We start from the raw sequence: 72,089 nt of genomic DNA on the forward strand, positions 1-72,089 counted from the left end.
TTATGGTAAGCTCAAGGTCTAATTATGTCTCGAGATTCATGATAACTTGATAATACCAGTTCAGATTCTCTAGAAGTAAGCTTTAATTAAATACGTTTGGCATACGAATCGATAATTCAAGTCGCCATTATTGAAGAAAAAAAAATGGCCAATCAGAGATTGCCGTCAGCTTTTATTCACTTTTCTTCTGGAATTTCACGATAGCGTATTACCTCTATGTATTAATAATATATGCAGATGTTTTAGATTGTACAATGGCGTAGCATGTTCAACATGTTATTGAAGTGCCAAAATAGCCACAGGGGATTCTACAAATCGTCCTTACTTATTGTATTGATATGTACCGTATCCCGAAATTAGGGCAAGTAGCTCGGTGGATTCTAACGCTTTAATGCTAGTTCAACGGAGAGGTGTGACCTTTTTTTTTGTACAACTGTTGATTCGCCCTTAATTCCAGAAGGTACATTTTCGTATAAATGCTTTCTGGAGCATCTGCTAGTGACCTAATGAATTTATATGCAAACAGTGCTTTTTCACGTTCTACCAAGATTTAAAGAATGACAGAGACTCTATGGAGGAAAAAACCCAATATGAACAGAGTCGTTTCCCGGACGCCTCGAACGACTGGGTCTAACGTGGGACAGTTTATGCCATTTACTACATTACTTACGTCTGTCAAATCAATTGTCAGTGCGTTTACCCTTTCAGTACATTGAGCGCTCTGCTGATCATGAAATTCATTGGATTAGCTTAGGAACGATTAAAATAAAAAACGTTTACGGTATTGTATAGTATGTATGATAAAATGCGAAACATTTAATCTCGTTGAACCCTAGATGCTTGCTCTCAAAGGGAGCAGTTTAAATAAGCCGACCCAGTCCTTTTATTTTCTTTCGTACGTGTTAGAATCTTTAAACGCCGATAGCCTCTTAACTGGTATCACACCTGTGTCCGAATGAAGCACACGAATGTTCAGTGTACTATACAAAGAGTACCGATACCTACAAGAAGCCAATTTAAAATAATAACTACTTTTGCTGACACTTAGACCTAGAAACTCATACGTTTCAGCCCGGTATCCTGCCCGCCCAACTGCTGCGGCAATGCAAACAGTGTTGGATATTTCAAAATAATTAAATAAAGAAATATACATCCAGAAACCAGAGATTTCTGTGAACAGTAAGTGGGAGCCGCTATACAAAGCTATCTCAAAGATGGATATTCTTTTAACGAATCACTGCTAGATAACCTCTCCCCTTTTTGGCTAGTTTTTTTTTTTGCCCTCAGCGGACGCTATTACTCCCTTACAGCGGAACAGCTCGACCCTTCTCATCGGTGTTCTGCAAATCCTACTGTGTTTCCCAGGCAGCAGTTCTTCTGTCTCGTGACAAATGGCACCCCGCAGACCCGACGTTGCCTTCTTTCGGCGGCAGACCAATCGCTAAACTAGCGACTAGCCCGAATGCTTTACTGTAGCAGTAAAAAAACAGCAGGCTAAGGCCGCCAAATGACCTTCCCAAAGACTGCTCTTTTATAAGTACTTTTGGCTGGTAGTTTAATCTCGATAGAACAGGCCTATTTGCACCAAGTATACGTGTGAAAAATCTACGAATGGGCTACATTTCTATTAGCAGTTGTTAGCTTATATCTAACAGCTATAGACGCACAGCTGGTGGCATATCTCACTATATAAACTAGCTAACCTCTAGCAGATTAGGCATTATAGAGTGGAAAGGTACCCCAAAATAATTAGTTATTTTCCATCAATGCTTGATATTGGAAGACGCCAACTTTTAATGAACGAAACAGCATCAGACTGCCATTAGGAGGTTAGTGACGGAGACAACAGATAACCCTGTACTTTCGCTGGCCGACCTTTCAGGACTTTTACGTTTACTACGAATACATTTGACCTGAAGAGAGGACCTGTTTTAACCCAGAACGACGATGGAAAAACCGCGTCATTAACTATCAGACGCAATTTTTTACTAAGGCAAAGAGGGCTTGAGGCATGTCAGAAAGGAATGCCCTCATAGTCCTAAAAACGGTACACTATTTGCAAGTCAAGGATTTCTTCACTCGTTTCATAGACACTTGTAAGGGTTGCTCACTATCTAACTAAGAAGACTAAAAAGTATGAACATGCAATGGAGTGGTACGTTATTAGATCTGGATTTCGTTGTCCGACATAGATCCGGAATACGCATCGGCCATGTCGACGTTTCGTCCCATCTGCTCTTGGAATGAAAACTGCAACGACTGAAGTTATTGTTAGGATTCAGGTAGTCACAGGGACTGGGGGTCGCAAAGGAATACTCGGGCAGTATCATGACTGTTCAATTTAAGTGGCTATGACAGCATCTAGCGAAATCCATAGGATCGTGTAAGATATTGTATTGTTCGGACCGAAAGAAAGAAGTCACCGAAATGCCTGTACGGCATGTTAATTAATTCAATGAAAATTAATTCAAATTCACATCTGACTGTGTGTGTCCAACCTAAACATTTCCTACGACTGATTCGCAAAGCTCATAAAAACGGCGCAAGTAAATTATCTACGGAAATTGCTTCATGTGATAAACAACCGCAACACTCGGCATGTGTTACTCCACACAGCCAGATCTAAATTCGATCATGTTATTCAACGGATATTTTAGACGACACAACGATTAGGAGCGAGCGGCATTCGGGTACATACTGGGAGCTCGTGACTGACGTATCCAGAGTATCAGGCCGGCTAAAACCATTACATTGACGCCGTTATTTCATACTATGATATAATCGCTCAATTAGACGACGCGATTGGGGTGTATGTCCATTCTCGCTCATGAGAGAACTATGAAGTTCTATCTCTGGACAAATACTTTCTAAAAAGAGAGTAGCGGAGCTCCTGTTCGCGGTCTGTATTAGCCATCTGTGTTAGAAGAACAAAAATGTATAGATATCCTGTACCTAGTAATCTGGAGCCGAATCTCGTTACATATACCATAAAATCCATTTCGCACTCAAGCCTCAGTGTGTATACATCAGATGTTACGTATGCATCAAAGAACCTCTAGTGACAAAAACTATATATTTTTAAATATCTAAACAGCCGAACTGACGCCTGAATCATGCACCGTAAACTTTTTGTATTATCATTTTTGTCAACATATTTAAATACATTCTTCACAAGCAAAAACAGGTGCATTCCCAGGTAGTTAGATATCAATGGAGTGTATTTAGTGGAGAGGAAAAAAGATGGAACGAAAATCGGCCTCTTCACCATTGATGTAAATGCTGGCACCACTGAAAGTGGGCGGGCATAACCGACAGCAACAGCAGGCCAGAAAAATGATGACTCGTGCAGTGAACCCGACCAAACATGGAGACGGCGACAAACTGCAGCTCGCACGTCGTCTAATCTAGGTTCAAGATGTCTCAAGCGAGCATAGAAGCCGCCTAGACGACCCCTACAGCCAGCCCCCTTTCCTTGATTGGCTATTGAGCCACAAACTTATTTGTTAGGAAAGGATCGGGCTGGCCGACCATCTTCCTAGAGGAGATGGGCTAGCAGTACTGTAGCCGTAGTACATTCTTTGGCTTTAATATACCTCGACATATACGCGCTAGCGTAGCCGTACTATAGGTTCCAAAAATGCTCCGTGAACACCCGCTAAGGCAGACTTTCCAGCCAGCGGACTACATCGAATTGGGGAAACGGGGAGCAGACTACGACCAGGCGAGCGATGCACATACATAGACAACGCACAGATGTAGACGTGTATACACAATCACAAATACTCACCGTGAAGAAATGTAGCCCTTCAAGTCAGAAGGACGACGACGACGAAGCCTCACTATTAGATTGCGTTGCTATCAGCGAAAGCACGGCTTAGTTCACTATTTTTCCCAACACACAATTTACCCTCATTCTTTCAGTTAGCAGGAGTAGCAGAAGCGGATAGAAAAGACAGAAGTGGCAAAATGTGTGCTGGTTTACGCTAGTAGAAGAGAACTAGCAGGAAACCGGGCAGGCGATGACAGTCGACGAGGGACAGAGAAAGAATAAACTAGTCTTTTTCGTCTAGATTCCTTTCAGACGTTCATTCGTCCATGGCCGATAGATGTTAGCGTTGGTCGCCGTACTTCGGCAACGATTCCAGTTTCGTTCGTTTTCGCTTCTTCACTCGTAAGCCGCTTACTTACTATCTGCCATGAGAAGTAAGAGAGCTAGTCAAGAACGCCACCAAAAGAAAGCAGTTATACTACATATATCGTTGATGGTAGTAGTTTCCTGATGGTAGTAGCGTCGGCGACAACGACGTTACTGAGCACACGTTCTTCACTTGCTCGCTCCCTCATTGCAGTCTGCTGCTTGGTCAGACACGCAACACGAGGCTGGCCCAAGGTGAGCGGGCCGAAGACGAGGGGCGGCAGGTGCTCGTAGAGTTCTACTGCTGCCATCGACGGGCAATGGGAAAGGACAAGTGAGACCTCCTCGAAATAGATGGCGGCGGAAGCTGCAGCAGCACTTCGGGCTGCCTTCCTTCTGCTTCTCTTCCATCAAGTTTACATCCGAAGCAATCACCAAACCGAGTTAGTCGACTTGCCCCTGGAGGTAGCGGCTACTGATCGTTCCGCTGCATTAGCGCGCCCTAGCCGATTCTGCTTTCTCCGTAACGCCGTCGTCCAATGGCACCTCTTAAATATGTGTCCAATGGAATGCGCTGGCGGAGACCTATGTCAGGTCGACTGGCCGGAGCGATAGAAACTATGTATACGTGTCTCTGAAAAAAACAGACAAGACCTATGTGCAATAAGTACGATAGGCCATTACGTATGTTCACTAGTGCGTTAGTATACATATAGAATACATACATATATATGTTGTACATATAGAACAGAAACTGATATTTGGAATATCGTATGCCATTTACATGGCGACGTCAGTACTGTCTCAGAGATAAGCTAATGGTAGGAAGCTGAATCCGGATTTTACTAGCGAGAAGCTTTCTTAACATCTGTGATTGTGTATAGTGAAAATTCGGCGACCGGTTGATGACTGCTATGTAGACTCTAACGGATGTAACGAGATGCCACATGCTTTACCTCTATTCATAGCCAATAATCTAAACGCCAATTCCCATCACTGGGCGGGAAATCAAATCACCTGTTCCGTATTATATCCTTTTCCGTGTAGTGAACTCCCCTAAGCGTAGTATATTATAATCACCAACAACCAATATAGTCTGATAAATTTAGCGTGTTCAAGCTTAAAGCAACAAAAATACTACTCCGACAATGAGTCTACATACACAAGCCTCCAACTGAAGCAGATTCCATTAAGCTTTATCTATAAAGTCTCCATTCTACCAATATGTGAACTGGCTAACAGAACCGATTTTCAGAGCTTTGTCCTGCGCAGGAAACGGCATTTAGTATTTTAGTAAGATCATGCAACAACAAAGCCAGCAGCAGTTGTGAAGCAGGCCGTTGAGGTCTTTATTCGGGCACAAACCAATACACCTAAGATACAGTTTGGGAAATGACAGCTTACGTCATCAGATGAGCTAGAACCTTGGACCCACTGCTTTCATCTGAAAATATAACACTTTTCAAAAATCTTTTTCTCAATCTCAGTCTCGGATTTGCGTACATTTGGGCATTATGCGAGATGTTCCCGAAATTAATATTTGACTTTTTACCCTTACCTTAAATTACTAAATTGTTAGAAAAATTACCCCCCATTATGCAGCAATAGCGGAAAATCATTAATATGGGGTAAGAGCGACAAATATGTTTACAATTAAAGCAAAGTTTATTGGCTGTAGGTCAACGTTACTCATACTTTTATAGGGTCAAATGGGTGGCCGTACTAAAAAGACACGATTAATGCAGGCAGTCAATTATTTAAATAAAGTGGCTACCAGCTGATCATTATATTTGCTATATCCAAAGGTAGAACTTTGGAATAAGCAAAAAAAAACCATTGAAAAAACTATGTAGGAAATGTTCGGAAGTATGGACCCTTATCAATGGTTGGAATAGGGTTGAATTTTACTGTTGAAAAAGCTTATCATATGTAATGTATTGGAAACAAGATTAAAAACATTCTACCGAACTCTTGCACCTGAACACAGCTTACATGCTCATTTGTAAACACCTTCAGTATATTGTCCTTAGAATAAAAGGTGATCTTCCATCAACAACATTGAAGCGTTCGTTCACAGAGTCGTCATTGAAATGTTCAAGGATTTTCTGTTCTACAAAAGTTTGAGCTGATTACTATGTCAACAATAGGATTTGAGCGGATTGTGACCTTTATTGCAAACCGCTTTCATATTGTGTGTTCCAACAAAATACTTATTGGCCTTGCGCAGGGAAAGCATTCGCGTCCTTTCATAGAATATTGTTCAGTGTTAAACATACACAAAAACAGGTCTTTGTTAATATAGTCTGGAAGCAAAAATAACAAAGCCAGCGTAATTTGACGGTATAAATTGAGCCACAACATTTACATTACGCCGAGTAGAAATCACTATGCTATTCGATCTAGCTCGGCAGCTAGATCGAATACAAGTGAGAGACGGCTAAGAGACTGAGTTTGTACTGGCACTTCTGAGAAGACTACTTTTGCAGATAGACCTGTGAGAAAAGAGCGATCGAGAAGTAGTTTCTTGCCAAAACTTGTAAGAACCAGCTAGGACAATGAATGGATCCTTTTAATTCCCATTCGATATTGAGACACGATGTCAAGCCTACCTATTATGAAAGCAGAGCTTACATTTGAGTCTCTTTCGATAGGACGCCCTTAGAGGTGCATCTGGTGATAATTTAAAGAAGAATCAACTGGGTAAACGAAATTATTGATCGCGTTGAGCAATACTGACTTCAGTCTAGTTGCCCTAATGATACTTTCGTATCGTACTCAACGTATCCATGTATTTGAAGCTTATGATGCTCAGACAGTACTAATTGAACGAGCGGATATTGTAGGAGATGTTCAACGTAATCTTTGTCGGCGTCAGCGTTACAGTATAGCGAATAGCCTTTAACAAGATGTGTCCGGTGAAAGGTGGACTCGAGTTAGCTGGCGTCTGCTACGAGCTCGCCCCATGCCCCATAGGTCATATCTTTGATAAAACAGATACAGTTCAACAGGCGCTGCAAAAGGTAAAAGACTGCCAGCACGACCTTCGAATAAATGGGAAAATGTTGTTTATTTAGAATCTAATGGCACAAAGTATTTTCGTTGTAATAAACCTTTTTCACTTCCGTGAAATAAGTACACAAGCTATTATTAGCCTTTTTATACATCAATTCTATAACTATCTTACTATAATAGTACTAGAAATTTGTCAGTATTCTCAGTTATTAGCAAGTTAAATTGTTAGAACTTACTTACAACTGTACCGTTTGAATTAGATACTGCTCACCCTTATGGGTATACAAATGTAAAACAATCGTTGTCGTTAAAAGCTAGAAATAAATTACCGGAATATAAAACAAATAAATAAAATGACTATAAATAATAATAAACTAAAAATATATGTAAATTGAAAGCATCTGTGTGTTAACTTATAGCTATTAGCAGAACACTATAAATAAACGCTTTCACTGATTTTTAATTAGTTTATGCTTTATTATTACGTCGAAGGACATATTGCGTCAGTTGAGTTTATCGAGCCTCCTACATACTATAAACCTCGCCTCTCACTTTGTCTGTGTCCATCCAGCCCTGACTGTACCTTTCAGACACGATACGTATGCACACAGATGGTGAATTTTCTACTTTTCTTATACTTCTAGTCCATCACGGCATTTCAGCCCTATATCTGAAAATTATTCATGTATCACTGGCAAAAACAACATTTCGCTCACTTGTTTTTTTCTATGATTTTATCAGTAGTACTACTATTATTAGCCTACTTCCTATCCATATGAAAGTAAGTTCAATTACTTTTCCTCTACACACATTCAGCTCCGATAGACCTCAGCAAAGATGGCAGGCAGGATGCGCGTTCTTTCCAAGCATACTTTACCCTTCATACTATGTGCTTAACACTACGGCCATACGAAAACTGATCGTTTGTCATCAAAGGACGTTCAAGTCAACAGAAAATTTCGTCAAAACCAATAAGGATAACTAACTTTCCAAAGTACGCACGCATGCCAGTTAAGCTTTTCTTCAATAGTCTTCCAAAATATTCAACGAATGCTACCCAAGTCACCAGATTATTTTCAAAGTGGGCTAAGTAAAATGTTTCGGAGAATTTGGGGCAGTACTTTCATTGTTAAGGATCGTACGCTCCTATTTCTTAGGCCCCAGTGGGGGGCCGATCGAGGTTCTGTTTGGGTCTGTCTGAATATCGCTTTCTTAAATAGAATCACAAGCTAAACTCAAGTGGGTAACAATAGTTCAAGGAGAGCTTTAGCAGGTCATCTACAGACATCCGACTCGCAACGAAAAAACTTCTCGTGGAAGGAAATATTTCTCCACAAGCTAACTAAACAAACACGCCGTTAATTCTTGTCAAAACTGAGCATCGATTGAAGTAAATCAGTGTAACTTCAATGATTATTAGTAACTTCACTTACCTCACGAACGCTTAGTTGAGAACGGAACCAGCAATGCTATTATTATACATTGAATATGAAAACTTTATGTACGGGTTTTGTTGTCGACGTCCTATTCTATACTTAGGTATGTTTAAATGACCCATAGTGCCACGAAATAACCACATATGATATAATATCAACAACTGATGTAAGCAAAGAAATCTATCTTATCTTATATAGCCGATCACACTCTAGTCTGTATAGATTCTTACGCTTCAGCAGATTTTCAACCAAGTAGAATGCTCGTTTTATTTTCTACTTAACACGAGTCGTCGTATAGTTAATAGCGAACCGGTAAACAAACTGCTCACAAACAAATAGAGCTTGTCGTGTATCATCAGTGTATCGCTATGGAAACATCGACTGCACGATAGCTTCGTAAAAGCATGACGAATTAAAAATAAACTTCACCCCTTCGAACAGAAGTTATTAGGGAGTCTTTTGCTCAGGTACTAGATAGACAAACGTAATGCGGATGAACAATAGTTTAAATGAAGATCCTAAATGTATGCAATATTTTTAGATGCTCTCGCTAAAAAACCGATGTCAATAGAAGTGGATGGATTTCCATCGAAGCTGTACCTCCGCAAAACAGAATAATATCTCCTGGGGTTTTTACAATGAGACTACTCTTATTTTCCCTCGAAACGTCGAAATGCTTGTGAGTGTGGGGAAAACTGGGCAAAGCTTAAAAGTCCAGCGTGTTAACCTTTGATTTCAATAGAAATTGATTTCCACAAACAAGGTTTTATGACACCGTGCGAAAATCAGTAATATAACACTATAAATAATAAAATCTATGGAATTGTATTGACTTCTGCGCGCGGCGAAAAAACGTACGATCCATTTGTATCGGATATGACTGATTTTTATAAACGTAGGAAAAGAGGTCTAGGGTGTCATCAATATTTTTCAAGCCACTTGGCCCTTTTTCTACATTTCTATAAAATTTTTGCTCTAATTACATTCGATAGCTCCGCCTGCTCTAATCAATAGGATTAAATTAGAAATTGAAAATTTACGGAGTGTATCAGCTGAACAAATTTAATTGCGTCAGCAAAAACGCTGTAAATTCTCTGATATTTTTTGCTCTTACGCCGTTTTGTGTCATCGGTGAAGTCGCACGTGCACGATAGATAACTAAGCCCTAATACGTAAAAGCCACTCAGACGCTGCTTCGCAAAATGTGCTTTCGGTAAAAGTTACTGCTCAATGGTCTTATTGGTGTAAAAATCAGCCTTCTCATCTCTCTCTAGTCGCAACGAGATCGATCTGTATCAATGCGCTGCTCGCATACATATATACAAAAGGCGGAACGGAACCGTGATCTTTCCCTAGTTGTAACTAGCCATTAATCGAGTGATTGCTATACTTCTCAGTGGTGTTAAATCGACTCTTATAAGCCCCCTATTTTTTCATTTACGTTTCTTTGTACACCAGATATACAAAAAAAAATGGAAAGGTGGAAAATTTATTTATTCGTCCTATTACTCTGTGTCAGTAATACGTAAACGTCGCATACTGAACACATGGAATCTTTTTGAAAATCTATGGTGACTATACGTCTGACTTACAATTGTCCGCTGATACAAGAATCAAATAAGAAGTTTACTGGCATTTAAGCTATCATCAATTTTCATTGAGTAGATCAATGGTCCTTCGTTTTGTTGTCAGCAGCATCTGTGAGGTAGGTCCTCGCTCAATTTATTGTCCAACATGTCGCGGTAATCGATAATCCCTTTTTTCTTTTTTGGTCTGCTGAAGTTGAGCTTCAAGTATCGTTATTTTGCCAATGCCGGGACAGAAATTGCTTACTCTTAAAGAATAGCTGTCTTAATTTTCGGTTCGTCCATTGTTCTACCTGTAGTTAGAATGCACGTGTATCATTTGCGAACTGTGCTAGTTCAATGTCAGTGGGAGGTTCAAGGGGGTCGTTTATGAGCACGCTAAAAGAAAAAATGGTTTTCCTAATCCATGGTTGCGAGGCCTCCTTCTCTTTTGGCTCGAACCAACTTTACTTGAAGGTTTCACAACTCGTTCTCGATCGGTTAAAACACGAGTCAATATGTTGTATTACTGCGATGATACGTCTACAAGACGTTTCATGTTCAAACTATCAAATGATTTCGGCAGATCAAAAGATGCTGCGAACGATGTTTGCTCATGATTTGTAGCTTACCTAGGTAAGGTTAGGCATTTGCTCGCATCTGAATCCGTTCTGAATCCATCGTTGTTCCTATTGATGGTCTTGTGTCATAATGAGCCTACCAGCCAAAGATACTCGATTGTCTTATCTAATAGTACGCAACATGCTTAAGCGTACCTTTACAGAGAGAACTCAGCGAATTCAGTGAAGATCGCGCTCTTTCAGCTGAAGCGGAGACTAGTTTCTGTAAAAGAACCTCCTAGTTCGGAGGATCTGAAGACGGAGTGATAATCGCACTCTTCACACCGGACGTAGGCGCCCTAGGGCGTTTTAACTCTCGATCCTGTTTGTCGAAATGTCATATATATTTGGCTTTTTCGCATACATGCAGACAGAAACTAGACGTATTTAGTGACGGTTAATCCTGAGGTAGACAGGAAGTATTTTACCGTGCAATTTATCGATTTTATAGTATATTGATTCAATCCGATCTGGTGATACGTAACAAGCGTAATTTGACAGTAGAATAACCCATTTGATGAATTTGCTTCATTCTGTTTCGATCTAAACATTGAGTTACATTACTTACATTATCATGTAAGTAAAACATTATATCAAAAAATATCTTCAAAAAAACTACGTTACATCGATTTTATGATAACATAATAAAATCTTGTCCAGACAAATAAACATCCTTAGAACGCAATCCCCTGTACTTGATTTTATGCATACAATTAACTAAACAAGTTTCCATATAAACGACCCATATACCTAGCTAGCACAGCTTTTCCAATCGTACCGGTATTTTTTGAAATGCTGACTATACTCCACAGCCGCACTGAATATGAAATTGAAAATATATAGCGGGCGTTGGGATTTTTCGCCAACTAGAAGATTGCCGCAGTCCAACGAACCAACAAACGATTTCAGTTTTTATTCAAAACATAGATAACTATTGTGACAGAAATTAGCAAGCATCTGTCCGTAATCACCGTTATCGGATACTCGACTTTTTTTTAACTATTTCGTACTACTTTTTTAAATTTTCTTTAATTATCCACTTTGTTTGGGGCCATGTTAATATTCATTCTGAATAATATTCAGTCGTGTAGCTGTACGTCCTAACCTCATGCATGCTCTTGCGTTGCGTAAACAGACCGATGCCCCTAGCAGTAGAAATAAAATTCCTAAGAAGACCTCTGCTCTAAGCATGTTTCATTTCTAACAACTCTTTCTGTAGAACACACTGTGCGTCCTCATACTCTTTGCCGCGCCAGTCAAACTGTTACGAAGTGGACGCATCGTGTCGATTGCCGGATGAACGCTACGTGTATAAAATTGAGCCTTAAGGAACGTGGTTTTTTTGGAAAGCCTTGGGCGGACGTGGGTGCGGCTGGAGGCGCCATACCGAATACTTGCTATTTGTATATGTGCTGAGCGTCCTGTCGAATTTTATGCTGAAGCGACAAAAGTACGCTAATGGAGAACTTTTGACCTTCTGTCTCTTAAAGAAACTACATCTACGACCTAATGGTAACGAGAAAGCGATATAAAAGGAAAAACCTTTATACTCAATTTTACAAATAAGCTCGCTTGGTCATATCGCGACAAAATATACAGACATATGCTAATGTGGATGTTACCCGCACCCCTAGATGTTGCTACGGTTGCCGATATGAGTAACCTGCTGCGATGTACGATGTTCAAAAAACCTATACATCATCGTATAAAGCAAGAAATAAATCCTCCTATTTTTTGAAAGTATTATATCTAATATTTACACCGTTTGATGGGAACTAACTGCATTAAGTTACATAGGTTACCGCTTTGAACAAGAAGAAATGCACTTTGGCATATCTGTAAATAACGCTGTTACACCTTATAAAAAGGAACTCAATGTTTCTCTGTAAGGCTGTCGAGGCGAAAAAAAAACTGGCGTACCTAGATTGTATAGGTTTTTTCAACATCGTACACCGCAGCAGGTAACTCATGTTAGCAACCGCAGCAATATCTAGGAATGCGGGTAACCTCCACATTAGCGATGTCAATATGCCATTAACAATCTTCATTCAAAATGACTCGTGACAAGACATACCATGGTGCTCAGGACATATCAAACGCTACCAAGGACACTCTAAATTCGTCAAAGGTCACGCGGACCAAGGTACAATCTCTGTGATCCAAAAGTCAAAGCGACTCAATAGTGCGGTCAACAAGCCTACCTAAATTTCACAGCGGAACAACGGGCAGCTGCGAGAGATATTACTGAGCGATGTTTCGAGAGAGCGAGAGGTTATGCGAATTCATCAAACGGTGCAGTATGTAAGAACTATTTAGATCAGTGCGACTATATAAATTTGCATCTATTACCATTTCGAACGTTAACGCTTTTGTTTTGTACGTTGTTGTCCTCTCTCTACCGTGATTCTCAGCGATCTGCTTCTAGAGGTAAGTTTCTACATTAGTAAACCTTAAAAAATTGTTCTAAATCCTCTTTATCTAATCACGTACGGTATGTGTCATATGTCGATGTCGGAGTTTAAATCAGCGATCCCATTTCTATTTGATTGGTCTTAAAAACAGAGGTCTGAGTTAATTTTCCGCTTCTGCTGATGATCGTAATCGAGTATGTGCGCCCGCTAGATCAGAGCCGACCAGATACACTAATGACCTTAATAAATTTTTATAAGAGGATTCTAACGGCATTACAGGCGACAACGATCGCCATAGCGTTTCGTTGTATGCATTTTTACAAAGACTGAATTATTCCTGTATTCGGTAAGCTTCGGGTAAGGAGTGCGATAGCAAACATTATGAGATTTCTGGGTTCAAAGTCTATTAGCCTTTCCTTAACCGCAGCAGTTTTGGGTTGTCAACGTATTCTGAAAACTAGCTCTGTTTCAGAGAACGTTCGGAAATAATAAATGTTTCCATTGTCACTAAAAGCATCGTACCTTTCGATTTTACAATTTCGGGTGTACGATCTCGAGCAGCGTAAGGATTCGTTAATTAAGCAGATTTTACCAAAAATTATTCCAGCCAGGTATATCCAGGTAAAAAAAAATTAGCACTCGGCTCAGTGGTTTTCAAATGATAACGAGGTCGTAATAAAAAAAAAAACATGAACGGGACCTCTAGTGAATTTACAATGCAGTTCGGCTTCGCTGTTTGAACAAACAGGCATTATTTCTTTATCTTTCAAAAACCATATTCGCTCTTTAACGAACGTTGCTCTGGATTCGATTGTGAAGTGTTTACCAGTCACCTAAAGGACAATCCGTTTCTACTTGAAACGAGATGGTTGTTTATTTAGAAAAGAAGTAGAGAAACAGAGAAAACGAAGCTTGGAAAATTCAAATTATACTTTTCTCTAAAAGTGATTTTCAGTCATGAAAAATGAGGTTGGTTATTCCGGCTCGAACGTAATTTAGGTAGCCTCCTTAACCGTTAAATTATATTAAGGTCTAAGCTTATTATTACCTAATATCCTAAAGGCCCTAACGTATTGGAAAACTAAAGTATCTTTATCAACATTTAAACGTTCCTGTCATTTACAGCAGGTCCTCAATAACGCATATTCTTAGTCCTTATTAATTTCCAGTAAATTGACCAAAATTCATGTTAGTAATTGCTGAATGGCAGCAGAGTTGCTTTTATGTAATGAGCTTAACTGTGCACCGCCAATTACAGGTTTTACCTTTTTTAAAATAAACGTGACCTTAAATATATACAGGCTTCTATTGTTTGGTGCTTTTCACACTGCACGCATGTTAAACACGCCTAACAGGCTACCTTTATGATGGCGGAGCGCGTCCTCGACAAACTTCAAATAACTTCGAGTCGCTAAAGGATTCGATAAGCAACTGATCGTTGGTAAGGCAATAACTAAATGCAATTCCACGCGTACGATGAAGAACTCTTCAGCATATGCATGAAATTCATAACTTCAATCAAGTTATTAAAGGTACAATGGCTTTAAAGAAACTCTGGCGACATTTTGCCACGCGGTATAGGTATGTTGTCAAGCAAAGATGGCCTAGCTGCAAGGCACCGCTTGTTTGACCTTTACAGACTAGTCCAAGCCCATACTAGTGAGTGACCTAGTCGTGAAGAACCGCTATAAATCTACCTAAAAACACTACTCCTTTCCATTTCTCGTAACCAGATGTGTCTCGTAGACAAAGACTATACGCGTTATAGCAATTTTTTTACGGGCTGCGCCTCTTCGCATAACATAAACATATGGCCCTTTTGTGTAATTTCACATGAAGTGGACTCGCGTTGTTGAGCGCGTTCTTTCGGGTGGCGTTGCCGGGATAACGCATCATTTTGTCGAGGGCAAGAGCAAAGGAAGGTTTTGAAATTTGCATAGATTTTTTTACGCAGTCGCACAGGCAATCTACCAAGGGTTCGTAACGGGCTAAACCATCTACCGAGTTCTGCAGCCCTCCTAAAGGTTCGCCAGCCGCTTCCAGTGGGTCAAACCTACCTCTGCAAACAATGGTTTATGCAATATTAAAGACGACACCAAAGCAACTTAACGTGATAGCGGAGCATAGAAAAATACCTGAAACTCAAGCAATCTTTGCAGTGTTTCATACTAAGATTCACAGCAGAGTCTGCGGCGTCTGACGGAATCGTTGCGTGCAGACTGGCCGACAACCGTTACAGGATGAGCTTCAGTCTAGCGTAAGCGGATAAAGGAAGGAAATAGTAATACAAAACCATATCTAGATGGTTATAAACCATCAATTCACTGACAGTTATCGTAGAACAAATTCTCAGCTTTGAACTCATCATGTGTATGTATCTTCGTAACCCTTGACGCTTCTGTTCCAGATATGGAGAAGCTATAGTTTGCTATAGCAGTCATAGCATTTCCTACTCAACGCTTTCAGGGAAGTTTTTCATAAGGTGCTTGCGATACCAAAGTAACTTTTATTAGTAGGCCTACCTGCCTGCATTAGCTCAACAGCACCAAAACTCTTCAAGACAGATGTACGTATTTTGTATAACTCTGCGCCCCCAGAGCAAACCGAGTACTGTGTAGAACTTCAACTCTGTTTAGGGGAAAGGTCGAATGGCTCCAGGCTGTCATTAAAGCATCACGTTGCAGTTAAAACAGGTACTTTAACGTCCAATATATCCACTCATGTGCCCATTAAAAATATAATAATCGGGTTAGAAATTAAACATTCGATGAAAGCATCCGCTGGGGGCGATGTTAAAGTTTATTATATCAGCGCACTTTAAACGTAGCCCCTTCAGTAAACTTTAACAAGCAAAAAGCGCACAGATCCTTTCGTATGCAAAATGCGCCAGAACAGACTGGTTTTGTAATGCAATAAAAATTACTAATTCGGGCTAAGAAAGGTAGAAACGTTCGAAATTTGTTTGAAAACACCTGTCGAGATTTCAATGATACATCAAGATACAGAACTATAGCATCTCGGCTGTTAGCCATTTGCGTTACGCCAGTCACCCACCAGCAGCGTTTGTCGCCAGTTCGTTGTATAATACATTCTCTGTTGGTTAGGCTTAGAACGATTCGAAGTTCGAAGAACTGGTTCACTTAACAACGATCATAATCGTTCTTAGACTATCTGGAATAGCAATGAGTATTATACTTGGGAGAAAAACGGCTGTGGGGACTGATTCTATATTTCGACATATAGTAGCAATCTCTGCTTTCGAATTTCATATGGAAGGGGCAAACAACATTTTTCATCTTGGAACGTATTAGCATGATAGCGCTATGCAAAAATGCCCTTTACGCATTTAATTTTCCCTGGTAGTTTTTCGACGATCTATGAGCTCGCAGCGCTAACGCTGCAGTCTTTCGCTGCTATGGATCTGTTAGTTCCTTAGTGGACATTCGAATCACTTTGCCAGACCCAAGATTCTATGTTGATTCGTTGGCGGAATTGCCGGTTGGCCTTTACTGCTTTTAGCCGCGCTTTTACAATGCGCGCAAAATTTCAAATGATCTGATTGTTGACGCTACGATTGGCCGTAACAGCCACTAAAACAAAATGCACATTACTCCTAAGGGGAATTTTTATTCGGGAAACATCAAATAGCTATACATCACATTTGGCAGCTCTAGCGTAAGATGCAAGTCTGTTCTGTAAATTTTTTGAGTTGAAATAGTCATTATGGTTCGAGCAACCAGAGTATCTGTAACACAAAAGTTGACGCGATCTCGTTCGTGTAAGTAAAAGTTCCTATTGCGGCTTGAATACTTTGCTGGGACGTACGAATAGGCATTTTATGGCACACAACTACATACATATAATATATGCGTCTCTGCATCTCTAATGCAGAGAAAAAAACGAACAATACGAAGTGGAACTCAGCCTATCGATAGGCCAAAAAATTATCACAGACACACACACACACTCACACTAGCACTAACGTGATGCTCTCCCGATTTTACCTCCCTTTACTTAATACAGTGTTTTTTTTGGTGCCAAAAGCTTATGGCATTCATTTTCCATGGCAGGCTTGATACAGTAAAGTAACACCAAAAAAAAAGCCGTTCTTAATCGTTTGTCGATGCACTGTGAGATAGTATTTCACGGTGCAAAAGTTTCGGAAGCTTCCATGCGGTGCCTGAGAAAACTATCGGCCTTTTCTATCTGTAAGCTGTTTTTTATTTACATCATTATATTTATATTAATGCTAGTAAAGAAAATATTGATGGTAATACAAGCAGTAGCTTTCACTACGTATGGTGTTGTCTTTTCGATTTACTTTAGAACACAGATCGCGAGCCGCGTTCTATATGAAACGCATTAAGGTGGTATATGAAAGCTTACTTGCCTGGACGAGGATAGGCACTGCTTAAGTGAATGCTTAGTATCATCATTCGTAAAGGCTGTCTCCTTCGGAGAGTCATAATAATGTGTATTTTTCTGGCTAGCCTGGATTCGAAACAAAATACTAACCCGGTTTAGAGGTACATTCAAATATATATATATATATATATATATATATATATATATATATATGTAAGTCGAAGCCCATAGATGGATAGTCCATTTAAGTAAGCCTGCGTTGTCAATATGATCGCACATAGTGTGGTACAACTTTTTTTTCATGCGCTAACATTTATGATTCAGTAAAAACACCACTAAATCCAGTTCCTTTTCGGTCAATGTCTAACAGTACGAACACGCCCATGAGTTATACGACAACAATGGAAGATTTTACACTGACAATTACCAGTATCACTACTCGTACACGTAAAGGTGGACACCTTTATATACCGGCCTGGACGTATACTGTACAGCAATTATTCATATGGCGAGGCTTAAGGTTCGAAGCTCCTATAGATGTGCCGGACCTTCTCATAGAAAAGAAAACCTACTAGGTTATTTTTCACATAAGCGCCTCTCGACGGTACCGCCAGGTCCGTATCTGGATTTAAGTGGAGCCTGCGGCCTTAGAAAGTTTGCGGTCATCCATCAGACGTTGCGGCTTGTTCGAAAGAGAGCACTTGATCGTTAACGACAGTTGACGGACTGAGCCATTCAACATTGGACCTCGAAGGAAGTGTACGGTACAAACTACAACCCTGATAGCGGTAGACAAAGCTGTGTTCTAGGGTAAAATGTACCTGTTCTACTATAGCAAATGAAACGATGATTGGGGCAGGTGTGTAGTTGGGCAAGTTACCACGTGAAGAGGCAGTCTGAACAACTATTACGCACGGTCAATGCTAATGTCGGACGTTTCAGATGAAAACTAGTTCGAGTAATAATCCTTTATTAAGGCAACAACAGTTGAGTAATCTTTTTAGTAAGATAGCTTTCAGGTATTCAAAGTGAAAGTTAACACAATTTGGCACAGTTAAGCCAATACACATTTAACTGCACCATATTCCTCGTAGGTTAATGCCGAACAAAATTTATTAAATCCTAGTCAATTTATTTGCAACTGCAATTGGCATGCCTGCCCATCGGTGGACCACTTACTAAAGAGAAGTTCTGTGCGAAGCCCAGCACAATAGGCGAATGAGGAAGCATACAAGAACTAACTGCAAGATACATCATTTCGGTTCAACCGCTTACGGAACTTTGAGAATTCTGTATTAACGTAATTCACCTTCTATTGCAATTAACTTACTCGACAATTCTATTTAATATTATTACTAGCCCATTGTTTAGTATTAACCGTACACAGCACTGCTACCGCCTCTCTATAATCACGCCGGCGTAATATCAGTATAATAAACAACGGAAAACTGGTTTTCAACAAGCCCTCAATGACGGGACGAGTATTTCAGCGTCCCACTGATAAGAGACCGCCACGTAATTTTCAAGCAGCACAAGCCTCGGTCCAGAAAAAGTTCCACCTAAGTTATTTAGCAGTGGGTCACGTAGATAAGACCAGCTGACTTTTACAGGCGGAATTCCTCTATTTATCTGGAGAATGCCTGGTCGGAACACTTCCGCATCACTTCTCTTCAATAACACAATGCGCAAATAATGCACGAATGAACACATTATTTAAAATAATTGTCCATAACTGAGAAGAAGTTCCTCGGAAACTGTGAACTTTTCAAGTGAGGACAAAGAGCAGGAAATATCTTGACGGCATTAATGGAGCTAAATAGAATTTTTCCATTCTATTAAACAAGGGTGAGATCTCAAACACATCCATCCTATGTATACGAGCCACTTAACGCCAAGTTTAGGCATGACTAGTTTCCTAGCTATCTCAAGATTCAACTACAGTTCCAGACACAATTACACGAAAAAGAAACCTAATATTTATGGAACTGAGCACAAATAACATTACTTGGATTGTTACCATAACTTGATGTATACTGTAAATCTATATCATTAAGCCAATGCCAATAATTTTATTAGTAAATTTAAGAATGCACTATCTAGTATACTGGCATTGAGGTTTTTCCAATCGCGTTAGTCAGGCTCGAGCCGAATTCCGCGAAACAAGCGAAGTCGATGTCCGTATCTGAAAATTAGAGTTTATAGCCAGATAAGCCGAGATAACTGGTTAAGTTAATGGACAAAATATTGTGTACTTGAGCCACATCCTACAAGTTCTGATGTTCACTACTAATAAAAAAGCAATTGTCAATGCAGATAGCACAGACCTCATAGCAGTTTGCCTTGCCCTTCAAGCTAGGCGCTCTTACGCCTATACCTGTCACCGGGATCATCATTGGAATGAAACTGCTTAATTTTTAACGCAGTTGTCCTGCCAAACTACCAATTCAGTTATTAGTACAGATAATCTACCCCATACGGAATATATGGCGGAGGAAAGTGTTGGCCCGAACGATGACTTCCGTCGTTCAGTTGGAAAGCTTTGACGAATAGATCTGCGAAGAACAAGCTGTAAGGGACAGTGCTAATTTCATATAAAAAGTAATAATTTAAGTAATTAATGATAATATATAGTTAAATTAAATGAAAACGAATAGAATTTCTCTCAAGTAGTTCACTCAAGTAGTTTTCAATATTTAATAGAGATCGCGTTCAGCAGAGATACATGTGACTTTTAGTTGATCATAGGTTTCTTCAAATGGATGTAACTTTTGGCTCGTATGTTGAAATAAAGTCAATTGAATTTCTTAAATATGTGTGTTCTCTCCTTAGAAGCATTTCAACAATATAAAAGATGTTTCAATCCAATGCTACGCTCACTTTAGATGTAAACGATGTTTTAAACAAGTCTCATAGATAGGCAAGACGCGTTCCAAGTGATCTGGCAACGTAATAGGCGCTGGATGTACATCGAATATTAATAATGCCAATGACAGACACCGTCTTATATTGGTATAGCTACCATTTAAACTTTATTGATTTTATCTAACATATCTCTGCGCTATGAAACCTTTATTTCCAAAACTGCATTGCCAGAGATTTTCGATCAGTTTGTTGACGTTCCATAGATCTCGTAACTCGGTGTTGCCCGATCTTCTGTTAGTGCTCTGCTGGTATCGCTATATAGATTCAAAAATTATCTCGAAGACCATCTCTCTATTGGACTTGAAACGGCATGCAAGTATCGTGACCTACAAAGTAATCAGGAGAAGATCTAATCACCGTTTGGCTGCCTGCAATATCTCTCGATTTATTTTGATTTCTGGCCGATTATTACCCCGAAACGGCATCGTTGATAGGAGGGAGGGTGAGGCTCGAAAAATTATAGAAGGGCCCTGAGTAAAGTTGCAGTGTAAAAATTTAACAGATTGACCTGCTGCGTACGTCTATCTGAATAGGACCCCTCTACTGAAAAATTGATTATGTCAACTTTGGGATTTCGTCATTATACAGTGAAGTTCTAGCTGTGTCGTCGAAAAAATGGCACCTTTGTTTTAGATGAAGCTATGCTCTTCTCTAGGTAATCGGTACTCGATTTTAGGTCCAGTTGATCCAGAGCGAAGCAAGCTTCCGCCAGTTGATTGCGTGACGTTATGTAATCATCTTCCACCATGGGGCACTTGAATTGGACAAACGCATTATTATCTTCGTACCCACCCCTTGTTTTGCACTCATAATAAATTTATAATATCATTTTTGGGCATCTTGTTAAGTGTGCATACCAAGCAAAGCAAATACATATACTAAGCTAGATGATTTTCATTGAAATTAGGTATCGTTACATTTTAAAGAAATTATCAAAATGCAGGAATTTTGTATGTCAATCAAAAGCGGCAGGTCTGTCATATCACAGTATCTAACATTAAAGACATCATAAAGGAAACATGAGAAATAAGAAAATCGGTAAAATCTGGTACTATGAAAACGACACACTAAAGAAATGCTAAACAGACAAAGTGGCGATGTCTTTTTAGTAGTTTGCTTTACGGTAGACGGCCATGCCATGACGGTATTAAAATACGTCCCTTATCGAATAAACCCATCTTTTCCCGCAGTACAATTATTAGCGCTGGCGGTATAACTGTGCGTGTTCAGGCGCCGTTACCGACCCATTTGTGTTTCTGCTCTAGTGATGATGTCACCACAACATAATTATATATATTCTAATCAATGCTCTTTTACGAGATACGAAGACAATAGGACGCCAAAAATGTACAAACATTTTATTAGACAAAACAGCTTGAAAGCCTCTGTGAAACACTGCCCTGTCGCGTATATATTTTGTGTAGGAATAATGATAAATTACTTCCACCGTCTGGGAATAAGCAAACACAAAGTATGCTATTCAGCTTAATGTCTTGCTTTCTCTTTTTTTTTTTCTTCCTCTTATAATACTGATGTAAAGTAGCCGACACTAAACCTCGTCCTACATTGCCAATTCTTCGTCTGATTTTGTAAAGCATCTAATAATGAGAATATTATCCGTGTCCCAAAATTATCACTAGCGTCTACTAGAGTGACATTGGTATCGAAATGTTGCAGACGGTGCAGGATTGTGGCATTGTTTCCCGATGGCGACTAGCCAGTACTACCTATCCGTCCTGAACGATCGTGTCGTTGTTTATCTTGCTTACATCTATAGTTTTCGTCTGTTTCTTGGTCACTGTCATCACCGAATGCCAGGTAGATGATACGATTATAACAGATACACGTATCATACTGTATCTTAGAGTTCTAGTAAAACAAGCAGAGTCTGCAGCGACAACGACGGTGACGTCAATGGCGTCAACTCAGTTATCAGCATGCACTTACTACATCAAACTAATTGAATTTTCAGGTCAGGGCTAATTCGTTACTTTTTCACTTACGTAGTCAGAACCAACGGCAGTCTGTTAGGCCAACAGTGATAGGACTTCTGTCGAAATTGTACAGGTTGTTTTAGATCACAAATACACGCTCACAGACAGACAGACAAAGCACATGCAAGCAGCTAGAGCTACTGGCTTTTGTTCTCCTTTCAAATGCTGAGTTGGCATTCCGTTGCGCTGCCGCTGTCCTATCTCCATGCTAGGGTGGCTTTTTGTTCAGCACTAGCAGCAAATCAGTCTGCCGGTATTTCACTGACTAAAGCTGGTTAGGAACAAGGGAAAGAACATCCCTAGGTATTATCCACCCTGGGCCCCATTTACTAGATCAGCTGCCCGTACCGGTCAGTCATTTTCTACTAAACCGCAAGTGCAGCAGATACGGGCAACAAGCCAAAACACGTAGCTCCTCTATACAGCTTCTCCAAACAGGCCACAGAAGGACGCAGGGGAAAAGCAACGAAACAAGAACATACGAGCTAATTAGATCACTACCTTAGTTTATACTAGGCAGAACGCCAACAGCGATAAAGGCAACGATCTGTGCTGCAGACGTCATAAGGACTCTGAGTGGGAAGCGGGGGATGCAGCGATAGTTTCAAGGAGTGTTCCTTCAAAACATAGCTAACATACTTAGAGAGATACACCGCAGCTGTGGTGGGAACTACAAGAAAAATCTGTCAATTGTCAGAGATATCCAAGAGTAACGCTCTGTATTTCAAGCTGTGAAGTTAATTTAAGGTGTTTATGATAAACAAGCAGTAGGTGGTTGATCCTCGTCATCGCGTTCTCTTTACGTGCATCCTAGACGAACGCAACTCATCTTAGGCGTACGAGAAAACGTCTCTGTGTAGGAAATTGTTATAGGAACAAGGAAACACATTATTAGCGTCGTATTATTTTACCAAACAAAGATTTAGATGTGAAAGGTCTATCAAAATGACTGATGTTGCTTAGACCTTTGGTAACTGATGCTGTATTTACAGGGAAACATAGCGTCGTAGAATGGCACGCAGGCTTTGTAGCTTTGAGTCGCGGTTGAAAATCACAGCGGTCTTCCAATTATTAAAGATTCCACTATGTTTTGCGACTCCGCTATCTGCAAACTTACGTTATGATCGGAGCAGGTTAAATCGCACAGCGAGTTATCGACTGACGAAGATGTCGCGAAATAATTGAAAACGGTCTTTGTAAGCGACAAAGTGGGTAAAAAATATTAAGGAAGACCCCCGCAAGAGCATAATTGTCCGTAGTATTCAATTGACATCTACGAAATTTCCTTTATAAGCAATTAAAAAGCGTGAATAAGTTAGATATGGGTATAGGCGATCTTAAAAGTGATGAGTCATGGGTTATGCTCAATCTTGTCAGTGGGGCGAGCTGGACGAGGTGCTAATCAAGCAATTGCACTCATCACGAAAAAAACGACTACTGGCGCTCCGACAGGAAATTAATTATTTAATTGAATGTGATAAACTTACGACTAAGCCGATGTTTGGTGAGTACGTTAACATCCAGCAATTTTAGTAACAATTAACCTAATTTAGATATTATTAGATGGTTGTCAAGACTTAATATGTAAGAAATGTTTCTCAGGTTAGTTCATAATATCTACAAATCAAACATATCTCGACAAATGATATGTCAAATTTCTTTCACATCAAAGATTCGTTTATACATATTTCGGTTATAAAAAGAGCTCTGGAGTATTGCGGGATTCTTTGGTGGAGGGTATTCATCGTATCATATCTCAAATGTGATGGAACGTAAGTTGAAACTAAAACGCAGAGCAATAAAGTAGTTACCCAAACGTGAGTCCCTTCCTTAAACTTGCTTGTGATATTCATAACTAGCGTAGGTAAAGCGATTCGTCGAGGCTTTGGCTTTTTAGAGTACCCTTATATTAAAATCTCTGCAAGTTAGGCTATCCAGGAAAACTGTTACACTTAGTCGCCGTCTTGCAAATACCGTGGGCTTCCATTTTTACATATCATTGAAGAGTTGGCAAAATGAAGCCTGCAGACTGAGCCGGTTAAGGCATAATGTATGATCCTCTATGGCGAGATGGATCAGAAGGTCAATGGTACTGTTGAAGGACTTGCGATATAACAAGTGAATCAGTTGCGATATAACAGGTGAGTTCAGGGCGTCAGAAAATGTGCGGCGCGATTTCGGGGGGTTACGATGAAGTGCCAACTACAAAACGTGTGTGGGTTCAAATGAGATACCTAGTGCCGCCTGGCCACGTGTATATGCAACAAAGTCACCCCCACGCTGCAAAATTAACAATACATCTAATTTATAAGCAATCAAGTAGACTCATCTGCTATCTTCAAATAAATAATTTTAGATTTAAGCACGACTGCTAATAGCGCGGTTTAATGCCTCCTGTAATCCGCGGCACATTTTGCTGATGAAACGTACAGCTGTTCAATAGATGTGAGCATCTTTCGGTTCAACTTGTGTAATAGATAGATAGAAAGTTTAGCTGTAGTAAAGGCACCCACTTAAGCAGTCGGGTATGCGAGAAGGATTTCAGGTTCCCGGTCTTTCCTTGGTAGGCGTCATTGGCACAGGCCCAATGATGCAGATGACGCTATTTGGACGTTATTTAGAGAAGGCGAAGGTCCAAAACGTCGTGACTGCTAAAGCTGTCGCAACGTGTTACATTCGACAGCAGGCTGATACAACTAACTAGGTGTACTTCCCCGATCAACCCCGATCAACAGGTGCGTACCACTTAACCTATGGTTAGAACACACAAGTTAGGATTCAAAACAATCACACCAGACTGACAGACGCAGAACCTGTCACCATCCACTGGGCCGTCATAAACAAAATCTGGCACTAATTTTTACACAGACAATTATGGACAAAGGTTTAAGCAAGAACGCGCCACGTTTAAGGACAATAAGTATTTTTTGTCTCGTGTAAAATCTCCCAAGTTAAATTAACTTTATAAAAATCTCTTTGACATCAACATTGCCTTTAGATTTTGCAGAGGCATAATCTAGGTCGTCGTTTTCCGTATGCTCCGCTATTTGCTCTCGTTCCACTGATCCTACATGACACGAGGCAACGTGGCTTTCATTTAAAATCCTCGCTTGGTTGACTTTATTTTCAATTCGAAAAGTGCACATCAGAGTGCGTTGTAGGTTGATGGGGCAAGCGAATTAATAGCGCCGGCAAAAATCATGACGCTGACATTGCTGTTCTAGTCGTGCCGAGGTGCAAATATAGTTTGTTGATGTTTTGATGGACGAGGAACAGGTAAACTAGCAGATACTTTCCTCCACCTTCCCTAACCTCATGCTATTGGCCTGCGTCCCAAAGCACCCTCAACGCAATAACGGCGACGAGTTCGTTCTGCTTTTCAAACTGCTTGCGAAGAAGGCTAGTCAAGTGCTTGATACAGCGTAGCTCGTAGGCTGTGCTCTTGCACATACGATCGAGCGTATTTTACAGGACAGATCGACTTCGTGAGGGTTTGTATTCTAGACCATACTATATTGACAAATCCCGAACCGTTGTCGGTTACTGGCAGAGCATATTGTTGTTATTGTGTACTTTCCTCTTTGTATGTACCGCCTCTGTGCGTGCGTTTGCGTAAACGTATGTTTCATTTGAAACATTTGAAAACAATAAGGACTGAGATAACGAGCTGACGTAAAAACTATCCAACTCACTCTCGTCATTCGCACATTGAAGAAAAGTGCTCTTCAAGAGCGGACGGTCGTCAGCCGGAGGAGTGTCTGGATGCAAGTAGATTCTATTGCGTAGTGTGGTCTTCGATGGAAAAACGTGCAAAGGAGCAAATTGCACCATTTTCATGTGACTAAGCAAGTCGTAACTTAACAATTACTGACCATCATATTACAGTAGAATAGGGATTTCGTAAAATATCTACCTGCTTAATAGAAATAGGGCATATGCAATTTGTACGAATTTTGCGGCACGAAGAAAAGGCCAAAAAAAGCCCCTGTAATCGAGTTGCCACGTCTTAGATATCCTTGAAACTGTCCGTATGTGCCGGTGTCCCCATGTGTACGAGTCTTCCATAGATGTAATTCAGAAAAAGACAAGCACAGCCCTAATTCGAACACTTTACAGCCAAAAAAAAGTATACTTCTTCTGCTCTTTAATGACTAATTTGAGTAAGCATTTAACTGCTTCATATAATCTGATCGTCTAAGCTTCAGTAAGTTTGAACCTTTATGTCTTCGCGATCTTCTTTATCTTTTACAATTTTTACACCGTAGGTTTATTTACGAACAAAGTAAATATAGTATATTTTTTAGTGTAACGATAACAGGCATTAGGTAACGTCCATCGGTCGTGAACAATGAAACAAGGATACGCTGCTTTGCTGTTTGTCTCGGTTTTTCGTACAAGGGCATTGACGTAACGATACAAACAATGGTTAACAGATTCCGGTACCGAAGAAAACCCCACTTAAATATCGCTTGTTTAAGTATATTATTATACAACAATAGATCTGTTTTTTGACCCCAATCCAACCTAAATGTCTCGCGAAACCTAATACATTGAGCACAAAATGATCGATATGCCTATTTTTTAGACTCAAGCTTTCCTTGTCAAATTGGTTCAATTAATTTTATCAGAATATTTCATTTTGCTGCCTTTTTCTAAAACACGCCTTCCCTACCAGTACAGAGCTATAGACAGAACTGAAGTATATTTATACCTGTATACCTCGTACCTTTAAGCGATCACCAAAAACCTCCCAAAGCATTGCCTATTCTCGACGACGCGAATCGACGGTCACACACTGCAACGGGCCACGTGAGAAAAACAGATTCGATACTATCTCGGCCTGGCAAATGTACGCAGGAGATGTCTGGTACTCTAAGCTAAACGAGCAGCGTATGGCGGACTAAGTGAACAGGATGCTGCTGCATCGAGTGTTGTCTACGACATTTCAATAATATCCATCAGAGCAAAATTGAAAATATTCCGTCTGCGATCTGATACCTCCGAAAGCAGAGTCCTGCCACAAACGCGCCTGGTCGAAGGCGTACTGCCTCGATTAGGGGAATGGCGGCGCGTTGCAATAGAGGTTAGTGTGCACTAGACTAAATAGCTTAGCGTGTCGGACCAGACTAATAAGACTGCCCTCAGAAAATCTCAAGATTGGAAAACGTACACTGTATATTTACCGCATGCTTTGTGAATGCCTCCATGTAAGTAGCATAAGAGCAACGGTTATTATTTTTCTATAATTTATTTTAATTTTTCGCGTTAATAATCGTTTATTAATGAAATAAACTATGATATGTCAAATGGTATCAGTTTAAGCTTGGGCATCAAGTACTGTGTTATTCAGGTACAAAGCTTTCAGAAATATGGCCATATATATCACTGCTGAGATCAATCAAAGCAGTTCCAAACAAGCCGACGTTACGCTTCTAGGTACCTGACAATCAGAGCACGGCTGATCCTGTTTCTGTTACTTTTTTTAAAAACACCAATTTTCGAATTTGTTTAGTAAAATTTATAAATCAACACGCCATAATGATTCTGCTTGACCATTTGTAATCGAATTATATATATATATATATTGAAGATGTTATCCTCTAGTAGCAGACGATATTAGAGTACTTCCGGCTCAGGGACCATGTTGTCATCTGAAACGTTCCTTTGCCGCGTTGACAGAAATCCAATTTAATAATAACAATATTTTTATGGATGGAATGGACAAATAGTAACTATAATGGAAAAACTGAAATATGCAGGATACGCCAATAAATAATTTTGTATTAAAATTGTTTTTTTTTTTTTTTCATTTAAATAGCATAAGATAGGGATATTTTAATATCGCTCAGTTTGCAGGTAACCCACATTTCATCAGCGTCAAATCGCCCGATGCATTATTAGACTTGCGTGTTGTCTGGGCGTCTCAAGTCTATTAGATTGTTCGTTGTTTGCAAAGCTTGGTTACCAACTTTCTGGCTGTGCCGTCCTTTGACCATACAACCTAAATCAAGTGGAACAGTTTTGCCACAAGCCTCAATTACGTAATGTATTTTATATTCACTATATAAGTCGATATTATGCATCTGCAAAGCTGAAGGCTTATTGACCCAGACTTTACACAAAGTGAGGACTATGTAGGTGACTATATCTGGCTCAATGTTTCCACTTCTACTGGCACGTTTCGGCAAGTTTACAACTAAAAGAAAAGTAAATTGTTTTAAAATAATTCATCGGCAAATGGCATTTTTCCCTAACACGCGCCCTCTTTGAATATGTGGTACTCTTAAAAGTACTGCGATTCGCGTATAGCATGCGTTCCAAGTCTGCGCGAATTTAAACACAGGTTAAACAATGTTTTTGAGGGTTTTTCGCGCTAAATCTTCTCCATTGTAAGAGTTCATCTTTAGAGTTGTGCCAGTTCGTACGAACGCGTACAGGTTTTACTGTTTCGCTTCTTCACGGTGGAGTAAAAAAAAGATGAGGTTACCGGGATGATGGCGGTTTTCCCACGCGAGCATTCTACGTTCCCGTTTCGCCCTAAACTGTCTTGGGGCAATCTACAATGCAATGTCTTGCTGAAACTCGCGTACGTATCTCAGCCCACCTACTGCACACACACACTCACACACACACACACACACACACACGTACACACACATTCACACCCTGGGCACATGTGAACACCCGACCTTGCGAAGCTCCCAATTCTTAAAATGTCAGCTCCTATGCATACCTATGGTTTGGCGCAATACGAACGACCGCAAGATTTTGTATACTTATGTATAAGAGCGGCATCAATAGTAGTTATTATAGGTCATGTTTTATGTTAAGATTCTGCCGTTCTGAACGAATCACAAAAGCGTTTCACTTCTCATACAAAATTCTGTATTTCAATGGGCTTGGTCTAACATCATAGACATCATCTGCGCCCGCCAATGCTTACAGTAAATGTAGATCAGTGCTCTTAATTTCGAATTTTTGACTTCGTTACTGTACAATTTCCGCTAAATCGGAGGCAAAATTTCATGGTTTTTTCAAAGTATTGGTTGTGTTTATTTATAGAATATCGGTTTGCTTTAGGCGTTCATGTTGCCTGCAAAATATAAGACTAATGAAGTATACAGGACAAATATACATACAAAATAAAAGTTTCATAATTAAATTTAGTTTTATAGAAAAATTTAAAAAAGCAATGTAACCAACATATTCAAACTTAACCCTAAGCTATAAATATATAAGTGTTCCGTCTCATACATATGCCGTAAGTACATCGCGTTTTTAATACACACACATACACATAAAGTTGTCAAGTACGTTGTGGATTGTAAGTTAATCCCCAGTCTATACTCAAACATAATTTTCCAACAACATATATATACATTGTCTTCGTCAATATTTGTAAATCTATGCGTCAGGCACAGATCAACATCTGCCATTCTAACGACCTATTTATGAACGCAGGATTTCAACAACGCATAAATCAATATCGAGGTCCTGCTTTCGCTCGTTGTATGAAGTTCCGTTGAAGCTGCTGAGTCGAAACGGGTTGATGTTTATGGCTCTTGCAAGGTCTTGCCGATTGCTTATCCAATTGGTCGAATCGGTCTGGACTATGAATATGTCAACTTCAAATAGAAATGTACCACAAACTTCTGATAATGTGGGGCTGAGTTTTCCGGCTCGTAACATTCTGTTATTGTATAGCTTCTTCCGACCAGGGGTAACCAAATAGGCGGCTGACTTTCTTAGAATGACATATACGTTAATTATAATGAATCAGTAAACCCGCGTTGCCTTCCATCTATGACAGCTCACATCTTGTCGGGCTGCGTTGCGTAAATATGGCGCCGTTGTAGGCATACGCGACAGGCAGTTGATTTTTAGCGACAATTGGAAACTAAACTGGGAATCGGTAAACAAAAAAAAAACAAACATCATCATTGTGCAACAATGTATCGCTTATGCAGCAGAAGTATAGCCGCATAATTCTCTTTGGCAATATTGCTGCAAAATGTCTATAAATTCTTTTACCTGATGCTTAATACATAAATAAAGCGATCTCAAATGGCAGAAAATGTAACGGAAAATCAAGACCTTATACAAAATTATTGGCTAGCGGGATTGAAAGAAACGTTTCGATTATTCCATTTCTATCTTCCGTTGAACTGTAAGAACATAACTAGATATCATTAGTCGCATGCAATAAAAAATATTTACAATAACTTTGACTAAAAGAAAAATAATAAAATTATAGAGGTCAGCAATTCTCTATTTACCTTCTATATTTACTTTTACGTTGTTCTATATTATGATAAAACGCAGTTCTTTGTAGTTCTAGAAGTACATATGTTTAACATTCTGCCACTTAGACAGCTACAGATCCCTTTTTCGGACTCTGCAATTAGTTTGTGTGTAGTTTATTAACAGCATCAATATAAAAGGTTTGTATCAATATAAAAGCAATATTTTTTTCTTAAGAAAATATCATTAAAAAATTAGGTTACCTTCATGATTCCCCGGAATGCAACAGTCTATGAATACATTTTTAGTTTATTAATAGAACAGTACAAGTATTAGAATAGATTGCATCTTGGATGATCACATTGTCCAGCACAGCTATGAAAGGAATCTTAAGAAATTTTTAAGCTAAAGTCAAATAAGCCTTAAGACTACGTTTTAAGAAATCACAAACGTATAGTACTATAACGAAATCAAATCTGATAATAATATTAAGGTAACGTTAGTTTTTTTTTTTTGTAATTCGGGTTTCTCATTTGACACTGTATTGATTTAGTCGGTCATCTTTCAACTACAGACATAACTTAGCGCTGCAGCATAACAGCCTTTAAATTTGTCAAAAATAAGGGTGGTCATGGAAGATATACCTCACTCGGAGAACCGTTTTTCTAGTATCACGTTTAGTTAAACAGATGTGAAAATCACGTAACCTGTTACCCAAATTGGACCCAATTGGCAATATATATATATATATATATATATAAAAAAAAAAGAAAAAAACAAAAAGAAAACTTCCTTTACTCACACAGCCTGTGTCGTATATGTTCCTGGCAGACCTTACAAGAGCGTCTTATATACACATTTCGAAATTGCCGCGCTCCGCTGAGTCTAAATCGTTTCACTGTGAATCCTGCCATCTTGTATCCCGATAAAGTCCACGCTGTGGCAGCCATACTAGATTACCACATGGCACTGTATCCTACTCGACACACACACGAGATGTCACAAATTCAGTACAAGTGACTATACTCCAGCTGGCCTTATTGCAGAGCATATTGCACTGATATGTTAAAGAAGGCTCCTATGAAACTGTTTGGACTGGTGAAAATGTGCCTGTGATTCATGCAGCGAATACCATTGTATATATATATATATATATATATATATAGAGATATGCATAGAAGTTGTCGTTTAATTCATTCTCACAATATCGTGTACTGTGTACTCCATGCGACGCACGCGCGATTACGCGTTTTTAGCAGTATTAGTATTACCGTCATATTGATTTATTCTGGTTAAAATGGTAGAAAGTATATACTCATGATTATGATACGCGTCTGAATTATAGTATATTATACATTTGAATATCGATAGCTGAATTGACCCTAACTAAGTTAAGTACATTTTCGTACGCATCTCTTTTTGTGAACACCGAACAAAATTAAGCAACGAGACCTTTTCGCAAAGCATTCTCCGATGCTTTACGCAAAACAAACTTGAAACTCTGTTGAACCAAATATAATACTTATTTAAAAATAGCCCACAGTTAAACTAAAATATGAAATGTTCTATTTCAAGCACATCATTATTTTACACAATATGTACTTGAGTTATCGGGTTTTTCTGCATAAAAGATGGTAGAAAGTACGCGACTCGCCTGTGAAAAGTATAGGCCCATTGTGGCGGACCGCAAAAAACAGCTACTCTGTTAACAGACATAAAAACCACTCCGAATGTACTTCGTAATGCACAACTTGCCGACAATAGAAACGGTTCAATAGAGTTACAATGGATGCTGAAGCTTACTTCGGTCTGAAGTCCCATTAAGCACGATACCCAGATGACTATGTTTTTGTTTTTATGCCAAATTGTTATGTTTACGTGTTGTCATCTGTGATAATGCATTGGAGTAAAAATGGCTTCTTGCTAAACGTTTCGAGATTCACTATAGAAAGTTGTTGTATTTGCCCGAAATGCAGGTCTTCTCGTACAATTCTTAGAAGCCAATGGTAAAGCCTGCTTTGTGCCGGGTGTCTAACCCTTCTGGTAGTCTTCTGAAGGTGATTCGCTTATCCTCAAGCAAAAATTGTTCGCTACAGCTACCCTTTCGATCGAGGTAAATTTCTATAATGAGCATCGTCTCTAAAGCGTTTCCATTTGGCCCATACTCCATTACATCGTTCGTTTCACAGAGCTAGCGAACTACAAGACCGTCATCCGAACAGTTAAAAATCTGACCTGTAAGTACCATATAGAATAAATGCTGTCTCTGTAATGGTCTCAAACAATGCCTAACGGCAGTACCAAATCCACGCAAATCCAAAAGATCCTAGGCCTGCAACCCAGTCGGCTCAGTTTCGACTCAGGTAAAAGCAATCGCATCGTTACGGTAAACTTAAACTTGGTACCAACATAATTTTCTAGGTCACAAAACGAAGTATTGCACCTATCCTATTTTCTTTCATAGCCTTATTTTCACAAGCAGAGCATGAACAGCTTTTCTTTGAAAGCATTATTGCTGATGCGATGCGTGACTTTTCCTAACCTTGATAGATTTCTTCCTGCTCAAACAACCCGTCGAGTCTAATCATAGCCAACCGAACGCTTATATATAAAATACGTTCAACACATTCCAAAGCATTTCAGTTAGTTGTACCGTTTTAAAAAGTGGCGCCATACACGCATTTCGTTAGTAAAGGTTATGATTGCTGCAAATCAGCTGCAAGGAGGCGATAAGCCAAATCGTCTCATCTGATTTAAGAGGTTCGAGCCATCCCCAAACATCTGTCAAGTAGCTCAACCTGCACGGCGGTAAGATAGCGCAGCCCGCAGGTGGAAGGGGCGGCGAGAAAAGTAAGGTCTTGAGGGCTAGTGCATTAACTCCAATCTAATCAACTTCTGCTGTGAACGGGCTGTTTTATAGGAGACATGGTGGTACAAGTTGTACTGGCGATACGAATCAGGGAGTAACAGAACGAAGAAAGATTTGGGACGTAGTCTCGCAAATAGTATTATGGGTGAGTCTCTCCATTTTGAAGGGGTGTGGCGAACATGATCGAATGTCTCCGCCTTTCAACTTAAAAAGAGAATTATTGATTGAACCTTCTTCTAAGCTTGTCCTCAATTGTGCTTTCAAACTCCGATTGTCGATGCAAGAGAACAGTTGTTGAAGCGTTGAGACAAGCCGCCTCGTTTGAGGTGCGAAGGTATCTGAGCATTGCAGGGAGTCCCTGTACAAAGTTTTTTGTGTCAGTTTGACTAATGATCCGTTTTTACACCTCTCCCGAATCGTTACTTTTAGGTGAGATTCTGAAACTTGACAAAACATTTAAGGAAGGTTTGGATTTAGCTGACGGCCTTGTTGCGACGAAGTGCAAGTATATCTATGTTATACGGTGTAACTTATTGAAGAAATAGTACGAGATTTGATTGAGATATACTAAACGTTCAAAGTAAGCTTTGAGTAATTTCGTTAACTATTGGATAGCAAATAGTGATACTTCGTAACGCAATAGCTGCAAATCTTGAGAGGTCAATCATTTTTAAGTTAGAACTATACCTGTTACAGTACACAATAGATTATCTCATTTGCAGCAGGGTACACACCGAAAGCGAGATGTTGAGATCAGTTTAACATAACATAATAACTTATTTCTGTCCATACCTCAATAGAAAAATAGGACACTTGCGACTGGTATTCTCACTCAGAGCATTAGCAAACTCTGAACAAGGTGTATCTCTCTAATAGTGACTTTATATGTGCCCGTTCCTTATTTCATCATTTACGGACACAGATACATCTGTATAGCCACAAAACTGTTTGCATATAGAAACCAAATGATGCAATCGGTATTTAACGATTCTGATAAATCGTTAAGCTGAGTTTGAGCGATAACTAAGCGATACCTCAAGTATTGAGCCAATTCAAAGGCATCATACGCTAAACAGTGTGCCGAAGTAACTTGTGCAGTGGTTTGTACAATTTAATAGGTAGTGAATAATGCAGGACAAGGTCGAAAGCGTCGCTTGTGCGATCCTTGTGGAGCGTATCGTATCGTATGTGTTGCTTTTTTCTACAAAGTGCATTAGGATGTAGTTGCACTACGCGATAGCCGGGCCCCACTTTTTCAACCCGTTCTCCTCTACGCGAGGTAATGATCCGTGAGGGGTGGAATAAACAGCTCAGACGCGCGTGGCTCATTTACTCCTGCGGTCAGGTGCGACAAATGAAAGAAAGAACATACAATGAATGCACGTGTATCCATTCTTGGTTTTCGGTGTGGCGTCAAGCTGAGACGTCCGATATATAATCGAATTTGTGTTAAGGCGTTCAATGGACAACGTCGCCAAACGACGGAGGAAATTGGGGTAGCAATCGAGCCGATCAATAAAACCGGTATGCATTGTTTTATAGGATTTTTATGGTTTACGTTTCTAAACGTCTTCTATGTACAGATATATGTTACAGATAGAAAACAGAAACGTGCTTTATTTTTGTATAGCAAGAACGGTCGCAGGATTTGAGAACACGAATAGCTGCTCTATTGTCCAGTTTTTATACATCTGTCAATAGAGTTGTATATATAATTCTACTGCTTACGAATTATCCACCTCTCTGTTGGTAATTTAAAGATAGGCATTCAATCGAAAGTGTGCGCTCGATTTTTCAGTACGCAACATGGACACTTTCGACGCCTGTTTCAAAACTATTATGCTAAGGGTCGCACTTTTGTAATTGGATGTACGGAAGTGGTAAGTTGTAGTTTTAACGTTCCTGCACGCGGCATAGTACCTCTTATTCGAGCAACGTTGAAGAGCTAATTGACGCTAGTCAGAAACAGGAGAAAATTCATTTGAACACTAAACGTAACGAAAAACAAAAATACTTCACCTGTTGTTACACTGGAGTCAGCAAACGAGAGCAAAAAACAAATAAAATTTTTGAGTACAGCAACATAATGTTTTGGCTCAGGCAGTACTGAATTAGTTGGAAATTTCAGACCTTTACCAATTGATGGTCCGGTTCCAAACGCTTACCGTGTTGTTAAGTTTACGGAAAGGTACGACACTGCATTACGTGGTAGATTCATGAACGTAAACGACTATGTTAAAGTAAACAGCAGTCGTACGCTTGATTTTTAGAACTTACTTGCTTATTCTCGACTTTCAAATGTCCACAGCTCACAAAGAGTCACATATACGATATAAGTCATCTATATGCTGAGAGATTAGAAGAGAAGAGAGTGTCAGGTTCGTTCGGTGAAGCTGTTTGAGCTATGAAATGTTACGTTGAGGTCGAAGTATACTAGAATATCTAAGAGAGAAGTGAATTTGATGATAGGATTCTATCACAAATGGCTAAGAGTTATTCCCGTTTAACTCAGAAGTTGAACGAGGTGCGCTTTTAGGTAAGGTACGCTATTTTTAAGTAACAAATGCTTTTACCTATCGAGTTTTCATTGAATACGCGATTTCCGAAGAAGATGGGTACTTCAGCAAGCGTTTAACTCAGCCGAAAGGTGAACAGCCAGTGTCAAAAATGCCGTTTTTGCTTAACACGGGCCTCTGTGGATTTCAAATGATTGGTAAAATTTACATGTAATAGAGGGTGAAATGATAATAACAATAGACTTGAAAAGTGGTAACGTTAGGTATATGTAACGTTTGATCATGAACAAACAAACAAACAATCAGGGACAAAATTCGTAAAAAGATTATCTGTCGTGGGGATCGCAAGTGAGACGTATAGCTTCAGATAAAATACCGAATAACTTATTACAATAAGTTTGCCTAACTAGGTTTTTCTGCTGCACATAACATAATTATGTTTGATTAATTTTTTTTTTGTTTTAGACGTTTGAATAGATATTATCTTAACGGAGATTAAAATATTGAAAAAAGTGTACATGTATGCAGCATGCATCGGAACACAGTTATATTCAGGGCACAATATACGACTGTGTCGTATATTGTGTTTCGTTACGGTAGGTAGTACTGGCTTTTAGTAGTCTGATATGCCATGCTTTATTGGCAGACATAGAGGCGAAGGATTAGTGGATTTCGATACAAGAAGAGTTTGTGACATAAAGCCATTTGAAAAATACAAGCCAGATGGGCAATGATCTACTTGCAAACTGAACACGTTGAAACCGGACTCAGTGTATGTACAACATTAAATTGCTTGTTTTAAACGATAAAAATGATCGTACTTGAGATGGTCCAAAGCGTACCTGTCTACTATACCTAGCCACATGTGAGCATTATATCTAGATTGGGCAAAAACTGCGCATATATAGTCGTCTGATGGAACACTGACGCTGTTTTCGATCGAATATAATTGAACTCTTTGTATTACGTAGTACTTTACAATCCATATGACCTCGAGTATTCACTACCGGTCCGACCGTTAGGGTATTAAAAGAAAGAGTTAAGAGTATGCTGAGTCTGACACTCGCTATCGTTTACATCATAAACTACCATTACGTAGAGATTTTTCTTTTTGCCTAGCTCGCCTTTTACGTTTTCCACAATTTCCCAATGAAAAAGTGCTACGGTTAAGAACGCTTCTCGACCTAACCGAACGTTGATTTGCTAACAGAATTTACAACTATGAGAAAAAAAACTAGGCCGTTTTGCAGCGGTTAGAATATTATTCTGTTTATAATTTAGCTGTAGAATTTTTACTTTAATAATTTTGTAAAGCAATATTTAGATAAACATAAAGAACAGCTTAGATACCGACTATAGAATTTCGTTTCGATCATCATGGATGAATCGTATAATATAAAATGGCGATACCCGAATAGGCGTACAGAACTCGCCGATAAAAGACCATTCGTATTTGTATTTTGCATTAATAAAGAAAGTATATGAACTCAACCTTTCCTGCCGTACTAATTGTCTGAACATATGGCAATGACCGTTATAATCCTGTTGCCTACCGTTCAATGTGACCTAAACGGTATTTGGAGCTGTGGTACCGATTGGCGATAATGTAGCAAGTAGGAATCACAGCCTGGCCACTGTCGCTCGTTGTCAATTAGTCTGACATGGTGATTTCTTTGATTTTGCCTTAAAGGAAGCCGAAGGGCTTTTTCTTAGTTAAATTAATTATTTTTTCGGATAAAATTCGTGCCCTTGCTTACCAGCGATAGCACTTCAGATATATATTAATAAAGCATAGATATTTCTTAATGAGAAAATCGTGTTAGTCTATTTGAAAACGTTCTTAGCAAGATCATTGCAGGTGCGGCTTCTCCTCATAATGGGTTTATTTGCATGTAACGTAAACAAAGAAGTCTTTTAAGTGAAATTCTACGACATGTGAAAGGCTTGGTTCACTGTATTATCAGACGGAGTGGATTCAGTGGTAGAAAAAACTAGTACACTTCGGAATTTCGGTTTTTTTTGTTTTTTAACAAAAAACCCTCAATTACGCCGAAGTGGGCTTGAAATTTTAGAGTGTTTTGAGGTTCCTGTTTTAACAAAACGCAATGCGTACAATTAGATCATAGATAATGGCGACTTTCATCGAGGCTTTTTTTAACCAGTTGTTCATTCGTATATGATATAAACAAAAAAAATCTTTTAACAAAAATTGTGTTACATATGAAGAAGCTGAATGATCGTGTCGTTAGAAATGGTCAATACAGTGGTAATAAGGAAACTAATACATTTTCGAATACATTATCTCGTCCATTTTCTGTTTTTCTGCAAAAAATCTCTTCTATAAAAATATTAAATATCTACTTTTGCAGACTCTCATAATCAGCTGAATCTCCTAAACATTGTTTTTTGTTTTTTATTCATTATGAATAGATGTTAAATAATCTTCATTTACTCATAGATGGCTCTGAGTAATTACTCTAATTATTTAGTTACTGAAGCAATATGTTCTAGCGAGAAATATAAATCACATCTGGTTATACTGAAGTACATTTCATATTGTCTTGAAGCATAAAAAAGCTCTCCTAATTAGTGCGAATAGTGCAACCCGAAAATACGTCTGGTCGTCCATGCTTAGCTACATCTTTTAAACCACCGGTATAAAACGTAAGTTTAAGTTCTGCTTGATGAAAACGGATAAACTTGATGTTCTAATGAGCCAATTCAGTGCGGAATTCAGATCTGGTTGCTGGTCGATTCAGATTTCTTAAACGCCGTTTCAGTAATCCTATATTTGTATTTATCTATAAACCACCCCAGCGTAATACCTTTTTACAAACAAAAGATGCATCTTTTGTCGTTCTTGGAAAAGAAAACCTGCTCTCTATAGAATAAATCGTGGCGTCGATAGAGATTATAATGCATACCGCCCACGACTCTTTAGAACTCGAAAAACACACACATAGGTTGTCTGGAGCTACTTAACGGGTCGAACACTTCGGATGACTTCTAAATGATTATTTATTCAAAATTTATTATATAGAAGTCTATATAGAATTCTTACCTAGACATGACTCAATGAGTGTCATTAATAAACAATAAAAATCAAGGCCAAAATATCATTTAGTATTTAAAAAATCAGCACTCAGTGGTTAAATTTTTTGGTCTCGATAGTCACTGCGCTGGTGTAATAAATTAAAAACGGAAAGCCTGTGAGTGAAATAGTAACTTATTAATGGTACAATCGGAGTGAGGCACTGAGGGGTGACTGCGTTGCATAATTTTAAATGAAAAAAAAAACAAATTACTGTGATAACGGAAGCGTCTTACCCATAATGACAATGTGCTCCAGAAGGATTTTTGCTGAAAACAGTCACACAGGTATTTTTAGGGGTACGCTACACTTATTTCCATTTGTCTTAGATCTATTTGTAAAGGACTTTTTTTTTTTGTTATAATTTGTTATCACTGTCTTCATTCCGATTTCATAATACGTGATTTGCGGAATTTCATATTAAACTGGCATTGTCAACGCTTCGCTTTGCTCAGAAGTTCCCGGAATCAAAAAAAAAACCCTTATCTTCTGTTTGGAGTCTTCCGTTGTTTTTAATCTCCCAATCTGGTTACACTAATAACGAGGTTGAAGGCTCCTTTGCTCAGTGCTTTCATCAGTCTTCAATGGATCCCGTCAGCGCCCTTACGTACGAAAAACAGAGCTTTAATTACAAGCATTTATTTTAAGCGTTAAAGGAGATGCCTTTAAGGGCTCTAATATAGCAACCTCACTGGGCTCTTTAGATTACCGATGTCAATATTTGCGAAGAAGACTCTTCTTGCTAAAGAAAGCGGGATACGCACTTGGGCTGTCGTGCAGGACGCGTCCATGTCAGGCTTGAATGGACTAGAGCTTCTAAGGCAACGCTTATGTAATATTTGGACAAGTGTCAAGATTTATTAAGTGCGCATATTTGAATTAGTGTTTGGCTTTTAACTTAAGGCGAAATAAAAAAAATAGATAACATGGTCAGGCTTGTACGCGTCTATGCAAAGTTGTATGGAAGAGAAAGAACTAATGGCCTAAGTGATGATATACTTTTTTTGCTAGTTTTTCTAAAAAGGGCTATCTTGATGAGTTTTTTAAGCATGAATTTTCTCTGTTTGTAAAGGTTGTGTTGTATGTGGTTGGCGATGCCATTATTTACCGATATATCGACAACAGCAGTATTAGATCTCTCGTTAGCTTGAGTACTAGTGATTTTATCTCTGATTTCTAATGTAATAATAATGATTTTTTTTTCCTTTTTTTTTTGAATTTTTAAGTTAAAGAAGATTTTCAATAGATTCTATCTACATAACGATAGTGTATCGTATATATCACGGTAGAACGGTCAAAATGGAAGACCTTTTTTACATTTGAAAGGGGTATTTTTATTGTGAGCTAGGTGACAAACGAGTATACTCATAGCAGCACCTCGAATATAAAAATAACTCTGTACATGGAACACACCGCATCTAACATTTCAGTGTAACGTATTGTATGGCCTTTTTGGATTGTATGGCCCGTGTTGATTTCCCACTTCTTTACTAGACCTTGCGGTACTAGGAAAGTGATAGGCAATTTACTATAGTTTCAATACCTCAATTGCTCATTCGATATTCTTTGACTGGTCAGTGCCATCTTAATCTTAAGATATCAGTTGAAATATATATTTTCGAAGCTATCGTTACTGGTTAATTCGCTAGAATCTACTTCAGTTAGTTAAAAATGCGCGCTATGCCAAATAGCAGAATACCTTCTACCTTTTTCTCATTTAAAAATCAGATTAGTTTCTTAATTTCCGCTTTAACAAAGGTACAAAAACATGAAATAGTACTTCATTATAGATATTAACTCAAGATCGTTTGCAATATTAACGAGCTCGCTAAATATTTCTAATGGCGATTTCGGCACTCACACGAAACTCGGAGCTCAACGGACAAGCTCAGCACCGACATTCTCATTCTATCGTCCTTGGATCTCCACCGTGATCACGCATAGAAAGGCATCGATCGTGTCCTCGGGGACTTCTACCATCGCTTGAATTTGCTTAACAGCAATTTTTCGTTCCGGAACATAGTTATTCTACTTAATGTCGCTCGTTACACATGGCGTAAAAATGTTATCTTTGACTTATCTCTCACGGGCGTTTCGGATTCTTATGGGACCGATCAATGCAAACCAGTGTTTTCTATCGACCTAATATTTACTATGCTAGACTGGTGCTATTATTTAGACCTTTGCTTCTAGTGGAACTCAGACTGGCACAAGCATGAACACCGAAGTTAGGCACACAATGGTATTTTCTATAAGGTTTTGTGTAGCTTTGTAGAAAAACAAGAATAACCCCGTTCGTGAAAGCTCTATTAGCGCAGAGATAGGAACAAGCCAACTGGGCATAACTGAACTCTTTGATAGTTCCTGTGGTAGCTGTTTGCCAGCTAATCTTAGGGACACGTTGTGGCCTAGATTCGAATCAGCGCATAGACAGACCTCGTACTGGGAGCCAGCCGTCTGGTGGATCGCCTAACGATGATGCCGGATGTAAAACTTCAAATACAGGCTTTACTAGAACAAGCTCTCGATGGCGACATCCTGCCTCATTGGGTCGCCGAAAACGTACAGTTGCTAATCCTTTTATCAGTTAAGCGGCACTGGTTGAATTAAACTAAATTGCTGTGTTATTCAAGAGAAAAATATATACACAGTTAGGTTGAGTTGTCATAATGCATTACATAAAGATATTGACCTAAACTGTTTGCGCCTTTAAAATCCTTCTGGTTCTCTTCCGATGGAAAAGGCACTGGCGGCCTACGGTGAGAAGAAATTACATAAGTACATAATTACGTGAGAAGGAATTTTCACTTCAACTTGGTTTGTTACTGTTACTCCCAGAAAAAAGTCTTGAAGTAAGTGGCAAAATTTATTTAGTAACATTTTAAGAGCCTTCAAGAACTCTTGGAACGTTATCCTCTAAGAGTTGGATGTCAAGTTGGCCAGTATCTTCCTAAGTGGTCTTTTCCAGGTAAGAGGTGTTGCCGCACGATGGGCCTAGTTTGCTTACCGGACCAGACATAAGTTGCGCTGACCAGCTAAGATACGTGATGTATTTTGGCATAAGGTAAATCGAAATTTTTGGGTATACTACGATTTGCGCGCACAGGTTTTTACTAGTAATAGGGTCCCTTATTTAAAATATTTCCAGAAAAAAAGATATTGTTATGTAAAATGTTATTTATAAATTTTTTTATTGTCTTCCGTCTGTTGTTAAGAAGGTGTCTTCTGCATGGATGTCAGTAATTTCGTGTTGTAAAGTCATTGCCGCTTGCTTGAAGTTCTCTTGAAAGATTGCCTGGCTACGGCATTAAACATTGCCAGCAAAGACAGCAGCTACGGGGGGTATTCAAGTTTTGATCAAATATATAACTTTTATCTACTTGGTGCTACAATAAATATAAATAACAATGTCGAAAAATACGACGCTTTCATGCATATCATGCCGAATCGTTTTCTCCTGAGACGCTTTTGTTTTGTTGCAGTTGGGTGATGTTTACATGTAAATAAGTGAACGTGTGTCACAGTGGCTGTACAAAAAATACGTTTTTTTCTATTTGGAAGATGAAAAAGGGCTAACACAGGACCTTTGAAATACAAGTGTGTACGAGTGGCAGGCACGTTTCTGCAGTCGACCTCGAGATCTCATGTTAGGCGTTCTAAATTGAACGAAACAGTGGATTCTGGTAAATTCTCCCTATTTCGTTATGTGGAAATTCTGAATTTGCTTATCTTAAATGAGGCTCGCTATCAGCGTACTTTGTCCACGAGAAATCATATCCGTCGTTCTGTTCTGAGTCGTGAAGCCAACGTTAAAAGGAAGCAGGCGTTTGCCGAAAAATCGGCAGACAAAAACATATCTTTTACTAGAAACATGAGTTTGCTTTCCACTGATTTGACTGGATGGATAGATAGAATAGGTCTTTAAACTTACAACACATCGCCATTAAGTGCATTCATGCTGATAGACTGAAGTTGTTTCTAGATTTCACTGCCACGTGTTTAAGTTTTTTAGACACGCGACCTTAACTATATGTCTGTTGAAGATCTAGCTCTCTGAAAGTATGTGAAGGAAGCTATAAAATATTTACAGCAGACTAAAGTATTCCCAAATCGCAGTGCCGTTATGAAACAGTTGCTGCAGTAACAGGTACCTGTGATCATATAACATTGACCTCGTCATTGGACACTTCCCCGTGAAGACCCCGGAAGTCATGAACAGCTTTCAATACAACTTTCGTATGCGCCCGACTTTCTAACTGACTCATCTTGGCCTAGATCTAAAAGGAAATGCCAGGTTCAATAGCAGACGAATCATGCGCTAAAAGCGAACCTTCAATCCTAAATAATACCTTGAACGCACACATCATATAGGAATTTGTGACAGTAAGATGTTCTATAATATGCAGGCTCATATAGCATTATTAAGGCCTTATTATTCAAGGCATACTGCAATTTAGGCGTTCGTATTTCTAATCTTAAATATTCGTCGACGGACTACTTTAGTTAACACTTCGAGCTCCATTGAGCTGCATGTCCAGCCATTTCAACGTACGTGTATCGCATTGGATAATTACAAAACAATTTAAGCGCACCACTATGTTTTTTAATATATCAGTCTAATGTCACCATTTTTTGCTGACCAGATTTCACATCCGACTAACTAAATGGGCTAGAGGCCCAAAAAGATCTTGGAGCGGTTTAACTTCCCCGCCTGCAGCCTTGATATTCAGTGCTTTGTGGATCTGCAAGCAGTCATAGCGTACCAGGTTGAATGATAAAAAGCTGGTAACGTGTGACAGCCATTTCGGACGCGTGTTATCATTGCGATACGTTGCTATTGTGAATTATTCTACTCCTGTATAAATCTGAATCTGTTTGTGTGTATATTTTACCCTTTTTCCTCCTTTTTACTGATTTACATAATAATCGAACAAGGTGAATGTGAGGGCAGTTAGTCAGCTAGGGCACAGCGGAATAACAAGTGGAGAAAATTATTAACGAGTCAAGGCTGCGATACATACGATAATATATCCACATATATATAGACGAAGCTCAGTCTTTATCAATCTTTCGTATCTATCGTTCGTAAGCTATACCTATTTACGTATCTCACTGTCGTTGCTATGGAAACTGATAACAACGCTGTGGCGCCATTACCTTGACCCTATGCCGTTACCTTCAAAAACGGTCAATGATTTAGTGGTTCTTAGTATCCATCAACGATTCTATTATACATACTTACGCTAAGATCCATTATCTACTTACGTATGTGCGCAACAATCATTATGTTTAGCCATTATGACGCCGTATCGTTGAACTATTGCAGACGGTCTGTTTATCATGGTTGAAATGCCGACAATTTTCGTTTAGAAGCCGGACGTCAATTCTATTTCGTCCCCTTACGATCTGTATGAAGAACTATAATTTAATGTAATTTATAATATCTTGTTGTGGGCCCGACAAGCGAATGATCTCAAAGTGAATCTGCTTTAGGACTAATTCATTGCAGGCCAGTGAATCAATTTACGTAGGTGTAAAGTAGATAGCTTAGATAGTTTTCAAAATAAAGCGCTGAATAATTTAACAATGTAACCATGTCTGCTCCATCAGATTATCCATGATGTTTGCCATGAATCGAGTTAGAACGTTGTTAATATTATGCAACTCGTTATTAATCCCACTATATGGACGCCGTAACTAACATTGCCGTCGGGTGTCATAGAACTTTTTCTTTCGGAAACCGCAGGCCTCGGCCCAGCGTCCAGCGACGCACGCTCTTCAGTCTCAGTTTTTGCGTCTCGACAGACATCAACGAGTGAAGGGAACAGACGAAGGTGATCGAGCTGCTTTGATCTCGTCGATCCAGTGGGACACCGCACCGCTTGACTGGTCCTCGAATACGAGTCCAGCAGACAGATAACGTCGATTAAATAGAGACGGTATTGTATTGTTTTTCTGCTGGGTTGCCCCCCTAGAGCCTCGGCCATCCGCCCTCATGAAGTATTTAGCGCTTCAGTAAAGTCGCATACAGACTTATTCATCCACTATGGTATATATATACGCACACGGTATGTGTCTATGGGTTTCTTTTTGTACGTTTACCAACACATTATTCGACCTCGGGCGCTGCGTGAACGAGGAATCCAAGCACGTCAAGATCGTCGCCAGGATCCAGGCAACGAATAACACCGACTTAGGCGTATGCAGAGCATGACTGGTCCCAGAGCAGCCAGTGCTTACACTGGTGCTCAGTCGTTTGTCCGTTGCCCTCGGACGTGGCTTACTTTATGCTCTACAGTGGCCGGTGGATGGCCTGCGCTTGGCGAACAGAATTTACGCTCAGTCCGACAAAGCGAACCAGCAACCAAAGCGAGCCGCGGCCGACCGTTTCGCTCCCCCGCCTCTATCGTTAGGCTGAGACAAGTTTTTATTCGATCAGGAATCGTTACTGTTCGACGCGACAAGAAAAAAGGCCCGGTATGTCGCATCAATTTGTGTGGTTTGTATGACGGAGTTTATTTGTTGATATGCTTACTAGATTCTTAGCTTTTTCGTGTCCATATAAACGCACACACAGATCGTCGACTAGCGCTTGGATCATTCTTTTATGTTCACACTCGTTCCCATCCCCTCCCTGGGACGATATTGGTTTTAGCACTTTGTTCGTTGGACCCAATGGTACAGAATACGCTGATATCTCTTTCAGTGCGATCACACATAATACTACACATATCGGGCGGCGATTGTGAAACTGTGTGGTGGTCTCTCCATAAAGATGATCTCTGATTCGTGTTTTATGTATGACGTTAAAAAAACCGAGAATCAATTTAGATACCAATCAGCCTTATTTAAATCAATGTGCGTCTCCATATTCTTTTGTTAAACCTTTAAAGGGAATTGACTCGCGCGTTTCCAGTTAGAATGTTTGCGGATCAGACACTACTGTAACGTCCGATAAAGAAACGTACGATAATTCAATGTAATTATGGAACTATTTTCTATGAAGTCGTTCCGATCTAGGCGCCTCTATTCATGTGACTTGTTTACATCGGATATTACAATCTATACACAAGGGTGTGTCTAATGCAAAACTTACGTGCTTGTTCCATATATATATACATGCAAGCAAAGGAGCACCGATATCATGCCTTGCCACGAAGGAAACTGCTGTTCGGGATTGTCTATTTAGGCAATATGTCGAATCGTTTCGAACAAGTTTCAGCAATTTCTAACCTTGTTCCACCCGCTTGAGTAAAATATAATGTCGTAAAAGTTTGAACCTGACTGATAAATTGTAATAAAGAAATTCCTCTTTTGGCAATAGGCCAGTGGTAGTCTGTATCTCAGGTTCTGTATCTCTGAACATTGTATTTTCACTTCGCTTTTCTGCTCGAGGCGACAATTGGCTCAGAGCTGTTTGTATTCTTTAGCCATATTTCGAGATGCAGCAGAGGTTGTAATGCATTTCCTAGTCGCATCTCTGTGTACGCGGCCAATAACTCATAAACGGCCAATAGAAACGTCGCTCAATCTTCTTATCTTCTATATTGTATTTGAACAGAATATCGTCGAAGTTAGCTGCTCATACTTATCGCACACGGCGTACATGGTTAGCCTTGTGGAATACGTTGTATGTTTCCCGAAGAGATGGCGTCTTACGTAGACAGCAGTTTCTATCCACATTGATACGACCTCAATAAACGTAAAACTTGTTGGTGCCCCAAGCCGCACCGACCAGATCGAAAGGTCCTGATCATTGTAACTAACTTACAATGTCAATCAAAAAAGCAAGCACGAACGCAGTTTTGACTTGTTTAACTTGTACGCGTGTCCTATTAGCAGCCCAACATAGCTAAAGAAGCATTCTCGAAAGATTTGAATACGTGAAAAGATGAACTACCTATTCACCTACGGATCATAACGAAGAGCAGTGAAGAACGCAAGGAATTATATACTGTACTGTTTAACTAAATGATATTATTAAATATTCGCCAAATTACAGTAGCAGGGTTAAAACGAGAATACAAAATTTTTTTTAAAAAAAAAAAGTGTATTTTAGGTTCGCTAGTTCGAATTTTGCCCCCCGACTTATTTTGATACACTGATGGCATTAGCAAAGGCTTTTCGAAAAGCGAAAGCTTCCTCGGAATTTTCTGCTTGAAGATTTACAATCAAAGCAAACCCTTCTATCTGACTACAATAACACCTGATTTGATTTTTATGCGCTCTTTCCTAAGCAACTAGCAAGCACTAAGAGCAATTGACAGATACAATCCACCTTTTTCATTATGCTTGCTAGCTCTTATCTGATTGCAGACACGGATGGGCATATAGAAAGCCATCAGTTTTTTCGCTTCGAAAAATCTTTGATTTCTAAAAGTGGGCCATCAGAAATTTTCATACTCGCTTGTGTGCTTTCTCGTTAGCTTGGAGCTCTATCTGTAATGTTAAAGGGTATAAATTGTACAATAATCACTTGGATTTTTCATTCTCATCGTTCATCATCCGTTTTCTAGGTAACCCATAACGAGCACGTATTCGGTAAAGAGCTTTTCTAAATCGGCATTTCGACCTTTCCAAGCTGGATTTGAACCTTCAACCGAAGATGAAGGATTTACTCTAAAAAACGTTATGCTGACCTTACGGTTGCTGCTGCTGCTGCTGCTGCTGCCGCCACCACCCAAAATGCTGACGACGTACACGAACGTATTAGTGCAGTTCGACTATACGTTTGTGAGTTATTGCCGCTGGATTTGTGTGTGATCGAAAACTGGACCACCCATAAATCTGTCTCTGTTGTGCCCGGCCATTCCTCGAACTTCCTTTTATCTAACCTGATATATTAGCTAAGCTCTGATGGTTCTTCTTCCTCAAATATAATATCTTTCAAAGCAGCCCTTTGAGAGAGTTGGACGGCTAGCGCTTCAAATATGAACGCGCAACGGTGCTCACCGTCGTGATTGGGAACGTCGTTTTTTAGCAAAACACGTATTTGACAAGTCGGCATAAAAGGTTGCGTATTTGTGACTGGCTCATGTTTTTTACACCCTTTAATGCTACTCTAGATAATAATGTAACTATATGTTTTCGGATTTTTCGCTATTGGAGCCGATTCTGCAGTCTATCACGTTTGAGCATAGCGAGATGAAATTCAAGTACTATATATTAAGTAAATAATCATTATTTGTCGACATATAGTAGATGAAGCCATGCCACACTACTTACCTACTGCCGCTCCCTCACTGCGTAACGAGCATAAAAATCGTTCGCAAAAGAACTGCCCCTAGAAGCAAAACATCTGAATTCTGTTAGACATAGCTGAAATAATGCTAAAGGATATCCCTTGATGAAGACGAGCCGGTTTTAACGTACGATTTGTAAAAATCTGTCTGACGTTATTAAATAGTTCTGTAAAGAATGAAGAACATAGAAAATTGATCATGTGTTTAGTTGGATTTTTACTATGATTATAAGCACAAGTAGTCGAAGTAGCTAGCCATCTAAAAAAAAAAACACGAAGCGTTTATAAATACAAACATCGGACTTATTAGGGCGTAATAACGACAAGAATAGCGACAATTTGTGCTGGGATAACAGATTCTAGCCGAGCAAAACTCCGGCTTCAATAATTTACTACATGATGTTTCAATAGCATAGCGCAAAGCCGCTCACATACGCAATGAGATTCTTTTACGTGTATTCGATACTTTCTTCACAGTACCAACCGTCACTAGTCAATAGAGCCATAGATGAAGAAAAGAACCAATCGTGAACAAATAATTAGTGAACCATGTCGAAGCGGCTCGCAGTGATTCAAAGGACGTAATTATACGACATAAACGGCACAATATTTGTTCAGACCGCTGCGTTGCACCGAAGCTTATCGTCTACTACTTGACAAAATCCAATATCATTCTACGAAGTCAGTGTGCTATTATGCGCAGGACAAAATTATATTACGGGAGCCCGTTAGCTCGTGTCAGAAGAGAAATAATATTCACCAATAGTTACTCGTATCTCTGCCCACAAATACGTTTCTCACGCTTAATGAACTAATTCATCAGAGATATGAGAGTGCTATCTGGGTGAAAAGTTGAACAAAAAGCACAAAAAAAAATTCAGATTACAGCCACGGGACTCATGTTCGCGTCTGAACTATGGAAGGCTCATTCGAGCGCACTATAAAATACGATAATGGTAATGAACGAAGGTTGAAGCGGTATATCGGCATTCAGTACAATCGGCATCTAGCGGCCGGCTTTGTGTCAAAGAAACATTTGGCTTGGAGGTGCATCGTAGATTTTTAGATAGTTTTAAAATGGCTTACATTAGTTTTAATTTTCAGTGATAGGTCGTTTACAGCACAGTAAAGCCACGGAAGGCCACCGTGACTTTGTTCGGTTGTTTGCCCTCAGGCCTTTAAAGGATTGTGCAGCTAGCTGGCCGCGATTCCAAAGTGCACTATTTGAATAGCAAGCGTATGTACTCACGGTCTGACACATCTCTCGCATCATAGGCGGAACAGCCCCACACATGGCCCATCACCCGAAGCTTTCGAGTTGAATACTAGAATTTATTTTCGGCATTATTGTTTGGCTATGTTTCACGCTTTGTAATGCCACTTTCCTGTAAAGGATATTCATGCCGGCTAGCGAAAATCTCGCAGCTGTGTATGTGAGAGCCCTAAGCTCCAGCTAGGCGGATTTACCAGTTCCAGATCGACGGTCATCACGCCGTTTAGGGCGTCGTGAACTAGGCTAGACGATAGCAATTCACGCAATGACGAAAAAGTTATTAGCGAGTCTGCTAAAGTCAGCTAACCTAAATCAGGGAGTTAAAGAGAGGTAAGGAACGGTAAACCGAGCTTGACCCAGCACATTTTAAAGCATCCCCTGTTGCTGCGATGCGTGGGAACTAGAAACCGCTCAACTTTACGTTAGCTAAGCCTGGAGGTTATCGCACTGGAAAACTGCAAGATACGCAGTTTTACACTGGGATTTACGTATGAGGCTGCATACAAATGTTGTATCCGGAATTAGCGAACGTCAAACGACGGACGTTCTCAACAACTGAGCCAAAAATGAGTTATGTTTTCCGATAATAATTCGAGACGCTTTATAACGGCCATTCCTTCCTAGGGCTATGGGGTTACACATTTCCGTTTTGTATTTTATCATACACTGTAACCAGCCAATAATAACGACAATTTTCAACCTAAATCAAATGCTATCGCTCAGCATAAATAAGTTAGGTTCGTACATTGGTATTACTACAGCTTAAGTCTTAGAATAGTTTCGACAATCAGTTCCACAAGTGTTTGTACACTGACGTATCTGTTCCAGCAGTCAAAACCGTAGCGGTGTATATGTTTCTCCACTCCCCCAATAGAGCACTGTACATTGATAGCCAATCTCAAATGTAATGCTATAATCATATAGTGCTTGTAAGCCGTTCGAAGTTGGCCTAATGCAAGGCATATCATTAAGAGGTGAACTCTGTTCTGATGATTTCATAGTCTAGTTCTAGAGTGGCTCCCTTTAGACCCACTGGGACTGATTAGTTTTCTGGCAAAACTTACGAACATAATTTCTGGGAAACACTTTAGCCCAGGCGATCTGATCGACTTTTTTCTTGTCTGAGCTGTTTCATCTGTTCACTATTAAAGATTACCGTGGATCTAGCCAGCTACATGATCAGTCGATGTGACATCTGTAGTTTGAACGAGATGGTCTGCGAGTTACCTGCATTTGACAAGCTTTGAAAGACGCAGCGTCTTCCTAGCGATATATGCTTGTGCATCCCGCTGACCTGTACACCCCCTACCACTGAGTGCAATGCATTCAGCGTAATAAAAACAGGTTTTACGACCGACTCAATTCATACTTGTTGTAGTTGCTTGCCGCAGGTGTTGTGTTGAAAATTATAGTAAATGTTTGTTTACGCTATATAGTACGTGTGTGTTATTAACGAGAATCGAAGCAGCGACCCCTGTTTGCATAATTCGGCACCTAATTTCGTGAGTGGCTTGGTGCGTATCTTCTTCTACTCGTCTCACAACTAGATATTATATTATTCAATATTCTTATTAGTAATGCAATTAGTAAATAAATAGAAAACACTGCCTACAATTGAAATTTCATCAGCTATAGAAGCAGACATCTATAACATCAGGACTATGGTGGGCAACGTTTTTCAACGAGACTGTAGATATCGTTGTGGGGCCAAAATACAGCCCGAGGCATTGTTCTAGTGATAAAACTGACCACTGGGCTTACTACCTACGACATAAAGCAATACGGATAAAACTAATTTTGATGTGGCTAAAATTTTAACTCGGTTGAGGTTTCTGCAGAGAAAAAACCGTCTGATATTGGACGCTATGATGTACGTGAAAAATACAGAAGCTTTTTATGGTCTTCATACTGCGAATTTCTAAAAGGAATTTAAAACATATTTAACTTGAATGAACGTAGACCATTTGACGTAACGTATTTTTAAAATTAATTGGGTTCTATTTGAAATTCTCATCTGTAGTCGGGCAAAATTAGGAGCAGGCGAGTTTTTCGTTCCAGATCGACGCCGCAAAGCCTATCTGTCTAGCCAATTGTTAGACTTGATATTTAACAGGGCTTTGATGTATAATCCTAAAATAATAATGCTAAACCGGAAACCGCTAGATTTGACAAGATATTTAGCATGCATTAACCGTTTTTATTTTGTCCCTAAGTAAATATCTCTGGAATTAGAGCAATTCTTGCAAAACCTGTGGACATAGGAACTACGGCTCACGAAGGCAGACAGGTGAAGACCGCCCAATGCTTCCACGTCGAAAACAAGACAGCATAAAGAGCTGGTCTGCGACAGTCTTATTACACTTTGCATTATTTGATCGGAGTTTGATTTTCCGTTGTTCGAAGAACCGGCATGATTCGATGAACGGGATGGGAACTCGAATTGCCTAGAACACGTCTGGTCCGACGTCGCCTTTTGGGAAGCAATATGAGGTATATTTCCCTTTTGGTTCAACGGGGCCGTTTTGTCAACTGAAACTAGCTCATATGCCGTCGTTTAACCGAAACAAAAATGACAAGTTAAAGGGCTGCGACGGCGAACCGCTCTGCAGTATTTGCACGTATGTACAGATCGGCTAGTCAAAGATCAGGTGTTATCTTCAGTCCACATTTTTAATAACATGTAAATTATTCTATACGGCTTTACTCGGCGTTAATATATCGCCGGCGCTGAGTCGATAGAATTGCTGTTTCCTTCGTCTGTGTCGGGCGTTGCATCACTCTTAGCAGATCTTCAGATTGTTTCACTACGGATTCGGTATAGTGAACTTCCTCTACACGCAAAAAGACAATGGGAATAAAATATGCGTTAACTTTTTATCTTTCAAAGTTACCAACAAACAGAAGGACAAAGTCAATATAGTTTCAACTAAAGTTTGAAAAATGTGTTTTTTTTTCCCTTCGCAGCTCGTTCATCGCCTTAATAATAGCATTTAATTTATTTCGATCGCAATATTTTATTTGCTATCACATAGGATCATTTTCTAGGCAATGCCACATCATAGTCATGCAATCAACCCACAGCCATTGCATTATACCGAAACGACAACGGTTATCCTAAGCTATTAAATTTCTCTCGATAGCTCGAAACAGCACCTTGAAAGAGGCGCTTTTGCGGGTTCGACAATTTTGTGGGGTAGGATACGGTCAGTCGGTGTTTCGCTAATCATTTCCTCCATACGTAAGGCGATTAAAGGAGCGTTCCCTAGAGGGTGAGCGAAATAAATCGAAATCGAAGGTGTCTAGCAGTTAGGATGCCTTCCCTCGTCATGCGTACGCCTCACCTGTCTCGTTGCTATACTATAGTCGGTTCGGGAGAACACTTCAACGGGTTGCCTCTGCTACAGCTCCTGATAGAGCGGTGCTCAGCCATCGCTGTTAGCTCTTAACCACTCTAACTCACGAAGTTTTTCCTGCTGCCGAGGACATTCTTTGGACTAGGGAACTTGTCACAGTGAGACTCCGTAGAAATCGATTCGCGCCGTCAGTTTTTAGGGCCCGAAATGTGGGATTCTGAACTGGAGTGGCACAGGCGGGGCACTCACTGCTACTATCATACGACACACTTATGCTTGAGCGTGATCGTAACGAGACGTCGTTTCGCCGCTATCCTCATCCGTATATACAAGAATAGGGCTGTGGCATTTTTAAGAAGAACGACACAAAAAAACTTAGCTTGGAATGATACTCAACGTGTTCGTTATCAAACACTGTTTATCTTTCAAGTCGGATATATGAATTACATTCCGCACTAGTCTTTTCCGTTTGGACGTGTACCTTATAGTACGGAGTGTTACGAAAACCTGCGATCTATATTTTGCCAAGTTACACAGAAATCTATTACACGGTGGTCAGTTATAACACTGCAGCCTCCTATACAATGTTGGCATGCTCTGAATATAAACGTCTTCCATATTATGTTGAATTTTGGAAGCAGGAGTAGAACAGTTGTAAAAAAATATATATTCTATGCTCTCTTCACTGCCCTGTTAATTTGCAGTTGATTTTGTGTAGAAAGCACATCATACACCATCCTTAACAAAGTACTGCTGAAATCTTTCCATGCGTGACTTCAAGGGGAGCTGCATGAGGCATGGGAAGTGAAAGTTTTGTGGGCCTTGATTAAACAATTCCTCAAGTCATTGGAATTAATATTTATGTATACTTCGACTGTGATGGAATTCTGCCGTTATCTTTCTTTGCACTTGGCGGCGTGCCGCATCTCCTCGATACGCAGAATCCTCCACCAGGCGCAAGCTTGTATAGTATGTGAACGCGAGATCGGTCTTACTTCACCAAGGCCGCCCATAGACACAGCATAAATATCGACATATTCAACCTCTGAAGGCCCAACATTTTTGACGTTTCAGTCATTTTGCTGAAAAGCCAACAATGAGACGATCTGAAATTTATAGAAACGTCATTATTTCGGTGTGGTGTTCGTCTATGTCTATACGGTATGGCAGCTCAGTGCGGGTTCTATCGCCGTGAGGCAAACACGTTTAAGGCGCTTGATTTAATGAGCGAAATATGATGTAGTGATGTTTACGAACCCCACGATTCCATCGGATCGTTGACCACCGCAATCCCCGATCCCGACTAGACTAGAAACTGGCTGATAAGATAGAGATAAACAAATTGAAGGTTTATCTTGCATGCCTTACACAAGAAAGCTTGCTCTAGATATTTACTGTGATAATTTTATGTAACAAATATCGGAGTATTTATTTTTTCAAAGATGCGTTTTACTTATCAACCCAATCTCAGGTTAGAAAAACAAGAGCTTATTTCATAGATACCCCAATTTCGTAGGCTGCAAAAAGGTGCTACCGTTTGTTTACGACGTTAGACCCAAACATAATTAACTTAGCTTAAAACTATGGATAATCGTATGTCGTATGTTGAAACCGTTTAAAAACCATATCTAAGCATCAATAGCACAAATTCGTGATTCAAGAAGTAACGTATTCTTCAGCATCTACTAGTTAACTCTCGTAAGGCTTGCGCGTTCTCGCCCGTCATCTATGCCATCTACCTCTATCTACAGAGGCAAATGCGATGTCAAAGTTAGCGTGACCTCGTTCTCACTGGGAAGATTCGAATTATTCTCTGAAGTAGCTTTTTTCTGGACCATCCAACAGATGAGGTATATATATACAAACTATTTCCTTTGGTTAACATTAACCAATTGAGTGACGTATAGATTACCCGTGCGATGGCCTAATTCAAATGGCTATTTGAGATTGCCCTAAAAAAACTCTGGTTTTTGAGGGCGTTGTTAATCAGGACTTACGATCGATCAGGCCGTACCTGAACAAAACGTACTGCTCTATTATAAACTTGGAATGATTATTCGTGTACATAAAAGACATTGGAAAGAACGTTCAATGTTTCTGCGGTACCGCTCGGGTACTGTTCAACTGGCACTGATATCGTGCCAGGCTACTGTCATCTTGTGGAAAAAAGAGTAATTAAATTGTTTTGTCTAGTTATTAGGTCTACGTACGGAAAGAATGATAGTGTAACCGTTATCATACATCCAGCTACAATCAACGTACGCAGTACCACTGGTATATGTCTAAATCCGTTTGTTTTAAAGAAAGTGGTGTTACACAGAGAAGAAAGTTACACCTGTTCGACTAGTCTTATGCATGAAATATTACTTGATTACCATAGAAAAAATCAAAATACTCCAGCAGTTCAATGCTAGGATCTTTCGTATTGTTATCATTAAAGTAGCTTTGGTAACTTGGAAAAAAAAACGTATCGGGAACATTACGGCTGAAGTGGGCAAACTTGATGTCCGGTGGAATATAAAATCTAAAAAAAAAGGTTGTAACCTTTGTCCTGAAAGGTGTTAACACAAACCTAAGCCCGACAAAGCTATCTACTTATATTAAGAAGCGTTTTTTTTGAACATACTAGAAAAAAAAATCACTAGAAACAATAAAATTCAACTGATCATATGCATGAGTAGCCGATGGGATATTTTACTAGTTTATATTATACTAGAATTACTACATATAGAAAAAGAAATGCAGTTTAACCTGTAATGAAAATAATAGTGGATAATAATTCATCTTCTTAACCCGATGCTACTATGTTTATGTTAAGTCTAAGACAACCCGGTATCATCAGTTATACATGAGGGTGAGGTATAACAATTAACTCCCAACGCAATTTAAGAAAATTCCTATACATTGTACTAAGTGTATTCCTATAGATCTTGTGTAGGACTCATAAATCTTTTTCGGGCCTGATTGAGCCTGCGCTTTTACTGCGTCGACAGCTACGAATGATTTAGCGTTTGCCCAACCAAAAATATCTGGCCCATTAAGTCCCTTTAATCTGTCAGCCTTCGCTAAAAATACGTATCTATGTGCACCTAACGCCGGCATGTATAGGCCGCAAGATATCACGGAATAATTGGATGAACTCTAGCATTAAGACAGTGACGCTCCTGTAGGTGCGGAAAAAAAGGCTAATTTTATTATACGGGCTATTAGGTTTTAAATGTACAGTTTTATAAATAGGACACGGGGAGATACATAGCTTTAAAGGGCTGTCGAGGCACGGTGAACTGGGAACGTAAGGCTCTCTTAGCTGCTTAGACAATTCTTGTGCTGTGTTGATACGCCTTACTGATAGCATCCAACACGCTCGGCACAAACGTTTCTAGTGGCTATTAAATAAGCCAATTATAGTCTTGTCGATCAGGTGCCACTCTGTGTTTTTACTGTTCACCACAGGCAATAATCACGAACTCAGATCATTTTGTTGAGCTGGACAAGTTCTCCGTAGAGCGTTTTTCAGAGAGCAGGTGTTATGCCGAGCTTCAATAACCAACGGGAACCGCCTAAAATTAGATTCAGGAGCCCTCCTGACAAAGTAGATTCCAAGTTGGCGGGACGTGCACAACATCAAGCACATATAGATTATATTATATTATATATAGACATGTCAGGCTATTTATATAAATGTTTCAAGCTTTGCGTCCCGCACTGTCACTAAGTATCGCTTAGTTTTTCCATGTCATCCATCTAATTCCCTCGTATTCAGTCCCTATGATAATGGTACTATTATGTTGCAGCTGCTAGAAAAGGCATGACCGTTAGGGCATCTTGCATTATATCATAAACCATTGTAAATGGTTCTAGACATCATTCGTATACGACAACTGATGCACATTTCGTTTCTTCAGCATCCATTACTTATACGGTAACAGGTTGGACCGCCTTAGACACGCTTTTAATATTATGACCTTGAGTTAAACGCCTGAGCTGAATTTCGATTTGGTATAAAAAACGCAGATTCTAAACAGGACTGATACTGTGAGCCTTTTATGAAACTATAGGTAAAATGAATTGTATCACTCGCAGAGCTTCATCCAGTGAAGCCTTCGATAAGGCCATTGCTGCCGGCGATTGTGGATCAGAGCTGCATCACACAATCGAAGGGAACTACCTGCGACAACCCGAATAGCTTACCTTTATATACGTAGTTGTTCGTCAGCATGTTTGTTTCCCAGTCAAAAAAATATCGTTCCCTGTTTTATTTAAGGATCCTCTATAATTAGGTTGATCTATTATAATAACATGACGAGGTATCGGTAGTCTGTCGGCAAAGTGGAGCCACTTTGTCCTTTACTCTAATTTATATATTAAATGACGATAAGAATTTTCTTAAGCAAAACGTAGATGGTTTTAGCTAGTAGCGTATTTGACTCGCTACAGAACCCTTTTGCGTATATATCGACAACAACAACGTATGGGTAATTATTTGTTGCCAGTTATATCCTGTCTCGCTGCGCGTATCTAACCTTGAGCCTCGGGCATGGGGCTAGTAACCTAAGCCTTATAGTCCTTTACAAAAAGGTACGCCTAAGTTTCGCCCATTGCTTTCTCAGCGGCTCAGCAATTTCTGTTTTCAGTTATTGAGTGAATCAACGTCAGAATGAATGAATGCCCATTTATCTGATGAAACACCCTCCGCAAGAAAACTGTGTCGGTAGCAGCAGTAGCTGCTATTACAGCTGCGGCAACAGCCAGGGCCCACGTTAAAATGGATAGTGTACTACAAGCAGAATCAAGGGCCTCTATTTTTGGTTCATTTACGAACGGGACTCACTAACCGAACCGGTTGGTGGCGAAAGGCGACAGTCTAAATAAACAGACTCAGAAGACTTACAACAAAAGCTTAGGAACAAGGGTTAGCAGGAGAAAGTTTAATATTAATCTTATTAGCATATTGTAGCGCCTTCACCTCCATCCTCGTACGCTGTTCGCGCAGTGACCCGAAGGTGGGTACTGGTAGTTGTTTATTAGCGGGAGTCCGACCAGCTAAGACAAAGGAGGCAGGCGAGCAAGAAAAAAAAACAGACTATTTTGGCATTTCTACGATTGTTATCTCACTTATATGATTTTTATCGCCAGTATCGACCTCCACTCTGTCGGGAAAAGCCGTGGCGCTCTAGTGATCGTTAGCTAGGGGAGAGTCCTCCTTAAGACGCTCGGAGAGAGAACAGGTCAGCCAGTTCAATGCTAGCTAAGAAATTCTGGCTCACATTGGACTTTGGGGATAATTTGCATAAAGAGGTAACTTTCTTTGCATCGGCTGGACAGGCACTCGCCGATTTCTGGCCGGTTCAACCGGGAAGGAAACGCTGCAGGAAGGTATATCCATTATTAGAAACGCTCCCGCGAAGAACGTAAACAATTGAGTAATATTATTGTTAATTTGGCTAAGATATTAATAATGAAGAAATAAGAAAGAAGCCGCAAGATACAGTGCTGACGAAGATAACGATGACTGAATATGTCAAAGTAAATTTCTTCGATAGTTTTCAAGACAGTGGTCCGAGAAAATTGCGCCCTGATGGAATCGTGATTTTGATTCATTGTACGGTCAAGAAAGACAAAAATCGCACGAGTGTTGAATTTATATGTAGTGAAAAATAAAATGAAAAGGTGATTTGGTTTGTTGGCTATACATTAGCCGTATCGTCAATGAACTGTGCTAGATCCCTATAATAGTAAACCTTTAGAAAAATCACTCGTCGCCCTTATCTACTAAAACTGGTTAAAATTGGGCCACGTACTCGCACGACTAGCGAATTCTACCTTCCTATATGCGGCTGATAAGAAAGCGAGTGTAAGTAAGTTTATCATGATATCGGTATACAAAGACTTCAGTTCCACGTTCAACGTTGAAAACTGCCTACAGTAACAGGCCAGCCTGACACGCCCCAATGATGGTACTAGGCTGCGACACCTCCCTCGTTTTGAGGCCTGGTCATACGCAGGAATCGAGAGGATGAAAAATGTGATAGCGAAAAAGCTGCCATCAGTACACAATACCAAGACTTCAGTAAACATCGTTCCATTCTGATAATGATGGCTAATTTTTAAACGAGCACATGTTTGCCAAAGAAGAACGTACACAGGGGTCCAAAGAAGCAAGCTCGAACTTTGGCAGAGAAAAAGGTCAGCTGAATAAGACTTCACATTATTCTATCCGAAAATTTAGGAAAAAATCTTAATTATACAGCGCCCCATAGCTGGAAGGTGTTATATCAGACGAATGCATATGGCAGACGAAAAAGTTAAAGAAAATTAAGCATTACGCACTCTGTTCAAAAATGTAAATCTTTTAGTAAGTTTCAGATCCATATTTGTAGCAGACTGATGATCTGATACACTCTGAAAAAATTCAGTGATTAATAGCAGTTTTAGGTGCAGTTCATGTAGAGAACGTATCAATGTATTCACATCCACACAAGGGTAGGGAGTGGAGTTTTCTTCGAGGTAATTTATGAGGTGATGCGATGTTAGAACTGGCCCAAATTGCTTTCATTGAAGTTAACTGCTCTATGACAACTTTAAAGTTAATTTATGTGTATTATATCTGACAGCGCTACGGGCACGCTTCTGTAGGTTTTGATCGTGCCCTCTTCAGCGTGTATTCGTGAGTTATAATCTACGGATGCTGTGCTTTGTTTCGAAGTATTTTACATTGATAGATTGTGACAGCGGCAGTCGTAAGCCAGAATCAAGTAAACCCATGTTCTTGTCTCGTGTCATATCTTTGCACTTACGAATCGCTGAGTTCTTCAAAACTTGACCAAGATCGACTTAGCGATTTCCGCTGTACGATCAAATATACAGCATATAATTATAACCTTTCGATATTTTAAAAATACACACAGTGAATAATAACCGAAAAAATAAACATTGTTTACAAACGGTCCTATGAATTTGAAGGACGATCAAGATATATCATCTAGTGCATATTCAGCGAGTGCAGTGAGGCAGGCCCGCGAACCGGAAACACAATAACTGATTTTGCTTACTTCTTGATCATCAAAATGCGTTTTTTCATTAATTGTCTATTAATGCTAGCGAAGATTTAGATAGTACAGTTGTAGCGAACAGCGGATTATTTATACGACTGTTTTTGTTGTTAACAATAAATCCTGTGCTACTGGAAGATGGCGGCCAAAAAACGATTCTTCTACTTAGAGTATAATAGATCTAATTTTTGATCCAATTTCGAAGCTTTTACATTACACATGCTTACAAAAAATGTTGATCGTATGACAAAATTGACGTGTTTATAATCTGTTTTCTTTATGTGTTTATCATATGTGGATTATCTATTATTCTGTTATTATTTTCTGCAACATGAAGATTTTGATCCTGTTGATGTGAACGCAAGAAAATCATAACACCTTAATATAATATAAAAAAAAAATACGAGAAGAACGAAGGGTCCACACACGTTATTTCATGAAGAAAAAATGATTTAAACACGCGATATGTCCTATATACTTGTGGCTAGACCGTATTGCAAACCGGTGTTTACGGTGTGAAAGTAAGACACTAGTGGGATTTGGCAGGGCCGACACCGAAGTTATTTCGATGTAGATTTGTAACGGCTGAAACACAGTTCTCTGCGGTCCATTGCAGAGCCTCTTTGACTAGAACTCATTACTTCCAGCTGGCGCCTGGAATGAATTGCTGTACATGGTTCATTATAGTCCGCCAGAGCACTCTGTCCTGGATTGGGTTCGAAACTACGGAAGGCGAAGAGTGAAAGAACGAACTTCGACAACCATTTATTGTTAGAAAACATCCCCTATTTTCTTATAATACGTACGATAGCAGAATCGATTAGGTAGTCATCAAGCCAGGGCTTGACAAACTGCTAAAACAAAGCTAAGCAGAACAGCGCAAGATTGGGGTGTGTTTAAAGCAGAAATTTCCAGGTTCTTCACTACTGTAAACCCTTTACGCTCCCTCATTAAGTCGAAGTACAAACATTTCTATAGAGGAACTACCTAAAACTCGGAACACACTCCCCGTTACCTAGGTGTGGATATCGGGACCCGTCTGAATTGGCACTGAAAGCTGAAACTTGGTAGTAAGAGATGTACTAAAATATATTGAAATGCCTTTATTTAGGGTTGAAATGGAGCATCTTGGGGATGAGTGAAAACATTCTAAAAAAAATTTGCTATATTCTTGCGTCTTCATAAGAGACGATCGAACGATTATTCTGTCGCTTACGTTTTGAAAATCTGTGGATATAAAAAATGCCTCTCGTAATGGACGACCAATAACCACAATTAAAGTTAATGCGGAAGTTGAGCAAAGCCAATGTGGCATGATATCGCCAAAGAAGACAATCAAACATTTAAATCTTTTGAAGAAAGTTGGCTGCAAAAGAACTTAACGTTGGACAGATTAACGCAAAATAATTAATTGCAAAACTTTACAAAAAAAAAACAATGAAATCGAGCTATCTCTAGTGTAGTAGATCACGAGTGATGAAATGTTGATCACATAAAATAATAATGTGCCAATAAAAAAAAATTAAACATGTGCGCCACAATCTGCGGCAAAGGAATTGTCTTCCATCATGACAAAGACAGGCATCATACAGCAACCAAACAAAAACTGAGAGAACTACGACGGGAAATATTAATGCATCCGCTTTAAAGCCCAAATCTGGCACCATCAGAACATCATCATATAGTTCGGTCTCTGCAGAATTCCCTTAATAGTTTTAATTTAATTGCAATGGTGGACGAATGCAAGAACCCTAAATTGCAACTTTTCGCCTATATATACATATATCGATGAGCTCGATAATGGCAAGGTAAGTGCGGAGAACATTTGCTAAACAGGTTCTACCTTGATAATAAAACCTTGCTCCGAAGACCTCACGCCTAGAAGAACTTGTTTCACGTTTAAAAATAGGAAAATCTACCCTCAAGAACTTGAATGCCCCCAGCGCACTCGCTCATAGCATCATAGGTGTTGGCACACGCTGTAGACACATCCGCCACTCTCACCGGTAGCCACCTGGCCGTTGTTTACGCTTCGTGAGCTGCCGTTATTAGATACATCGCTGCGATGAACTTTGATCTGCGTATGCCAACGAACAATTGAGTAACCTCGTGTTCAAAGTACGCGAAAAGGTTTATTAAGACAAGCCACTTTAACGTTCAAATTAGTGCGTTCCGAAGAGAAATTAAAGAAGAAATTTTCCCAAATTATTCAGAAGAACTAGCGGCGAATGATTTCACGAAAGTGAGCAGCTAAAAAGAACAGATGAAAATGGTAAGAGAGCCAAGAAGAGGATTTGCTATCGTGCTAAAGCACTTATTAACGACCTCGTGTTCCGAAATGAAATTATATAGCTCTAAATATATTAAAATAAGTGCTTATTACTTTGTTCGATGTAATGCTTAAGGAATCCTGTCTATGAAAATGTGATCATTAACCAAAAGGATGTGCTATAAAAAAGAAAAAAAAAAAAAAAAGAACACCCGTGGGCATTTATTTGAACCGTAAAAAATGACGTTTCGAAATACGGCTCAATCAAGCTGAATTTAACTAAAAGCCGGTGAAGGACATGTGACCGCGATAATGAAATCGTGATGTGTTCTAACTAACCAGACGGATACAGGAATAATTTAGATTCGAATTTGTGCATAGGCACATTTTTATCTTCTGGTTAGATATGAGCATCGAAAAAAGCAATGAATCTAGTGTACTGGTTGGTTAGTCGAGCTTGCTCATTTTGAACTTTGTGCCATGCAGGTGTTTGAAGCAATACTAAACAGTGGTACCAAGGCCTATCATAAAAAGAGCGGTTGAAAGGTAGCCATGGAAATTTTTCTTCAATGGCTTGTACATAAATAGATTTTAGGTACATAGGTCATATCCATTGAAAAGATGGTCGTAAAACAGATGATGAGCATGCAATATTCATAGCACTTCCTCGGCAAGTTAGGCCTCGTCAAGCATACACACAAGTTCATGGTCTGTCATTTAGGACTGCCAAAGCCGAAGACGTGCTTGAGATCGACGATTTAATTTAAAGCAGTTCATATATCAATAGTGCCCTATAAAAATTATCGGGCGCAGGTACTGTTGCCAAATGCGCCATCAGTGTATAAGCGATATAACTCATTTGATAGAAATTTGTCAAGAGGGTTTGTATTGGCATGTGTTTCAATCGGCCGTCTCGTCTTTTAGACAACGATCTCCATCTATACGATCACGGTAATGCGTAGGTAGCATATACTCCCCGTAGGAGCTAAGTTCGCAGACTTCACATAGTTCCTGTATCAAGAAATTGGCTAAGTTAATTCTTCTAAATGCACTTACTATATCGTGTCTTCTCCGTATCAAAGGTTCAGTTTTCCCTCTAGCTACCGAAACACGTTCTGACGATGAAATTAGCAGCTGACTAGTTCCACCAATAACATCTAATACTACATAAACTGTGCGACTGAATAAAAAGATAAACAGTTCCATTGTTTGTATATTTTATATGTTGCCTCTTACCGTATTCAATGTTTTGTCTGTTGATTTTTAAACACTATATAGTGTTTTCAGTTACTCTACGTGCAACAGCATTGTGGTCTACTGGTCGAGACGACCAAGGCCAATACAGCCAGTAAAGGATCGCAAACCGAATTTTGCGCATTTTGTATAAATCGCATACTGCGAAGCTGGCAGTAGAATGTTCAACAATACGGTATGATTTTGGTTGGGTCCTCGCTTACTCATATCGTCTTAGTGTTTGTACCATATGACGATCTAACACTGAGCGTGCCCAAGGTCCACTGCGTCCCGAATATACCAGATCAACACTAACTCGAGTAGTCAGATTGGAAAATTCCGGAACGTTATCCAGGGAAGAATTTCAGGTTCGCAAATGTTGTATCACGCGTATGGGTGGCGTATGTCTGGCAAGCTATGCTGGTGACTCTTTACGAATGTTTCTCTGAGCTTTTAGGACTCTTCCACCTAGCGTTGATGGGTTTGTATTGTCAAACTGACAGGTCCGGCTATGTTGATGATGCCCTGGCGCAAGCTACCTACGACTATGACTTTGAGGATCGTAAATATATTGAATGAGATTATTTATGTGGAATTACAGCTACTGCGCCGAACAAAACTGAACATTCGGAAGAAATTGATGGACATATTCTCTATATACAGAATTCGTGCAAAACGACAGTGAGGCCCTGGAAAGGGATTGTTTCAAGATAATCTTAAAAGGCTTTATAACCCTGAAGCAACGTTTTACGCTTATTTTTAGGGTGAGGATGAAATTTTGCTGTAAGTTAGTTCTATAATAGACCTTTAGACATCATGGGCTCTTCAGGCTTTTTCAGAAAAATATCCAGTAGTCGTAACATATTTTCGAGAGGACAAAAACATACTACGATAGTTCACGTTGTGTTTCTTATTTAACTGCTCATCTTACTCTATTGTAAAGAAGATATAAATTGATAATTTTGGTGCAGAAATAGTACAAAGCGTGTTGTACATTTAAACGCCTAATGATGCATCAACTTATTTCCTTAAAAAATATCGCATACATTAGTCTGTATTATTTGACGATTCTGCATGATCCGAACTAAAGACAGTTACAATTTTTTTCGCTTTCCCACATAGTTAATAAAAGCATTGCCCTTACTTGCAAACCCATTTTTTCCTTATAGTCTAGCTTATCTGCTGCAATCGCCATTCCCCTATTTCATCTTTTTTTTTAATACCGAGTATCGGATCTGCATTGCTGGCGCTGTTAGATGGGAACAATCAATTCTATAGACTGCGACTTCTCCGCCTTTTGTTGCAGTCCGCACCGTGGTGGACTTCGAAAAACCACTCGGCAACCTTCACTTTTCATGAGTTTGCATCTACTTCATGATCATGTTCATGTGGCGACGTCTATCAGCGTCAGATTTTCCATGTTCTCGAGGGACGACATGACAGATATCCGGAGTGCCACAATCAGTGACTTCGGTCGAAACGAGAGAGAGACACGTACGAAACAACAAGATCTCACAGCTATGCATTGCGTTCGCGTTTGTGACAGTTAATAACAGATTTGTGTTCCTATTTTTTACTTAAGGGAACACAGTGTATGAAGCCAGTATTCTTTAAGGATACATTGAACTGTTCTGGAATTAGGCTCAGTATATATGAATGTAATAATCGCTTTTTAAACAAATGTGTGATTTGTGTACTTAATTCAGCCTAATTGTATTGGCATAATTTCCAACAAGGCTTCTTTACCAGTTCATTAGCACCGAGAGCGCTTGAGGATTTAATGAGTGGATTCGCTTAGTGACCCAGTTAGCTGACTAATTGTGACATTTACGTTACCGAAAATGGCTCTGGTAACGTGGGGTTGTATCTTTATCGGAGCTCTTATGTTCATATTTTTTTTCTTCAAACAAATTGCATGTAGAATCTAGGTCTAGTCAAATGTTACCGCCAAATCTGTCGAGCTAAAATGTCGCTGGGTCCATCGAGTCTTTGGACGAGCATGGGACGTTTCTCAGAATGGATGACTCCCTAAGATATGTTGATTACCGTATTCAGCTATCTGGTAACACTACCCTATGTTTTTAAGGGGCTTGTCCTCAAAGACGCAGCAAACTTCCGCTTCTCAGAGTTGGAAAATACAATGAGTACATGTTCCACATTTATTCTGTTCTCCTGTTTGGCAGGCTTAACCAACTATCCAGTTCTCAGCTTCAGCTGGAATTGTTTCTTCAGGAAGATAATCTAGCCCATTTGAGTCGTTTTCGGTCAAAAAACAATAGGTTTTTGTCGACCTATGACGCTCTGATCCATCCTTGCCTGCTACCTTTAACGTCGAATTTTTCTGACAAGGGCTCAGACAGGCAGTTACCGCTCGCCTCGTATAAATCGTCCTTATGATCTTGCTCGTGCATTTAACAGGTAATGTTGATGATAGTGTCTAAACTCCGTTGCAGCAGTAGCAGGTTAATTGAAAAGGCCACGAAAGGAATGGATTACTGTTGATAATTGGTTGGCTTCCTTATATTGGAATATGTCCTCGACCTAAAGTAGACTATAAGCAATAGTATTTATGGATATTTCTTACTGCAACAGTTCTATATCTATGGATAATATACTAAGCGCATGTGCGCAGGGTATATGAAAATTTTACTGCTTTGTGTTTTCGAAAAAGTTTTTGTAGCCGTTTAAATAGCTGGCTGAATTATTCTAAGACGTCCTAAGATGCCGCTGTTGATAACATCCAGAAGTGTGACAATTTTGTGTTTGTTAATTTTTACGCCAACATCCCGCTACTACTCTGCTACCAAAATACTTTCAGAAGTTACGCAAAACAACCTTCGATAACCAATTTTGTGTACCAGTGTTGATACAGCCTAAACCGTAAACGAAACAGAGGCATGTGTACGGTTCTATTCGAAAATCCGAGCTACTATTAAGTCACATAGGACCATATGTCTCTAAAGTGTAAACGATTGCAGGTTCCGCTTGAAAGAGTAGTGAAAGGACAAATCAATCGAGCATTCGTGAAGTTTACCATTTGACCTGCCAGACATTCGCTTACCACGGTCCAGCGTAAGACTGTTACGGTAAGTGATACGAGGGACTCTGATAATAATACCGATGTGCAAACTGCGTTTGTAATGGTAGCACTCGTTCATGTATATGGAGGTACATACGTTGCCTGTTTATAGAAAGTTTCACGCGCGCAATGCCGTATCGGCAAAGCACTTGATCTACTACTAGATAGGTTGTTTGTTACGCATTTTGTTGCATTTTATTTGTAAATACTGTCACGTATGGAGAGAACGGTTCTAATTTATTATGATGTGTTTTCTATAGAGGTCTTGCAATTTGCCTTAACGGTCCTGCGTCTAATTATAGTTTTACTAATAAGTGACCGTAAGTGGCAAAGGAACTTTATAGTTCTTTTCAAATCAAAATATTTCGTGTCCATTGCATCGGAACTATATGTATCGATTCAGGTTCATGGATCTTATTTATTTCTCAGATTAACTCGCATTGGAGTTCGTTAACAAGAGCAGTAATGAGCATCGATCGCTAGCTACATAGACTTGCTAAATGAATTCGACATCGCTTGAGGCACAAAAAAAAAGAGGAAATTATCTGTCTCATACAACAAATGCGCTTGGAAGCCTTACTTCTCACTGCTTTTAATTTGCACCATGTTGAACGTTGTTTTTCTGCATTAATGAACATTTTCTTAAATCTACACATATATATCCCTCCAGTTCCTCTGTTCTGAAAATCTTGTATATATGCGTTTTTCTCTGTATGTTGAATCGTAAAGCTCGATCGGGAGGCCTTTTTGCTTTTTAAGCTATCGAACTTATTGTGTCGTTTTTTTTTCCTATCACATATCAGTTATATTGACACATACCTTTGTATGTTGTATACTCTTCGTTGTTTATAATCTGTCGTAAATATTATAAGCTGCATATTGAATATGATTAAACTGTAAACACTTGAAATTATGTATTAGGTTTGGATAGAACGTGTGCTCACTATGGCTCCAAGGTACGAGGTTCAAGGGTTATAGTCATTTGTGACGTTTACCTTTCGTTTTCTCTACCCAAAGTACTGGCACGTAAAAAAATAAAGCAACTTTCTATTGAAGACAATATTCTCGTGACGTCAGTTCCCTAAAATTACGAGGCGGTCTCTGGGAACTATTTTATACAACTCCAATTGCCGAATACACATTATCAATGCCGTCGTAGTATTTTAATGATATCTCGGATGATCGATATAAATTGTATCTAGGCGGTGATCGTGGATGACGTGCGCGGATTGCTTGTGTGGTACGAACCGGACCATGGACATTCCTTGACCGTAGCTTACGGAAGTACTTTTCATAATTCGGATCCAAAAAAATCACTAGAGCCGACGAATATTTTTGTTCTCCAGATCGCCACAGAGGTAAAATCCCCTATAGATTTATTTGTTTCGCTCTACATGGCCTTGTGTCCCGCTGAGGCAATGGCCTAATCACAGAATATTATTCGAAAGTAAGAATAATGTAAGTAAGAAAAAAAAAAGTGTACGATAGCGTATATTTCATCAAAAGATAATAACTGTTAAAAAAGTTAACCACGTGCCTGTCGAGAGTGGATTATATTATATTGTTTAATCTAACACAATTAACATACTGAACTTGACCGGAACTTGTTTCGATGATTTCTTTTAAGTCATTATCGAAACTTAGTAAAAAGCACAACTGAAACTCACTTAGCTAACTCTGAATGGAGAGGTCACGTAAATGCGCTCGAGTATAAATATGTAACAATGTAAACTGTGTGAAAAAAACGACGCGACTTCCTGCATAGGTACCATTACATTAGCAGCAGTAACACATTGCCACTTGCCTTTTTAGCGTAGCTGTTTTACCTCTAACGTCATGTATTAAACGCTATTTAACATAATTAAACAGCGTTGTGATTACGGTCATTATTATCTGTCCTACGATTTTTACCAAGCGTTACTTTTTCCCTTTTCCTTTCTAATACACCGTTCGAAAGCGCTGCTTCCTAAGCAAACTCTGCCAGTTTGAGAGAGAAGTTCCAGCTCGAATGAATCCCTCGAAAATAAATCTTCGAAATGTCAACGAAATACATTTTCGACATCGTCCAAAGTACTATGTATTTCGTCAAAGCTAAAATCTGACGAATTAATCCGGAATTACGGCAATACCGTTGAAAGGACAATTTGAGATCGTTTTGCTACATCTGAAAATGGTATCCAGGAACTAGAAGATACCCCCCACTTTACCCAACTGTCTGAACTCAATAACGACTATCAGAAGTCATTTTTGTAGGAAAACGGCCGATGAAAAAAATTCGAGAATCGACTGAAAATATGGGCTGCAACTACAGGGCCGTCGTTACCCATTTCAGTTATCTTGGGTTTACATAAAATTTCGAGCTTGGCTGCCTCATTAACTCTCTAATTTCAACAAGAAATTGCGCTTAACGCTGCGTCTTAATATCTCGCTCAATATCTTATCCGGCCTGAATGACCGATTTTTACGGAAAAACTGCCACCAGCGATCAGAAGTGGTATCTGTATGTCAGCACGATTAAGAGATCGGAACGGGTAACGATAGGAAAGAAGTCAAAACCTAGGATCCCATCAGATTTTTATCTAAAAATAGATTATGCTCTGTCTTTGATAAAACTGCAATAGCCGGATTCCCTTAAAATTGCTTCTATAAAATTAGGCACCCTACACTACGGCAACGCGAGGTCACACACGGCAAATAGCGCGAAGCTGCAATCATCTTCGTGGGCTTACCTTCTATACGGGCCAACAACTCAAAATGTGATGTGAAAAGTTTTTCGAGACAAATATGTCATTTTTTTGGCGAAACAACATACGCCATTTGGTGGAAAACTGGGAAAAAGCCGTGAAAGATTACAGGGAACGTATTAACATACTATGACACAAATTTTAAAAAAAATGCGGTGTTCTCTACTCAATAAAAATAAAAAAAAAAAACGCAGGATCTTTACCCAAATCATTCGGTGTCATTTGATTCATGATCTCGAAGTCTATGTCCAGTATGGTAACCGTTAAGAAAGAGGTGTTCCGATTCAATAGCCCAAACGTGTGCTTTCCTTGGACTAACGTAAGCCCGCATTTTAAGGTTGTCTTTAAAGTTGCAACCGCGGTTTTTGCACGCTAACAATTAGACTATGTACCTTCCTATTTATGAAAATCTAGACGCGTTACTTACCTTTTTTGCAGCAGACAGCTTTAAACAGATACGAGCGGAAATAGAACTGGGGTCGTGTTGTAGAGAGCAAGGTGGCAATAAATGGTGGTTTGCCAATATGCACTGGATAAACGTAGATGCCTTCCTTTCACTCTGCTCGAGCGTCAGATTCTTCGAAGGAAAACTTTGAGTTGTAAACTTCGCTGGCTTACGCATATACGCACGTCAAAATACGAAATATAGTTATTGAGGTGACAAATCAAACGACTGATAACAGGTTTATTTAAACATCTACTATGATAAACCGGTGCCTAAATATTATGTACGCGTTTAGTGCGGCCAGAAATGTTAGCGAAAGTAAAATTATCGCCTATTTCTTCGAGGCAGTGCTGGATCTTTTTCTCTTTCGGAAAAAGAAATGCCATATAAATCTCTCTGGGTTATCAATACGGCTAACGGATAAACACTGCACTGCAGCCATAATATTTTTAGATGATTTAGTTGCGGGAATCAATGTTTCAAACCTTCTCTCGACTATGTTCCGGTCGTAAAATAGCCATCTTAGTCTGTATAAGATGAAGTATCTTCGTTTCAGAAGAATCTATCCTGTAGCAACCTTAAGCTTCTCGGACCGAACAAGTATTTCGTTAAGTTTTGTCGATGTAACGAAATTTAGAGGTTTAAATGATGTGCAGGCTCTTGTGCTCATTGTATAGGTCGTCCGTACAAAATTTCAACATTGTTTCTTTAATTATACCAAAAGGTTTCAAGTTTTTACGTCAGATACTGCCGTTACGCTAATTACAGCCGTAGTTTAAAAATATAGATCTCATTAAAGTATGTGAGCATTTGACCAGCTGCCTAAGGTCGCTGTACACGCTGAACTAGGACGTGGAAAGGTATCTGTTTAGGATTGGAGTTAATGGAAATCATGCGTACACACATTGCATTCTACTGTTAGTTCGTCTCCTTATGAAAAATAGGACACAGTTTATGTAGTTTGTTCATAGTTTGTTCCGATATCGCTCAACAAACGTCCAGGCGTTTTATTCACTTTAAATAGCCCACAGTAAAATCGGTCGTTCCCAAGTTTATCTGCGGCTTAGATATAAAATTAGTACGCAAAATGGTAAGCCAAGATATCGAATGCGCGTTGGAACGTTGGCTCTTTGTTTAAAGTTTACACCAGGATGGTATACGCTTGTCGCAGCTATGCCTGATACGTCCGGCTGCACGGTTCACTTTTAGCATATATAGATATCAAAATAGCCTATACAGTGCCCAGCAAACACTTCAATAATTCAACTGCTTTTTATGGATATAGAAAGTGATTGCCTATCATAATTGGTCACGAAGCAATGAAAATCAATAGGTTGCAACAAATATATTTTCTCGTGTACTCAATGACCTGAGTTCGTAGCTCGTTTAAGCCGTCGAGGCGGGCCCGTGCGCGAAAACAGGCCCAGATGCAAGCAAAATATTTTACACCATGCTTAGATCTTTTAGTTCGCGCGATAGTAAAGCCCAGTGGTGGAAACAACCTAATCAAAGTTTCATAGTAAGGGCAAATTATAGGTTCATTACAAGCTTCATTTGTTGACTAACCTAAAAGGAAGGAATATGTTGAAAAAATGGCAATTTCATAAAAAATGAAGTAGAGATTCGATGCTAGTCAAAGCAGTGATTTGCGAGAAAAAATGATCGTACCGGTACCACGCTACGTAGTTTGCTCCATCGAGTCGGTAATTTTAAATTCAACCTCGTACTCCTACTTAACATTAGAGATATCTACGATGCTCGATTCATTCGAGAGTTCGTTAATTGCCACTAGTAAAATCAGCCTTTTTACTGATTTTCTTTGTATAACGTGTGTCACCACTTCCTCTCTCTGGCTTACTGTTAAATGATAAACTGGGATGGGGTTGATCTCGGAAAGTGACTAACCACTTGAAAAGCATGAGGCAAACAAATCACGGTTAGAACCTAGACACTATGGGAAATAGGGGCTTGTCTGTACTCTTTTACTTTACATCACAGACAATATTCTTGAGTTTATCGGTTAGCTTAGCGGCTTCCGTTATCTAATAACGGATCTAGAGCTCCTCATCTTACGACTACTTCAATATAACAGGTTGATAGGCTCTAGAGATTATTAATATGTTAATAACCTATAAGTACAAATGCTGGCCTAAAACAGAAATACTATTTGATAAACACACCTCTACGTTAAGCTTACCTTGTGAACGAAAAAGCTATCAATAT

At 39.5% G+C, this 72,089-nt stretch overlaps 4 long non-coding RNA genes across 6 annotated transcripts in view; 1 reads left to right on the plus strand and 3 right to left on the minus strand.

Annotated features, from left to right (window-relative positions):
- Positions 1-4,399, minus strand: part of LOC147753917 (uncharacterized) — a 96,060-nt gene extending 91,661 nt beyond the window's left edge. Inside the window, exon 1 of the long non-coding RNA XR_015313130.1 lies at positions 3,788-4,399. This is a non-coding gene — a long non-coding RNA (uncharacterized LOC147753917). The remainder of the gene's footprint in view (positions 1-3,787) is intronic.
- Positions 4,400-19,659: 15,260 nt separating this feature from the next.
- On the minus strand, positions 19,660-27,420 carry LOC111265654 (uncharacterized). Of its 2 annotated transcripts, none has more exons than XR_002683559.1 (3): positions 27,187-27,420; positions 21,089-21,220; positions 19,660-19,726 (listed from the first exon to the last, which is right to left on the minus strand). It is a non-coding gene; the product is annotated as an uncharacterized LOC111265654 (long non-coding RNA). The 2 variants fall into 2 exon arrangements; XR_002683558.2 differs by lacking the exon at positions 19,660-19,726 and adding an exon at positions 20,223-20,792.
- Positions 27,421-27,732: 312 nt separating this feature from the next.
- LOC111265659 (uncharacterized) lies at positions 27,733-41,538 on the minus strand. Of its 2 annotated transcripts, none has more exons than XR_002683560.2 (3): positions 41,039-41,538; positions 31,504-31,677; positions 27,733-30,362 (listed from the first exon to the last, which is right to left on the minus strand). It is a non-coding gene; the product is annotated as an uncharacterized LOC111265659 (long non-coding RNA). The 2 variants fall into 2 exon arrangements; XR_002683561.2 differs by lacking the exon at positions 41,039-41,538 and adding an exon at positions 33,244-33,334.
- LOC111265669 (uncharacterized) lies at positions 33,495-48,651 on the plus strand. Its single transcript, XR_015313136.1, has 6 exons — positions 33,495-33,715; positions 34,000-35,094; positions 35,369-35,450; positions 42,146-42,241; positions 44,924-45,654; positions 47,694-48,651. It is a non-coding gene; the product is annotated as an uncharacterized LOC111265669 (long non-coding RNA).
- The last annotated feature ends 23,438 nt before the right edge of the window (positions 48,652-72,089 follow it).

This window comes from Varroa jacobsoni, unplaced genomic scaffold (assembly GCF_002532875.2).
Source record: "Varroa jacobsoni isolate VJ856 unplaced genomic scaffold, vjacob_1.0 scaffold_106, whole genome shotgun sequence".
Lineage (NCBI taxonomy): Eukaryota > Metazoa > Arthropoda > Arachnida > Mesostigmata > Varroidae > Varroa > Varroa jacobsoni.